The following is a 72,089-nucleotide window of genomic DNA, read 5'->3' as shown; positions in this document are numbered from 1 at the left end:
CTTGACACCCACAGGTCCCTTGCCAGGGGAGTCAGGAGACCCTTTCCCCAAACCTCCCCTTGTCAGAACCCTGATTTAAAAAGGCAGAATAAATAAAATATCAAAGCCACAGAAAGAAAAGAAGGATGGATAATTAGAACCACCCCCCCCCCTTTTAGGGTAGAGGTAAAGCACAGGTAATTACGATGTGAAATTAACTCTAATATCTCTCTTTGTGACGACCTGGAGATTTTTAATTCATAGCCATTAATAAACACTCAAGGTTATCAATTGGCTGTGCCCATCTCAAAGAATACTCTCTCTCTCTCTCTCTCTCTCTCTCTCTCTCTCTCTCTCTCTCTCTCTCTCTCTGAAGTTCCTGGCTGGCAGAGACAGCAGAAGGGAATCTTTGGCTGGTAGAGGTCAGCAAACTCCGGATTGCTGGGACAGATCTGGGGGGGGGGGAAGGATATTGAAGAGGATACGATTGAAGACTTTTGCATAGTTTGTATTGCAGACTCAGATCATCTGAGGGATCAGCCAGAGGGCTGGGAAATGTTGATGCGAAGATGTTTAGGCTTCAGTGAGGACTCTCTCTCTCTCTCTCTCTCTCTCTCTCTCTCTCTCTCTGATATCTCTATGATCCCTAGGATGACAGAGTTTTTGGGGGGGGGGAAGAATATTGGATCTCAGTCTTGTAAATTATTACAAATTAGAGAATTTACTCTTTCTACTAAAGACAAACACAGAGAGAGGAGGGAGGGGCAAGGGTGGCTGGGAAGATGACTCTTTCCTCTTAAGTAGACTGAGAAGTGGATGTGGGTGGGATAAAGAGTTCTAACGTGTTCTAATGAATCACACCCAAAGCCTGACTGCTGACTGAAGGGCCTAACCCCTCCCCATCATCTTCAACTCATAATGAAGATTTATGGTTTCTTTGCTTGTGTCTCTTTAAACAAATTTCCCCATATTGATTTTCATTCATTTTTTTTTTTAATGGAACAAGTTGGTGGCTGTTTGTTTATGGTCAAATGACATCCGATCACTTTATTGCTGGTGGAAAAAGGGAAGGTAAAATAAACAAAGCAAAGTACCAGCGTCCTTTATAGAAGTGTCCTGGAATTATTTCCAATCACAGCCCAAACTTGGTTTGGAATCTTCCAGAAGAAAATATGTTTATAGATATTTGGACAACACCAGGCTGTTCATGTTGTATGCAGAGATGCTGTTAGGAAGAAAAGGTACTCAGGGATGGAGAGTCAGGTTTGGCTTATATGTCAGCAAAAGCACCCAGTAGTAGAATCTACTCAGAAAGCTGATTCTCACTTATATAAGATATTGGGCGAAATCAGATGCAATGTTAAGTTGATTATGATCTTAATGAAGCTTAATAAAATGTGCATCGCTTTGCTGAACGAGAGGACTCCTCGAGTTGCCGCAACACTGAATGAAAATGATTGCGGGGACTACTGAAATAGAACAATAAATAACCATTTGATGTGGGCATCTTGGGAAATGAACAAGGCATTTTGGGCAAAAGCAATTTATGGTATTATTATTGCAGTAATCAACGCAGTGCCCAAATTCAAATTAAGGCAGAGCCTTCCTTAATTGCGGTCTCTGGGCACAAAATGAACAGCCAAGGTGGGGAGGGGGGGAGAAAAATCCTTCAGTATGAATTGCTATTTTGCTGAGGTTTTAAAATTTCCTTGCTGATTTTCTTTCTTTCTTTCTTTCTTTCTTTCTTTCTTTCTTTCTTTCTTTCTTTCTTTCTTTCTTTCTTTCTTTTTCTTTCTTTTCCCTTCTCCCTCTCCCTCTCCCTCTCCCTCTCCCTCTTTCTTTCTTGACAGAAGATAATTCCAAACTGATTTTATTTCTTTTTTTTTTTTTTTTGGGGGGGGGGTTCAGAAGAGGATTTCCAAGAGAGAAAGAGATAAAACCAAGTTTAAGAGACTTTTCTAGGATTCGCGTTTTAAAAGCCAAAGGCAGGGTGCTTTGCAATGAATGGGAGCTGGGAGGATACAACACTGTGCCATGAAGTTTAGAAAGAGCAGCGTTGAGGAGAACCTCAAAGGCCAAAATTGATTGAATACCAAAATACTAAACTCAGAGAGAAATATTGTTTCCGAAGAAGTATTGATATTGGAGTTTATCCAAATGAGCAAGACTGACAAAGAGATAGACCTGTATATGATGTATAATCTGCATTCACAGACCATATCTATCCATCTATCCATCTATCTATCCATCTATCCATCTATCTATCTATCGTGGCTCGCTCCCCCTTTCCCCGCCATCACACAAGCATGTCTTTGCACATTCTCTTTGTTTCAAAGGGGCTTGCCATGGGGGGGCATGTATGGGACCGGGTGCTCTCGGAGGAAGGCGACAACATCCAGGCGTTCCAGGGAGCGCAGCAGAACTAGTTGGGCTGCCTTTAAAGTATCCCGACCGGCAGCCATGCAATCTAGAGGGGGATACATCGACTGGGTGCGATCCTGCCCCCATTTAAAACCCTACACATCCTTTTGGTTCTCGACAGGTGTGGTGTTTATGCGAGTCTAAATCAGAGCGACCTTGACAGCTTGGACGAGGGCAGAAGCAGTGGCATAGCCAGAGGGCGTGCAAAGCACTAAGTTTTGCAGGTGCCTGAGCGACTCCGTTTTGCTCCCCAGCCTGGAATTGCTCCGAAGGGGAGGGGGAGGGTCCCTGAGGTCAAGATCCCTGCAAAACTTAGTGCTTTGCACCCCCCCTCTAGCTACGCCATTCAAGTATCTCCTCTCCACGGACAAACAGACAGACAGTCAGGCAGTCAGATTGGATAGATAACTAGATGGTGAAGACATAGTAATCATCCAGGTACAACTGAGCCCTTTATCAACCCGGTGGCCGACACTTCTCCCATTGAACTAAATGGGGTGGAATGACTATTTAGGGCCCTTGATAGGGCTAGAGGTACATCTGCCTCTCTTTTATTTTTGTTTCGCTCTGTGTTTATCCCTCTCTTCCTGCAAGCGGGCCAAGGCACTGGATCCTATGATTTTCTCCCCTCACCCTTCGATAAATGTTTTAACACGCTTCAGGTTTCACATGTCAAAACGACCTATTAAAGCGTATTCCGAGGCGTCCAGCCTCTCCATTCTCCTCCCCCCCCCGCCCCTTCCTTCCCGACCCATCACAAAGATACCTTGGGTAGACTGACATCTTTTGTAATTAGCAAGGAAGAAAATGTGTTGGTTTCCCTCCCCCCCCCATCAAAAGTAACCAGATAATTAGCAAATAACCCACAATTAAGTACAGTTCCTACCTTGCCCAAATGAGGATTGACGTTTTAACAAGCACGTGCGAGAAAAGCAAAATTGTCACCAGCGTCTTGGGAGGGGGAGGGGCGCAAAAGGGGGATCCCTAACTTTTGGGGGGTATTTTAGAGAGCTTATTTTAGACATCATCCAAATAAAGCGTCTCAGGCTGCCATTCGAAGCCTGGCTTTGACTTGGAAGTAAATCCCCTCTTTGGAAACAGTTGGACTTACTCCCAAGTAAACGCAGTTAGGGAATGGGCTGCAAATTTCTAGAAGATCAAAGGGGCATAAGCACAGAGTCAAGGACTTCTGTTTGTTGTGAATAATCGTGTAGGTCATTTGAGGGGAGAATACCCCAATGCCAAGGAATCAGCAATATTTTTGATTAGAAACTGGTAAAAAAAATCACAAAATATTGCATAAAATGGTATTAGAAATTATTCTTCAGGCTGGATTTTAAGCAAAAAAAAAAAAAAAGCAACAAAAAGTTGTGTGTGTGTTCAGTTTTATTTAGTTATTTATTTTTTTGCTATGTTCCCAAGAGATCCAGTTGTGGGAAGTTTGACACTTTTGGAATTTCACCTGTCGGGGTGAGTCAGAGGGAATATCTATCTATCGCGTGACTCATCTCATGACCTATCTCGTGATAGGTAGAATCTATCTATCTATCTATCTATCTATCTATCTATCTATCTATCTATCTATCTATCTATCTATCTATCTATCTATCTATCTATCTAGTTGCCCAGGTGAGCAAAGATTCAGGCATTTGAAGGAAGAAAAAAGATGAGGGTCACCTAATAATAAAAACAATAATAATGGTGACCAGTGCAAAGAATAAATAATACAAATAAATAATCTCTTCTTCAATAAACTCCGGTTAAGATATGTGGATTGATCAAGGAAAGTTGCCACGGCTATCTAAAATCATCTTCCTGGGGCATGATTCACCTGAAGTTCAGGAGTGATTTTGAGCCCCATTTGTTTCAAGAGGAGACCCAGACACAGAGGCTGCTCTCACCTCCCGAAATCAATGGGAGTTGGGAATGGGAAGAGCTCAGCGCCCCAGAATCGAAATAGGCCAGGCAAAGTATTTCAATATTTTTTTAACGTGCGTTGACTTTTTATCACGGTGGTTTAACAGGAAGTAATTTTATGCGATAAGGGGAAAAAAGAAACCCTAAGTCACCTCTCTCTCTCTCTCTCTCTCTCTCTCTCTCTCTCTCTCTCTCTCTCTCTCTCTCTCTCTCTCTCTCTGATAGGATAAATTTAGGTAGGCAGGAATCTGTGCAGTACCCAGGGTGACCAAATCCAGAGGAGGACAGAGTGCCTCTACCTAACTACTGTATAGAAGAGGGAATTTGGGCAGGTGCAGTTTTTTAAACCCTTCCGTGTTGAGCTGCACCTGCCTAAATTCCCTCTTTCATGCAGTGGTTAAAGGTGTGGGCACTCTGTCCTCCACTGTATCTGGTCAATGGCACAGGCACTGAAGTACAGGCTCTCTGCTCCGATGAGCTTGCAATCTCAACTCCGCAGGAGAAGGCAACGGGAACAGAGTAGGAAGTAGGAAGGTGGACGAAGAGAACTGGGGTTCATTTAAGAAATCCAGTTTAAATCACATTGCAGAGGGCAGAACTGGACTAGTTACTGCTTTCAAGATCCGTCCCTTTGAAGGTGAAAGTCTAGTGAAAGTCACCCCTTGAGTTGGAAATGCTCGGCTTTGAGTTCAAACACACAACAGAGTGAAGAGGAAATCCGACCAGGCTGACCGAAAACCAAGAGGTCTAGCGCCTCTACAAGTCCAACAAGACGAACCTTGGCGTCTGAGATGGCATTTTGGGAGGATACGTGAATTTAGAGTTTCGAGTGATTTTTTTGGGGGGGTGAAAAGTCAGGGCGATCTCTTGCTTAGGAATCCTATATCCTCCCCCCCCCCCTTGCCTTTGCCATCTTTCCTGTCTGAGATCACCCCAGCGTCTTCCTTTAGTTTTGAAAGAAGCCCACCCCCACCCCGTTTAAATTTGGGCCATGCTTTTCTAGGAAACCGCTGGAGAGGGGCGTCTTTCAACTTCAGTTCTGAGAAGGGAGCAGATTTTTCCCCCCTTGTCAAAAATGACATTTGAATCAACAAAATCTGTTCACCAGAAAATGAACTGAGAAGTGGAAAAGAGTCCAAATGGTCGGCCAATCGCCAAAGAAGAGAATTTGGGGTCCCCTTCAATAGATGGTCGAGGAGGGCGAACTCTGGGTCTCTGTGTTGAATTTCTGCAGGAAAGAGACTGGAAATCTTCCAGAGACCTTTTTTTTTTTTTTTTTTTTTAAGTTAAATGTCATCCCAGAGAGTAATAGGCCCACCTCACCCCAGCACTGTCTGTTCTAGTGGCAGTCTGCTGGTATTCATTTGCATCTTTTTAGATTGTGAGCCCTTTTGGGACAGGGAGCCATTTACGTTATTTGATTTTTCTCTGTAAACCGCTTTGTGAACTTTTAGTTGAAAAGCGGTATATAAATACTGTTGATTGATTGATTGATCCCAGCTAATACTTTTCATGTGGCTGAAAATATATATATATATATAAATTGGGAATAATCATTATTGGGAATAATATATATATACTATAACTGAGAAGATGAACCATTCTAAATAATTAACAGCAGGGGACATCTATCTATCTATCTATCTATCTATCTATCTATCTATCTATCTATCTATCTATCTATCTATCTATCTATCTATCTATCTATCTATCTATCTATCTATCTATCTATCTATCTATCTATCTATCTCAGGATGTCACCCCAACAATCAGTGATCAGCAGTTTTCCTGCTCTCTATCACACCCAAGTTTGTTGGGTCACAAATCTCACCATTGTAATTCATGTTCTTTACCCACCTAACAGCCCCCACACAAAAGATTCAATAGTCAATACTCCCCCCCCCAAAAAAAAAAAAACAAAAAAACACAACCCTTAAACTTCAGCAGGTTTGTGGCTACTGACCACAACTTAACTGGTAGAGAAAGAAGTATGTTTTCTTTGTTTAATGAGGCTGGCATCCTATACAAATTTTTCCTAGGAGTAAGTCCCACTGAATACAATGGAGCTTATTTCTGAGTAAACAGGCAGGGCAGAGGTTTGCAAAGTGAGTTTTCGAAGAAAAGGTGGACAGACAAGTTGCGTATGGCATAAGGAAACCCAAATGCATTTGTATATTTATTTATTTTATTTCTTTTTTTCACATTTTTATACCTCCCTTCCTCCAAGGAGCTCAGGGTGGTGTACATAGTTTCTTCCCTGCTTTTGACCTCACAACAACCCTGTGAGGTAGGAGAAACTGAGAGACAGTGACTGGCCCAAGGTCACCCATGACTTCACTCTGAACAGTCTGAACCCATGACTGAACAGAGATTTGAACCTGGATCTTCCAGGTTTATATTTGGAAGGCATGCATATATTAGGAAATCTACACATAAACCTTCTGGTTTCCTCCATTCTTTTCTACTCAGATTGACCATGAAAGTTTTGATTCTTTTTTTTTTAAATCAATGTTTTAAGCAGCTCCATTATTTCCATTGCTCTTGAGGGACACTGAGAAGTGGGCCACATTAGTATGTAAACAAAACATAGGCAAATTCCTCCTAACAAAAAGGGGGGGGGTGTGGAATGGTAAAGATAAGCCTGTCTTTTTCCTGAAAACTTTTGCCACCCAAGTCTTATAAATGTAAATAATCTTTCTTTAAATTCTGAACGTTTTTGGCCCCTAGCTGGATGGAAACTGTCCTTGAGCTAAAGAACAGATGGGTGGGTAGGTTGGGTTGGGTTGGGTTGGGTTGTGAGTTTAGTGGGTTTTTGTGTGGCTGGGTTTATTTCAGCTGCTGATCTTGCAAGGCTTACTCCAAAGGCTGGGAGATGATGATGGATTGAGTTTTTTTGAGCATTTCAAAGTGCTTCACATGCATTATCCCAATAATCCAAGGGTCAGCCCTGTAAGGTAGGCCAATCTTAATAACCATCCTTTATAAAGGATTTGAGGGGTGGAGCTATGAAAGAGTGATTTGCCTAAGGCATAAGAACAGCCCCGCTGGATCAGGCCATAGGCCCATCTAGTCCAGCTTCCTGTATCTCACAGTGGCCCACCAAATGCCTCAGGGAGCACATAAGATAACAAGAGACCTCATCCTGGTGCCCTCCCTTGCATCTGGCATTCTGAAGTATCCCATTTCTAAAATCAGGAGGTTGCACATACACATCATGGCTTGTAACCCAGAATGGATTTTTCCTCCAGAAATTTGTCCAATCCCCTTTTAAAGGCATCCAGGCCAGATACCATCACCACATCCTGTGGCTGGGAGTTCCCTCAGATTAACTAGGCTACCAAGTAAGTTACGTACATGTTGGGAGGTTGAAGTTAGAGCTTTAGCCCATAGCTCACAATGTCATCTTGAGGCCTGTACACTCACTCATTCATACTTACACACAATCTCTCTCTCTCTCTCTCTCTCTCTCTCTCTCTCTCTCTCTCTCTCTCTCTCTCTCATGCACACACACACACACACACACACACACACACACACACCTGCTCTTCCCATCTCTTTCTCATGTACACAAACTCTCACACTATACATTTTGGAATATTCAAGGACCAGGACCAGACTGCCTCTGGCACTAACATTCTCTCCACCTGCTTTCTTGTGTCTCTGAGTATGTTTTTGACATCAGTGGCTTCTCACAGCGTTCAGCGAAGGAGCAGGGGGAGAGGAACAGGTAGAGAAACCCCTTTAAGCAGGATTCCCAGGTGCAAAGCACTGCTGCGTAGATTCCATGTGATCTTTGTAATTCCCCCATTTTGGCTTTGTATAATTTCTCGCCAGCATCTCAGTATGTTTCTGTTTAGATATCTTAAGCTCCTTGAAATTCATTAACCTGTGGTCAACAACAGAAAAAGCAAGGGGTAATGCCGGTTATAAGCTATATTTCCTTTCTGCATTTGGTCACAGTTAGTCACCGGATTTTCCAGCTGCGAAGAAGATGTACACTATTTACCCTAATTGAATTGCTGTTGTAACACCTTTCAAGAGGGAGACAGATACACTGCCACAAAAAGGAAAAAGGGGAAAGAAAATCCGGTAGCTGAAGCCAAGGATTTCATAGTTCCAGGACCAGCCCATCCGCAAGGCTGACTAGCATCATCACTTCAGTCTCTGGACTGGCATGAAGTGCCCATCATGGCCTGCTCACTTCCAGCACTGCTTCTCCCCCCTGCCCTCAAAAGGAAGATGGTAGCAGAATAGAGGAGGAAGTGCCAAGGAGAGGAGCTCCCATCTGCTATCTCTTCTCCTCCACCCTTCTCCTTCCACTTCCTGTTTTGAATTCAGGGAGTTGGAGGAGCAGCTGTAGTGGGGGTGATGCAGTAGCATAGCTAAAGTGGGGCCAGGGAGGTGACGTTGTGAGTCATGGCCTTAGATGCCAGAGGGGTGATGGCACCTGGCAAAGTAAGAGGCAAGGGGGGATTTGGCAGTGGCGGACATGGGGGGGTTCACTGAGGTGGGAAGGGGGTGGGACTGGTAGAACTCTGCTGGATCCTGAACTCCATGTTGAGCCAGAAGGCCCGACATGGAATCTCTCATGTCTGTGCCAGCAAAATAGCCAATGCAGACTTGAGAAGCTCCGTTGTGGGGCTTGGAGCTTTCCTCAGAGGAATGGGACAGAAGTCTCCTTCTCCAGAGGAAACCTCTGATGGCCTTGGCAGGACCACTGGATGCAGCGGTAGCTGTTTTGTTGCTGCTGCACCCGACAGAGCCGCCAGCTTTAGGATTGGGCTATGACTCTTTTGCTAATACTCTATGAGACTTCCAGCACAATCCTAGGCATCTCCGTTCAGAAGTAAGCCCCACTGAATTCAATGGAACTTAGTCCCAGGTAAGTGGATATAAGATTGCAGGCCTACTCTTACCACCGTGTGGAATTTTCTTTCTTTTAAAAAAATCATTTAAAACATTTATTCTCTAAAGGCAGCTGGGTCAGTGTAAAGTATGTGTGCATCAGAAGTTTAGTTTATAATTGGGGCACCACCAGAGGAAAAGCCCTATGCTGGATTGCCACCTAAATGCCCTCTGAAGGTACAGATGCATGGAGAACCTCAGATGATGATCATCAGGAATCGACTGGTTTATCTGGGAGATGGCCCTCAAATATATCCTACTCCTGGGACATTTAGAGCTATGTGTGAATATTTTCCACTTTCCTCCAGCTCCAGCTCTCCCTTTCCTGTTTTCCCTGCAATCAAAATATAGATTTTGATAGAATTAGAAAATATAGGACTAGAGAGCTCATTCGGGGAGGGGCAAAGACCTGCATCACATATTTTTTTATTTCAATTGCTTTTTGTGGCTGGGGTAGGGTGATAAAGCTAGCAAATTACGGGCGCAATCCTAACCCCTTATGTTCGTGCTTTCCAGCATCGACATAAGGGCAATGCAGCTCTGAGATAAGGGAACAAATATTCCCTGACTTTGAGGAGGCCTCCATGAGTGACACCCAACTGCAGGACGCAGCACACGTCCTATTGGCACCGCTATGCCAGTGCTGGAAAGTACTGACATAAGCGGTTAGGATTGCACCCTACGTCCCTAGACAATAGAACTGAGTGGGTTGTAAGTCCAATTAAATATACTGAGGAAGGGACAATGCATAGAGTGCATGCATTGCATTTAGAAAGTCTCAAGTTCTATCCCTAGGGTCTCCAGGAAGATCTGGGAAACAGAGCCAGTATTGGCGGTTGGCATCATTGGACAACTACCATGGGCTCCCTGCTGATCTGAGCCTACCTCTCTGTTTCTTGTGGTGGCAGGAATGGTGCAGCTTTCCTGGGTCATACCCAAGAGGAGAGGAGGGTCCACAGAGGGCTGTTTGCCGAAGGTCCCCTGAAACCTGGAGCTAGCCCTAGTAAGATCCCCAACTGCCTCTCATTACAGACAATACTGGCCACGATGGATCCAGAGTTGGACTGAGTGGAAGGCAGAATCATATGCAAATGGATGAATTAAAAAGAGAATAATTGGTGGTAGCTCATTCTGCTCCGGCAAATAGCACATGACAAGGAAGGAATTTTCATTCCTATGCAAACATAAGATTTCATTAAGAGAAACATGTCTTTGGCTAAGGACATATTTGCAAGATCACTGAAAGCTTCGGAAAAGAGAGGGGCTGGGAGGCTGATTGACGGAGGATGATTGACAGATAGGATCTCTGTCTCTTTTAACTTAGTAATATTCTTTTAGTCAATTATGGCTTTCTCAAAAGTAAATCAAACAATACTTATGAGAGAAGGAATAGGCTGTCTCTGCTTCCCCCCCTTCCCCCAAAAAGTGAGGCTTAAATCAAGATTTACTTGAAAAACACCTGAGGAAAATTCTGCAGATTCATAAGCATCATACATTGGATTGCGATGTGGTGTTCCCATGGCACCCCACAGGCAGTGGTTGTAGTGGCCTCTGCAAGGCCCTGCTGTTACGTGAAAATCCCCTTTTGTGATTTTTATATCTGGTTATGTTATTATGGACTAAAATATCATACAGGCCAAGCAAGCAGGCCCAATTTCCAAAAAACCTGGTAAAGTCACAAGTTTACACAACCTCTGCCTCTCCATGCGCACAGCATGGGAGGAAGACTCCCGGCGACAAAGCCTAAATCATTGTTTCTATGCAAAGTGTCTCCTAATCCAGTCACTGTTATGCAAACCCATTAAACCTCAACACACAGGACAATCAAGTCAAGTCAAGCTCATGGTGACCACATCCCCATCCCCCAGTCAAGGAGTCTGGAAGCTGAAGCACTGTAAATCGTTGCTTAAGTGTCTCCTACTGTTGTCTGTTGTGTAAATTCTCCTAGCTAGCAAGCCATTAGACCCATTGAATTTGCTGATAAGCTACATCCTGACTCCAAATTCCCCAAAGTGGCAACAGAAAGCAAGCCTCCAGGAGGCCAGTCATGGCTGACCTATCATCCTGTTTTTCTTGCATGCTCCACGTGTCCCACTCTGTGTAGTAAGCATGCACATCCAGGACAGCTCTAGGCCACAACCGGGTCATTCAGGTCAGCAAAACCCTTAAAGAGAAGGCTGCCATGTGCTTCCTCTCTCTCTCTGGCTGCCCTCCAAGACAGAGGTCCTCCATAGGACAGGTAACTATATCTTGCGAATGGGACCTTTTCCCTGCTCCCCCCTCTTTTTCTCCCCTTCTCTACCCATCTTTAGTCAGCAACTGGGTTATGCAGACCAGGGACCCCTAAAATCCTTCCCTAAAATCTATCCTTTTCTGATCTCCTTGGAATGCACCAAATACACTCCACACGCAACCACCATGAAAGTTAGGTACACTGTATCCAAGACTAGGATTCAAGAGGGCATGTACTTACCATTTTTCCATGAGCATTATGTATACCTATGTGTTTTTTGCAATAAAAATATAATCCTATTGAAAGGTATCTTTCTCCCAGTCTCTTTTCAGGCTAAAAAAGGAACTTCTTTGCATTACGCTGTCTTGTTATCTAGCCTGCGATCCTGAAGTTTCCAAAAGGGTAATATAATAATTCCCCTTAAAGCATAACAGCCCTTTTTGGTAACATTACCAGCAAGAAGATGCTCTCTGTGGGATAACAGTCAACTCATTGTTTGAACTAGTTCACCCCACCAAGTTATTCTGAAGTAGCGGTAGGAGGAGATGATGATCCCCTCACCCCCTGCTTGTGGCTTCCCAAAGGCATCTGGCTGGCCACTGTGGGAAACCAAATGCTGAATTTGATGGTCATTCCAGCAGTTCTGGAAGAGAAGCCAGATGACCACTGGTTCCTGCCTAGCTGACTGTGGGACGGTCTCTCACCATTTCCCTCCTCTTTCTGATGCAATCAAGTGGAGAGATGGGAATCCTTCTGGAAGGGGAGCAATCAAATGGCAATGGCCTACAGTCAGGCTGATGGAAGGGGCCTCCTGCCTCACCTTTCTGACTTTGAAGCAGCCAGGGGAAGTGACTGCCAACAGAGGTACTTCTGGGAGAGGAGGAGCCAAAAGCCAGTTGATTCAAGAAGATCTGGTGCAGCGAGTTCTTGATGTTCTGCCTCTCCCTCACAGCCTAAATAGCTGCTAGTCCCAGTCATGCTGATGGAGGGGGCCTTGTGGCTTCATCTCTGTCTCTTCCTCCCTCCCCCTGATGCAGCCAGGTGGAATGGCTTCTGAAAAAGGCCGTTCTGGACTATGAGGATTCAATGTCCATGTTTTCTTTGGCATGTGACATTTTCATCTTTCTCACATACTTAACAAATGTACTTGCAGAAAGACCCGTTCAGCTTCTAAAATAAACTTTTCCACCATTTGTATAGTGGCTGGGCGTCTCGTTGCTTGAGCGGCCCCATGGATCCTGGGGGTGACTGAAGGGCAAAGCTTGGGGGAAAACGGCCTCCCTCCTCCGAGAAGTCCCGCTAATATGGCTCAGAGTTCATTGAAACCTTTGACAGCACCTGATCTCAAAATCATCTCTAGTACCTCCTGTGTCACTGTGGCTTTCTGCATTCAAAGAACCCCTTGAACGCACACCCTTGATCTTGCCAATTTTTTCCCCCTCCACAAGCAGATCCAATTCAGCTCAGTTTAATAACACTTCACATGGATATGGGCACATTTCCTCTTCAAAGAGGCTCTGTATAAACACTGATTAATGTTCACAACACACCGTTTGCGGGAAGTGGAACCTGTTGGCTGAGCGATAAGGGCACTTCACTCTACCACCAAGGGATGGAGAGATATTGGGCTGGCATGTCCTTGAGCCCTGCTTATTGTAGTACTACATGGTCACAGCTAGTTCACAGAGCGCAATCAACCTGGCATTGGGGCTCTGGATCAGACACAGGAATCATCCAGTCCCACGGACAGATACTTTAAATGGATTGCATCTTATTTCACTGCAATGCTTTGGATGTTTTAATATTCATCTAGAACCTTGAAGGTGATATAGTGAGAAAGCAAGTGCAGATCTGAAATGCCCTTCCCATTTTTTTTTTTCAGGCAGCAAAAGTAGTGGAGCTGAGGAATCCCTGCAATTTCTTAGGGAATTTCTGAGCAACCCAAAGAAATACCTCTTCTGGTCATAGAGTCCCATTAAGAATTACAGCATGTGATTATGTCATGACATAGCTAGCCACCCTGGCACCTGGGGCAAATTTCAAAATTACGTCCTCTGATGTCACACTTGGATGTCACTTCCGGGTGTGTGTGTGTGTGTGCCTTCAGTCCCATGGGGGTCACACCAAGGTGACATAACACCCACCGTGTTTGTTAAACGCTTTCCTTCCAAACACCTGTCCCCCAAGCCAAGGAGCAAGGGGCTGGAAGCAACTACAAGCTGATCACTGCTTTCAGCTCTAGAAGAAAAAAAGCAGCCATTTAAAATCCTTGTTTTTTTTTCACTGGAGCTGAAAGTGGGAATTGCAGTTGTGGCCAGTTCGTTGGCTGCCCCCTTTCTCCACAGCCCTCCCAGGGAGTAAGGAGGCAACTGGCAAGTGGCTTAGACTCCCTTACCCCGTGTAATATCCAGGTGGCCTTGATGGGTCTCCTTGGATCTGTACCCGCTATTGAGTGGACACTGATTCCAGGAGATCCCTATCAGGTCTCCCAGGCCAGGAGGGGGGTTAAGATATGGCAGCATGGCCTGCTAACATCTCTGTTCCCCTCTAACCCCACTCCCTCCCCCCTGGCTGTCCCCCCACCTCCCCAACATGTCCTGACTTACCACTCCACTGCCCAGTGCTTTCCATGAGCTCCAGGTAGCATAGCACAGGTTCACACTGAACTCACAGGCACTCGCTCAGTGGTAAGTATCACAGCTGTGCTTTATGTCACGTTTGTGACAGTGTGTGCTGGCATGGGACTGTAAAGATGGGGCCCTTCCCCCGCAGATCCCCCCTCCCCCGGCCTCCCTACACTAAACTTTGGGAAGTTTGCATGCTAGCTGGAATCCCTTAGCAGATAAAGTTGCATTAGTTGTTACGTCCCACGGAAATGTTTGTTGATTTTGCATGGCTAACCCTCTGAAATATTAGACATAAATGTAGCGTTGATGTTTTTGCATAAATGTAATAAAAATACGCATTTATATTTCAACTTGTGTACCCTTTTCTGCAGGATTCAAGCCATTTGTAGATTTAAAAGGAAGCAATCAGCACCTTGAACTGCACCCTGAAAAACACTCCGGGAACCAGAGTGAAGCCGCATCTTGGTGGCAGAATCTCTGGGGCAAAATGCCTTTTCTTTCAAACATGAATACTCAAAGGTTTTTATTTACAAGTGTTGATAGATTCATCCCAGAGTAAAGGCTAATACACAAAGTGAAGGAGTCCAGGAATCGTTGAAAGTCTATACCAACTGAATCATGACCAGAGCAGTTTTTGATGTAACATCTATGCACCCACCACCCCCTTTCAAAGGTGAACATGAATGTCCAGATGCACAGTGTTTTTCCAGGTGCCCCATGGAGCTCTTTTTCCCCCCTTTGGTCTGATCTTTGTACTTGGTCACACATGGAAACATTTTGAGATCATCAGCGAACAGATATGCATGATGGAAGCATTCCAGATGTAGTCACAGGGCATAGGCCTGAAGGCAGATGATGTCACAAACTGGCTGAAGATAAACAGGTCTGGGTCTGGTCATTGCTGGGATGGAAGATCACCTGGGGATCCCCCCCCCCCATATGCCACATTGAGCTTTATGATGGAAGAGGGGATGTACTGTACACGGCAAAATTATAAGTACAGAAGATTGTATGGAAGCAGACACACAACAATTGATGTGTCTGTCCACGCAGCTATACAAACACTAGAAATCTGGTGTTAGGGAGCAGCATCACCAGGTTGGAGGGAAAGGTAGCACAGCAGCTTAGGTTCCCAATGCTGAGGGAAGGACCAAGAGACAGAAAGGTGCACATGGCAACAAACAATACTGCAGTAATGACATAAGAACAAAAGAACATAAGAACAGCCCCACTGGATCAGGCCATAGGCCCATCTAGTCCAGCTTCCTGTATCTCTCAGCGGCCCACCAAATGCCCCAGGGAGCACACCAGATAACAAGAGACCTGCAAGGCCTCCTGGGAATTGTAGTTTAAGAACATAAGAACAGCCCCACTGGATCAGGCCATAGGCCCATCTAGTCCAGCTTCCTGTATCTCTCAGCAGCCCACCAAATGCCCCAGGGAGCACACCAGATAACAAGAGACCTGCAAGGCCTCCTGGGAATTGTAGTTTAAGAACTTAAGAACAGCCCCACTGGATCAGGCCATAGGCCCACCTAGTCCAGCTTCCTGTATCTCACAGCGGCCCACCAAATACCCCAGGGAGCACACCAGACAACAAGAGACCTGCAAGGCTTCCTGGGAATTGTAGTTAAGAACATAAGAACAGCCCCACTGGATCAGGCCATAGGCCCATCTAGTCCAGCTTCCTGTATCTCTCAGTGGCCCACCAAATGCCCCAGGGAGCACACCAGATAACAAGAGACCTCATCCTGGTGCCCTCCCTTGCATCTGGCATTCTGACATAACCCATTTCTAAAATCAGGAGGTTGCGCATACACATCATGGCTTGTACCCCATAATGGATTTTTCCTCCAGAAACTTGTCCAATTCCCTTTTAAAGGCATCCAGGCCAGATGCCGTCACCACATCCTGTGGCAAGGAGTTCCACAGACCAATCACACACTGAGTAAAGAAATATTTTTTCTTGTCTGTTCTAACTCTCCCAACACTCAATTTTAGTGGATGTTCCCTGGTTCTGGTGTTGTGTGAGAGTGTAAAGAGCATCTCCCTATCCACTCTGTCCATCCCCTGCATAATTTTGTATGTCTCAATCATGTCCCCCCTCTTTACGTACTTCTCTTTCATGTATTAAGTTCTAGGCTCATTCCCCAGATAGGACTGGCGTTGCCTGGAATCTCTCAGTGTAGCTCATCCTGAGCTGATCTCACTTGGTAGAAGGCAGCTTTGTACATAAAAATGAGCAAGATTCATGTGCTCCGTCAGTGCGGCTGCATGATGGGAGATGGTGGGGGATAGGAATAGACTCTTGGACTTGTATCCTGACCACCAGATGCCTCTGGAAAGTCCACGGGCAGCCATGAAGACCACGGCCTTCTCCTGCTGTAGCTGCCCAGCACTGGTATTCAGCCAGAAGCTTATGCCTTTCCACATGTCAGTGGCATAGCTAATGATCCTGGTGCCAAGCTCAAAATGTTGTCGCGGAAGTGATGTCACAACCGGAAGTGACATCACACCCGGGCTTTTTAAAAAGTGAAAATTGGAAGGAACCCACATCCTGCCCCCAGCTGCTCACCACCCACTTGCTCTGCTGCCTCCCCCCAGTCGGTGACATAGCTAAGGCATCTATCTGCTACCCGTGGTCAAGGAAGATTTTATAGCCACCCTCCCGCATGATAAAATCAAATTTAATTAAGTAAATAAATAAAAAGTTATTGGTTCCATGCTGTATCATAATAACATCTCATTGGCATTCAGAACAATCAGTCTCATAGGTCAGTTTGAAGTTAAGCAAATCCACTTTTTGTTCCACAAGACAGTTGTGTTTTCGTTTTCTGGTTAATTGGCCATAACTTTTGATAGAATACGGATATTCCAGTGTAGTCTGTTTTATTGCACTCTGCATTAAATTACCTTTCCAATGATATATGACATGATGGTGTTATTCATACATACCAAGATTTTCACAATTTTGGTCACTAGTTCAGCTTGTTGCCCCCTAAAGTTTGATGCCCGGTGCAACTGCTACCCCTTAGCTATGCCACTGTCACATGTGATGATTCCATAAAGCCATCATTAGTTATCCAATAATCCTTGTATAGACTTTACCCGATACAATTTCATTTTGTAATATTCAGTTGTAGTAATGATTCGTTTCATCACAGTAGTTTAAAAAAATAAAATAAAAACGTTTTGATTAAGCTGGACTTGTTTTATCAAGATATCGGCAAACCTTTTTCTAAGCCCAAAAATGGCTGATGCATAAGCAATGATTGAACTGATCACCCTTCCACTCTTCCCCAACAGGGCATGTTTATTCCTGAGAGTTCTTCTTTTCAGGCTTTTATTTTGGCCATTTAGGCTAAAGTGAACTCCCCCTCCCCCCCTTTTTGGACCGGTCCCAAGAGGTCTAGACTTCTCTCAGCACACCCAGTGATTGGGGAGCTCTCCATCCAATCCTGACTGAGTCTGGCAATGAGCTGCCCAGCCCAGGCAGCCTAACAATATAAGTCTGTTGGACATGTCGTCCAAGCTGTCACGTTCAATTTGCCCATGACCTCGTGGCCAAAAAACGGGAGAGAAGTGGTAGAATATGGGACTGAAAGCTTATATTATTGCTTTGACAGCTTCAGTCATCTAGAAGTAATGCAAAACGCAATTTATATTTATACTCTCTGACCTTCTGCTCAGACGGGGAAACTATCTAATGATGGGCCACAATAGCAAGGAACGAAACAGATCTCAATACAGCTGGAATTTGTCTTCTTTTTCTGGTCTCTCCCCCACCCCACCCCACGTCTTGCTTCTCAACAATTCAATATCAGTCAAAAGACAAATGAAACATGAAGAGAGACTTGGTTTGGTAGTGACACAATTATTTTATAGTGAGTCAGTCCGGGATCTGAGCCTGGCAGAGGTTGCTCTGTTTGATTTTCATCCTCTCCTGCCCCCCACAACTCAGTACAGAGTATTTCCCTGTTGCCACTACTTCAAAATGTGCTGTCCTTGCAAACTTATAAACTGCTGCTTAAGAACATAAGAACAGCCCCACTTCCTGTATCTCACAGCGGCCCACCAAATGCCCCAGGGAGCACACCAGATAACAAGAGACCTCATCCTGCTGCCCTCCCCTGCATCTGACATAGCCCATTTCTAAAATCAGGAGGTTGCACATACACATCATGGCTTGTAACCTGTAATGGATTTTTCCTCCAGAAACTTGTCCAGTCCCCTTTTAAAAAATCCCCTTTTGCTTCATAGGATCCAACCAAGAATCTGCTTATCCCAGAACTTTCAGTAGTGGCCAATCACAGGGACCCAAAGGTGTGTGTGTGTGTGTGTGTGTGTGTGTGTGTGTGTGTGTGTGTGTGTGTATCTTTGGTGCCTCCTCTAGTTCAGCTTTTGAATTATTTATTTATTTATTTAAACTTTGTAGTCCCTTTCACCACGTTGATGCACAATTGGCATGGATGATCTACCCCTGTCCTATGAGCAGATAAATGTGCACATACATTAAATCTGCAAAGCTGTTTTCATTCATGCCAAACACTAGGAAGTAAAAAAAAAAAAAACTTGTTTCTTCTAATCTTATAGTTTAAAAAACAAACATAAACAAAAACAACAACAAAAAACCCCCTGGAATTCCCAGTGCTCCCCTGCCTCAAGTCCAGCACCTACTCACCTGGGTTGCCTTCCTCCAAATTTGACCCTGGCCCAAAAGATGCCACTGAAAACACGTAGCAGTCATATTGCGTGGCTAGCTCCAAGCAATCAGGGATACAGTGCTTCTAACAATGGAGGCTCCATTTTGCCTGGCTGTGGTTAATAGCCTTTAATATAGAGGTCATCACCTCAAATTCCACACTGTTCATTTAAGTGTTGAATAAGAAAGTACTTCTTCTTGTCTAGATCTTTCAGCTATCGAGTTTAGACCCAAATCCTAACCAATTTTCCAGCTCTGACATAGCTGTGCCAATCGGACATGTGCTGCATCCTGAAGTTGGGGGGCGGTCACGGAGGCCTCCTCAAGGTCAGGAGCCGACCTCAAAGCTGCAATGCCCTTAGCTCAGTGCTGGAAAGTTGGTTAGGATGCCTGCACCACCTTGCTGATTCTTCATTCTGAACCCTTGGCCACTGGTGTAGACAGGTAAGGCTCTGAGTGGCACAGGGGTGTGGGGAGGGTGGGGGGGAGTCGGGGGAGGGGCTTCTGGGCCTGTGGAGGGCAGAATGGGAGAGTACATCAGGCCTGGGAGGAGGAGAGATTGATGGAGGCCTCTTCCACCATATTCGAATCCCCTTCCATGGCCAGGCAGCCTTACATGATAAAGCTTGTGGAGATCCAAGTTGCCCCATAGGGCAGGCTGAGGTGTCACTCAGGCAGGCTAAGTTGAAAAATATCCCCTTATCCCAAGACCTAACCTGCGTTGGATACTAGTGCAGGCTATGTGACCTGGCTGTGCCAGCCCAGGTTAGGATTAGGCTGCCCTGATCCTAATCAGAAGATGTATGCAATCTATTATGGACACTAATCTAAGCTGTTATGGACTTTAAAGTATTTCTTTTGCAACTTTAACCAAGCCTCCACTCCTCTGTGTGTTTTGATAGTAGCTAGGCTGGATGATGGGAGACACCAAAGGGAGAGGGGCTTCTGCTGATATTTGTTTCTCTGCCCCCTCCCCCTTTCCCAGCAGTGATGTGCTGGAGCATTCTAACATATGAACCCCACCTGCACTCTGAAGTGATATAGGCCTGATCCAGGCTGAACATCTCTAAGAGAACTTGGCCAAAGAGAAACCCAACTGGGCCTAGTTGGAACAGGCAGACCCCAATGTTTTCTATAGCTTGAAAGAGAAGACAAGGGAGAGGAAGTAAACATGAAGATCTTTCACTGTGAAGATGTTGGACCACAGCCAGGGTCCAAAAAGACCCCTTAACTTTTTATTTTTGCATATGCCTCTACCTATTCAATAATAATACTCACCAGTACGGAGCGCCCACTCTTCACAGCCATTTACATACATCTTCTCAGGGATCCAAAACACCCCTGACAGGTAGACCAGTATTAGTACTCCACACTGGCGATTTGCAATCTTTTTCATCTCATGGCACAATGACCAGGGCAGCAAAATTGTCATGGCACCCCACCAAATTGACAAGGCACACTGCACTGCTGGTGGTGGTGGTGGGGGGGGCTCACATCCCTCACTGGCCTTACTAATAAAGGACACTCCCCAAACTCCCGTGGCACACCTGCAGACCATTCACGACACAGCAGTGTGCCATGGCACAGTGGTTGAAAAATCTCTACTCCACACAGAGGATGGGTGAAAGAGGGTGATTCTTGAACACAGGCCACTGCCTTTTGTGGAGTCAGACCAGTGGTCCTTCTAGCTCAATATGTCTTGCATTGATTGGCAGCTGCTCTCAAAGACTTCAGGCGGGGAGGAGTCCCAGCTGAACAAGACAGGCTGCCAGTGATTTCACCTGGGAGATTCTGCATGCAGAGTAGGCGCTCTGCCACTGACCTATGGACCCATCCTTATCTCTGATCCCTAAGCAAGTTCTTGGCTGAGCTGAGATTTGAAACTGCCTCTCCTTTGGAACACGGTCGGTTATTCAGTGTCGAAAAGCTGTTCCATTTACTACAGATGTCACACACAGGTTTTCATTCTGCTGAAGCTGCCTGTGGCCTGCTGCTTGAAATGCATTCTACTGCTGCTTTAACCTCCTCTAAGCTGACTTGAAAGCCTGTATTAGGAGCAACAATCTTGTTTATTGTGCCTGTGGTTTTAGAAGATGCTTATTAAGAGGAGGAATACGATATCAAAATAAAATATTGAGAACAACTTATCTGTCATTCTCCCAATGGTGGCACCAGAAAAAATAAAAGGGGGGGGGTATGAAAATTAAGCCCTGGGACTACTACTACTACTACCACATAAAATTGCTAAGTGGTGTTCAAAAATTAAAAACAACACTACCCTCAGGTTTATCCTCTAAAGGTAAATACATGACAGTTGGAAAGGAAACAGAAGAATAATCAGCAGGAAGAAGGGCAGTGAATAGCTGTCAAAACAGGTTGATAGAAAGGTCTTTTCTCCCTCCCTCCCATACAGTATGGCTATCTGTTGGATAATAATAATAATAATAATAATAATAATAATAATAATAATAATAATAATAATAAGCTTTACTTAAGAACATAAGAACAGCCCCACTGGATCAGGCCATAGGCCCATCTAGTCCAGCTTCCTGTATCTCACAGCGGCCCACCAAATGCCCCAGGGAGCACACCAGATAACAAGAGACCTGCAAGGCTTCCTGGGAATTGTAGTTAAGAACATAAGAACAGCCCCACTGGATCAGGCCATAGGCCCATCTAGTCCAGCTTCCTGTATCTCACAGCAGCCCACCAAATGCCCCAGGGAGCACACCAGATAACAAGAGACCTCATCCTGGTGCCCGCCGTTGCATCTGGCATTCTGACATAGCCCATTTCTAAAATCAGGAGGTTGCGCATACACATCATGGCTTGTAACCTGTAATGGATTTTTCCTCCAGAAACTTGTCCAGTCCCCTTTTAAAGGCGTCCAGGCCAGACACCATCACCACATCCTGTGGCAAGGAGTTCCACAGACCAACCACACGCTGAGTAAAGAAATATTTTGTCTGTCCTAACTCTCCCAACGCTCAATTTTAGTGGATGTCCCCTGGTTCTGGTGTTATGTGAGAGTGTAAAGAACATCTCTCTATCCACTCTGTCCGTCCCCTGCATAATTTTGTACTTGGAAAAGCTTATATCTTGCAACAATATTTATAACAGTAAAACAGGATAAACACCAGGCATTCCAGGTCCTTGGGAAGGACTCAATGTCTGGATAAAACAAACCAGTCAATAACATCTACCTAACTGTACAAAAATATCTTCTTCGTCATCATCATCATCATCATCATCATCATGTCAATGGGTTTCTCCAGGGTCCCAGAAGCTGCCCCGCATGCCTTTTGAATTTTTTAATTCCTTCTTTTTACGATACCTTGAAGTGAATCAGTTAATAGTTATTTGTTCCACGGTTATTAATCCGCCGCTCTGCCCCCTCGCTGCCCTTATAATCCTGGAGCATGTGCTAGTGACATCACCAGGCCATCAGCTCCAAGTTCCTGTCCCCTGCAACTGTCATTAAGTGCTGTGAGCAAATGAAAAATGACTGGGAGACTGAGCGGCTCCCATCACTGACCTTGTGTATTATTAGAATGACCTCCCTTTGGTTTGGCCATGGGGGGGGGGGGAGAGAAAGAGAGTCTTCCCTTGACATCATTGCATAGGCTGGAACTGAATCGAAGCTGTTTTGTGAGGGGGCAGGGGATGGCGGGAGCCAGACGCAGACAGAGAGAGGAAAAGAGTCAGGAATGCTGAGTAAATGTTATGCAAAGCTGCAGGGGCCCTAATAAATACTTAATCAGAAGGGGAATCTGCGGGGAGTTGCCCTTTTAGAAGACAGAAAATAATATTGGGTGGAGCCAGTGGAGGGCCTGCAATTCTGCAGATTTTCTTTGTAGCCAGATCTTGTCCTACTTGGCTGTGGAGCGAAGGCCATGGACTCGATGGTGGGTGGGAAGAAGGGATGCTGAGTCATGCTAGGGGTAGTGGTTATTATCAACATCATCATCAACAATAATAATCCTTAAAATATATGTTTCACTTGGTAACTCTGTTTCTGAAAGCCTTCACCCTTGATTTATACTCCTGGCATTACTGTGGAGGACAAAATGTGTGCTGCTTTTAGGGTTAGCATTCATATTTTGGTTGCCACCAAGATGTCACATTAAACCACACCAGCCTGAAGCTGTCTCAGGGCCAAATCTTATCCAATTTTCCAGTGCTGGTGCAGCTGTGCCAATGAAGCGTGCACTGCAATCTGTGGTGGGGAGGCAGTCACAGAAGCTTCCTCAAGGTATGGGGAACATTTGTTCCCTTACTTTGGGGCTGCATCTGGCTACACTAGTGCTGGAAAGCTGGATAGGATTGGGCCCTCAGTGTAGTAAGTCATTCATGCTTAATAGCCCAGGCACATATCCAGAGATTTTCTCCATGCCACCACAAAGGTCTGCCGTTTTTTTTTAAATCTCAGCTGCTCTTCAGATATTCTCTAAATATTCAGATGCCTGCTGAATGTTCACCAAAAGGCAATATCAATGTTTGACAGCAGGTGACATTTGATTTGATTATTTGCCATTTGACAGTTGGTAGATGTTTGGCAGAACTCAGTAACTGACATACAATGATATTTAGAATTTAGAAACTTTTATGATTCCATCTTTGGCCCTTGGTAAAGGCAAAACGATCCAGAGATGTCAGAAAGCTGAAAGAATCTGATTTTCAAATTTTAAGGCCGAGTAGTGTCACAAGTAAAATGCCAATTCAAATGCAAGATCTTTGCCTTCAAATTCTGAGTGCTCTGATTGTAAATGGCAAATATTTGCTTCATCCCTAGTTGGAAGGGTGGTGTGTACATTGTACGGGATGACCACAGAAGTTTGAATCTAGGACCAGTAATATTAGACCCTAAAAATATGCCATGCTAATAAGCCCTGCCAGGTCACCAAAAAGGGAGGGGGGGTCTTGACCTGCTTGTCAACTGGATCTTCACCAACAGCCTATGCAAGGCCTCCAGGACCACACACACCTGACTTGTCTCCTCAAGGCTGTCCTCTTTCACCCAACAGACCGCACAGCAAAGGCACAGAGGGGGTTTACAGCAGCCAATTGCACCCAGAGTCTTGTCTAGCCTCACTGAGCTACAACCTCCTTTCCAGTCAGTGGCATAGCTAGAGGGGGGCACAAAGCACTAAGTTTTGCAGAAAGATGTAGCCTTCAATCACTTCCAGCATCTTGTCAAGCAAGTGCTCCCCTACAGACCATTAGAGAGGGTAGAGAATGGACTTCCTACAGACACAGCTGGCAATAAAAGGAGCAACCCACAAATCGTCTCTATAAACAACAAATCTAATAAATCTTATCTATTACAAATTTAATTTAATTGTATTTTCGTGTGCAGGGTGTGAGGGTGGGGGTTTTATTTGGCCACGACAGTTCCTATTTTTGCCTCAATGGTCCACAGACTCTTAAAGGTTGTAAAACACTACTTTAGGTAAACAAGCCAATCCTAAGCTGTGTGATGCCAGTGCAGCTTAAGAGTTGGCTGGAGGTCTCCTTGGGGTATGGGGACCCCTTACACCATGTTGAACCAGAGCCACTCCTATGGGGTTTCTCAGATCCATGCCAAAACTGGCGCAAAACTGAGAAGCTCCTTGTAAAGCCGGGACAGCTGGGAAGGAGGAAAGGATACAGCAGAGGAAGCCTCTATCTGTCCCACACCCTCTCGGACCTGATCTACCCCCATTCCACCTTCCTCACCCCAAAACACTTCCTCCTCACCATCAAAATGTCCCCATGACCCCATTCTGCCCAGTACAAACTTACCTGTGTTGGCTGGTGCAGGGTCCAGATGCAACCTATCTGGTCCCTACAGCTCAGCTGGTTCACGAGTAGACAAGAATGTCCCTTATGGCACATCTGTAGCATTCTGAGCAAGTGCGGGAATGACTGAACCAGCTCACCACCAATTTAGGATTGCAGTGTTAATTGTCAACACTTCATGAGTTCTTTAGTCTGCAGTTGTTTCCCCTCTGCCAAGATGTGAAACAATTTAAATAAAAAGACCCTGAAGCAAGCATCTCACAGCACTGTCTTCTTGTCCCTCAGTTGAAAAATACATCTGATACTTTCTGAACATTAACTTCTGCCACCCCCCTCCCCCCTCCCAAAAGGAGGCATTTTATTACAAGTTATGACAAGCTGCAGAGAGACATGGAGAGAACTCAATAAGGAGCAACAGCAAGTGGAATCAAACAATGCTCTTGATGGTTCTGAAGGCAGAGTGAAAGATGACTTCAAATGATAGGTGTTAGCAGAAAGCTTGATATAATCAACAGGGGGATTTCAAACATGGTATCTTCAGTGCAACGTGCTGGGAATGGCAGATAGAGTGCGACTCGCCAGTTGGACTGTGGAGGCCTCTCCCCCATCACATCAAATCACAGTGCCTCAGCATGCCTCTGTATTAATGCCACCCCCCACAAAGGAATAAGCTGCTTGATTAGAGAGGAGACCTAAAGCTGTCCATGACTCTTCTCGAAGTAATATCATAGGAAACATCTGGGGTGGTGGTGGGGATTCTCCCTCCTGTAGTAGTCTAGCCCCTTTGCTTTCAAGCAATAAAGAGGAGCAGTGTGTGTGTGTACATAGCAGCAATCATCATAAGGATGCAGGTCTCTTATAGTCTTCTGTGCTCCCTGAAGAGCACCTGGTGGGCCACTGTGTGATACAGGAAGCTGGACTAGATGGCCCTTTGGCCTGATCCAGTAGGGTTCTTCTTATGTTATTATGTTCTTAAAAGCAGGAAGGTGGTCCATTTCCCCCAAGTCCTACGGTGCACAATAAAATGTCCCAATAAGACAGACCTGATCATAAATGTACCAAAGTTGCCTTCTGCTGTCTTTCTTCATTGGTTTGGTATGTCTATTGGCAGCAATTCTCCAGGGTATCAATCAGAGGAATTTCCTAGGTCTCCTCTTGATTCTGTCAGGGATTGAACCTAGGACTGTCACCCCAAGTCCTCTGCCAGCTTGTGACCCACCAAGCCAAATGCAGCCCAGCAGTCATGAATTGTGGTATGCTTGCAATTGGCTTGGTGGGCCATACAAGTTGAGAAGGCATCTCAAAAGGTTTGAACATCTAGAGTCAAGATACTCCAGTCCAATGGTTCTCAAATGTTTTAACACCAGGACCCACTTTTTGAAATGACATTCTATCAGGACCCACCTAGCTATATGAGACTTTAAGAAAAGGTAATCTAGATAGAAATAATATTCTTATTTATTTATGAGTAATTTTTATCTATTTGCAAAAACCTTGATTTATTTCTCATAACGAGGCAGCCCTAATGAATAGTCTCAAGGCTTGAGGGGCTTAGTTATGTGACCCAGCCTTCACCTGTCCCCACTACCTGACAATGACAGACTAAGAAAAAAAAAAGATCAGAAAAAAGATGCTCCAACATTTATCTCCCTATATTTACACAAGCTTGCAAATAGAAGGAGCTTAGTTCCTTGCAAATTGCAGAACCTTGGCTGTTTGCTGGAGAATTAGCAGCTATCTTGCAAACTGTAGGAGCTCAACTCTTTGCAGGGCAGTTAGCAGCAATCTGATTTTTTGAATAACCTCAGGGCCTGAAGCAATTAGTTCTATGATCTTTCTGTCATCCTTGTTTTCATGGGATGCTTTGTGGAACCTACCAGAAATTGGGTCATGACCCACCAAATGAGTCCCAACCCACAGTTTGAGAAATGCTGGTCTAGACCCCCAGTTCCCCCTCCTCCTCTTCTCTTCCATCCCTCTGCTCCACCCACTGTCTGAACTGGAGAAGGATGAGAGGGATGGAGGTAAAGGAGAGTAGTATTCGGTTGGAGGATCTTGAGCTGGCCCAGTTTACTATAAATGCACACCTGCTAGCTAGCTAGCTGATTTGTGGTGAGCTGCCATGGGAGCAGTATTGGAGGAGAGACAGAATGTGAATATATCCATTTAAAAGTTGTGGGCCTAAAAGGCCAGATCTAGGCTTGATCTCATGCAGGCAGAGGTAGCAGAGCTTAAGGAGAGCACACAAGTGTTCCATGTTTGAAATGCTTCTGCCCTGGATATGCAGGAGACACCTGGGCATTGTGATGTCACAATTATTGTTATGCCTATGATTGAAGGATAGTTAGACAGTGCCACCTTTAAGCAAACAAACCCTAAGCAGCGCATACTTTTTAAACTGGGCAATCAGCAAAACCACATACGAAAGGCCAATTCCTGTTGAGCTGGAATGTGTATTCTGGTGGTGCAGCATGCTTTATAGCAGCCACAAAATGTGACCTGCTGTTATTATGTGCAGCCTGCCTTACCATTGCAAGTGGCCAAGTTCCAGCAGCCTCTGCACAAACTTTGGCACTGGTAAGTCACAGTGGGGGTGGGTGGGGGTGGGAGGGAAAGGGTGGGAGAGGAAATTGGCAGATCCTGGGACAGGAAAGGGTGTGTGCTGAAGCCAGGGAAAGAGTGGTATCAATGGCAGCAGCTCGGCTGATATCCTAGCCTCTTTCCTGGCTTTGATTCACCTAACAACTCCACTTGGACTTGTGCCAGCAAAATAGCTGGTGCAGGTTCAAGTGCACCAAGTGGAGCAGTGATGGTTTCCCTTCCTTCAAGGTAAATATTCTTTTAGCTCAAGGAGGTCTTTGCAGCTTGAAATTCCCCTGTGGGTTGAGGCGCACGCCACATTGGCCTGGCTGCATCAGTGAGGAGAGAGTTGCGCTGGGTTGGGCTGCCTGGCTTACCACGGATTGCATCTCTAAGGTGGGGGAAGGTACTTATCTGAACACTCCTCTGTAGAGAAAACCCACCCTGCACATAGAAATCTAGTGCGTCTGAAAAAAAAAAATCATCCAGGTTTTTATCCCAGCATGCTAGTTTTCTCTCTGTAGGTCATCTGTGCCAGCACCTACCAGTGGCAGACTCCAAGAAAAGCATTCTTAGAGGATTCTACTGGTTGTGTAAAGGGGACCTTGTTATTCTGAGCCTTCAGCTGCCTTTGAAGGATACTGGTCAGGCCATGGGTGAGGGTATGTCTGATTCAGAGCTCCAGTGTGGGAGGAATGTTGAAGGAACACACATGTTGCCCCTAAGAAGACTGGAGGAAGACAATGGCTTTGGCTAGCCATACCAACCCCAAACAATCAGGCCTTTATCTCACAAAGATAGAATGGCACCATGCACATTCTTCCATGGAGACTAAAGGCATTCTTTCTACCAGCCTGGGATGCCTTTTCCAAGTCATGAACTTTGCTATATTTCATCATAAATGAGTGAATTCAAATGTTCATCTCAATGTTAGCAAGACACAATAGCTGCCCCCTATTCAGTATAACAGCAAAAACCAGATTTATTTTTTTTTAAAGCAAAGGTTTTTAATTATGTTATAACTTGAACTGCCTTGTATTTGACAACCTGCTGTTGGGGGGGGAGGGGGCTCTTGCTATTATTGTCTAATTTAAGCCCCCCCCCCCAAAGATTTCTCAGAAGAAAAAGTGTACACTATGAAAAGAGAATTTGAAAGGGCTTGAGAAAGTTGAAATTGACCAGGGAAAATGTGATATTGACAAAGCAGCAAAGAAGTGATGTACATCAATAGATTTCAAGTCCACTGAGTGTGGGTGGGTCAGTGGGGAGGAGGGAATGTCCTGAAGTTCGCAGAGTGTCTCCATTCTTGCAATATGAAGTTAGACTCTACCTGTTTCAAGTGCTAGCTAACCTACTCACCCTTATAGTGAATTTGGTGTTAAGAACAACTATCCTAAAAAAAATTCATGTTGGATAAAAAAAACAACCATAAATGAATAAATGACAAACTACTTTTGGATTCACTGGACACCTATTAATGACTTGATTGCTAATGAGATCAGGGCAGATAGCAATGAGAATGGTTTATCTGTTTTGTTTTCCACATTTTTATAGTGCTCTTCTGCCAATGAGCTCAGGGTCATGCAGTGACATAGCTAAAGGGAGTGAAAAGCACTAAGTCTTGCAGGAAGCCACACCGAAGTGTGCAAGGGGCCCCTCCCCCTTGGGGCCATTCCAGAAGGGGGAGCAAGGCACATATGCCTGGAAGGACTCTGAAGGGGAGGGGGAGGGCCCCCTGCACACTTTGGTGAGGCTCCCTACAAGACTTAGTACTTTGCGCCGCCCCCAGCTATGCCACTGGAGGGGTTATGTATATGGTGCCTCCCAGGGTGACCAGATGTACTCTTTTTCCAGAACATAACCTCTTTTTAAGACTTGAGTCCTGGAAAAGAACTAAAATGTCTTCCCTGTGAGTGGGCCCCTGCAGGCAGCACATATCCTTCTTGCAATTAATAAGTTATAGGGAATAAATTATACGGAATATAGTTTTAAATTTAATAAGTAATGTGGTCTTTAAATTAACCACATGAAATCAATATATGAGTGTTTTTAGCTTTTATTCTGTCATGACCCACATTTTTCTGGGATGTCCTACATTTTGGGGTGTTCTGTCCTCTTTTGGGTTATGACATATGGTCACCCTGGCAATGTGACTTGGCATTCGCCCGGCATCCATCACCAGAGTGTTTTCATGACAGACAAGAGAGAGAAAAGGAGCCATAGGAGGGAGGACTGAAAATATCAGAAGGTTCACCTGTCCAAACAGGTGGGGAAACCTCCTAGGGAGGACAGTGAGGACAGGAAGTGAAGAAGCCTGGGGAGGGGGATCCTGTGTGTGCGGTGTAGTGGTTAGAAGGGTCTGCTCGGACCAAGAAGGCCTGATCCTGCAGCAAGCTGGGTGCCAGTGGTGTAGCTAGAAGGGGTGCAAAGCACTAAGTCTTGCAGGGAGTCCTACTGCAGTGTGTAAGGGGCCCTCCCCCTCCCCTTTGGACCCAGGAGTAGGCCTTCTTTGCTCCCCCACCTGGAATGACTCAAAGGGGGAGGGGCCCTTTGCAAGTTGTGGTGAGGCTCCTTGCAAAACTTAGTGGGTAGCTGTAGCTACACCACTGCTGCAGAGGACTGAACTTCAATCCTGAAGGATCCCATATGCACTTTCTCTGACCTGATCTTCTGAGGTCCTTCTCAAATGCCCCCCTCCCCCAGGTTAAGAGTCTGGTAACCTAGGAAAGGCCAGGTATTTAGTAGATGGGTGCCCTGCCTTAAAACTTTCTGACAATCAAATGAACATTCTCCTCTTTCCCTGACCTTCTTCATTGGTGGTGCTCCATGGTTTCATGCTATTCTGCTGTTCCAGAACCACCTTTCAGAGCGCAATACCATAGTCTTTCGAGACTGAAGGTTGCCAAGTTAAGTAAAGTTAAGCTGTGCCCCAGTTGCATTTTGTCCTATGGGCTTCTACAGTTTTAGCTCTCTCCTCTTGAACTCAACCTCAAAGTGGTTGGACATAGGCTGGATCGGGTGTCCTCCACAAGGATCCCTACTTAGACATGGACACACTGTGAACTCACACCACCTTTCAAAATAAGTCAAAGAACTAGATTGTGTTTTAATTACCAGCCAAGGAGGAAATGATTCATCTCTGCAGAGCTTCTCCCCTGTAAAGGTGTCGGTTGTAACTGTTTTTCTTTATGTGTGTGTGTGTGTGTGTGTGTGTGTGTGTGGTCTTCAACGTCTCCTTATTGAAGCCTTGAATCTCTAAGGAGGCCATATTGAGATGAAGGTTTTATGGAAACCCATCAACCCAGGAACACTCTTGTTGCCAAACCTCCAGCAAGTACCAGTTCCTCTCCGAACCCTCCACCCAAACCACCTCCTGCCAAGGTACGAAGCAAACCTCACAGGGGCAACATCATTGGGAAGAGAATCTAAGAACATAAGAACAGCCCCACTGGATCAGGCCATAGGCCCATCTAGTCCAGCTTCCTGTATCTCACAGCGGCCCACCAAATGCCCCAGGGAGCACACCAGATAACAAGAGACCTGCAAGGCCTCCTGGGAATTGTAGTTAAGAACATAAGAACAGCCCCTCTGGATCAGGCCATAGGCCCATCTAGTCCAGCTTCCTGGATCTCACAGCGGCCCACCAAATGCCCCAGGGAGCACACCAGATAACAAGAGACCTGCAAGGCCTCCTGGGAATTGTAGTTAAGAACATAAGAACAGCCCCACTGGATCAGGCCATAGGCCCATCTCGTCCAGCTTCCTGTATCTCACAGCGGCCCACCAAATGCCCCAGGGAGCACACCAGGTAACAAGAGACCTGCAAGGCTTCCTGGGAATTGTAGTTAAGAACATAAGAACAGCCCCTCTGGATCAGGCCATAGGCCCATCTAGTCCAGCTTCCTGGATCTCACAGCGGCCCACCAAATGCCCCAGGGAGCACACCAGATAACAAGAGACCTGCAAGGCCTCCTGGGAATTGTAGTTAAGAACATAAGAACAGCCCCACTGGATCAGGCCATAGGCCCATCTAGTCCAGCTTCATGGATCTCACCGCGGCCCACCAAATGCCCCAGGGAGCACACCAGATAACAAGAGACCTGCAAGGCTTCCTGGGAATTGTAGTTAAGAACATAAGAACAGCCCCACTGGATCAGGCCATAGGCCCATCTAGTCCAGCTTCCTGTATCTCACCGCGGCCCACCAAATGCCCCAGGGAGCACACCAGGTAACAAGAGACCTGCAAGGCTTCCTGGGAATTGTAGTTAAGAACATAAGAATAGCCCCACTGGATCAGGCCATAGGCCCATCTAGTCCAGCTTCCTGTATCTCACAGCGGCCCACCAAATGCCCCAGGGAGCACACCAGATAACAAGAGACCTGCAAGGCTTCCTGGGAATTGTAGTTAAGAACATAAGAACAGCCCCACTGGATCAGGCCATAGGCCCATCTAGTCCAGCTTCCTGTATCTCACAGCGGCCCACCAAATGCCCCAGGGAGCACACCAGATAACAAGAGACCTGCAAGGCTTCCTGGGAATTGTAGTTAAGAACATAAGAACAGCCCCACTGGATCAGGCCATAGGCCCATCTAGTCCAGCTTCCTGTATCTCACAGCGGCCCACCAAATGCCCCAGGGAGCACACCAGATAACAAGAGACCTGCAAGGCTTCCTGGGAATTGTAGTTAAGAACATAAGAACAGCCCCACTGGATCAGGCCATAGGCCCATCTAGTCCAGCTTCCTGTATCTCACAGCAGCCCACCAAATGCCCCAGGGAGCACACCAGGTAACAAGAGACCTGCAAGGCCTCCTGGGAATTGTAGTTAAGAACATAAGAACAGCCCCACTGGATCAGGCCATAGGCCCATCTAGTTCAGCTTCATGGATCTCACCGCGGCCCACCAAATGCCCCAGGGAGCACACCAGATAACAAGAGACCTGCAAGGCTACCTGGGAATTGTAGTTAAGAACATAAGAACAGCCCCACTGGATCAGGCCATAGGCCCATCTAGTCCAGCTTCCTGTATCTCACCGCGGCCCACCAAATGCCCCAGGGAGCACACCAGGTAACAAGAGACCTGCAAGGCTTCCTGGGAATTGTAGTTAAGAACATAAGAATAGCCCCACTGGATCAGGCCATAGGCCCATCTAGTCCAGCTTCCTGTATCTCACAGCGGCCCACCAAATGCCCCAGGGAGCACACCAGATAACAAGAGACCTGCAAGGCTTCCTGGGAATTGTAGTTAAGAACAGCCCCACTGGATCAGGCCATAGGCCCATCTAGTCCAGCTTCCTGTATCTCACAGCGGCCCACCAAATGCCCCAGGGAGCACACCAGGTAACAAGAGACCTGCAAGGCTTCCTGGGAATTGTAGTTAAGAACATAAGAAGAGCCCCACTGGATCAGGCCATAGGCCCATCTAGTCCAGCTTCCTGTATCTCACAGCGGCCCACCAAATGCCCCAGGGAGCACACCAGATAACAAGAGACCTGCAAGGCTTCCTGGGAATTGTAGTTAAGAACATAAGAACAGCCCCACTGGATCAGGCCATAGGCCCATCTAGTCCAGCTTCCTGTATCTCACAGCGGCCCACCAAATGCCCCAGGGAGCACACCAGATAACAAGAGACCTGCAAGGCTTCCTGGGAATTGTAGTTTAAGAACATAAGAACAGCCCCACTGGATCAGGCCATAGGCCCATCTAGTCCAGCTTCCTGTATCTCACAGCGGCCCACCAAATGCCCCAGGGAGCACACCAGATAACAAGAGACCTGCAAGGCTTCCTGGGAATTGTAGTTAAGAACATAAGAACAGCCCCACTGGATCAGGCCATAGGCCCATCTAGTCCAGCTTCCTGTATCTCACAGTGGCCCACCCAATGCCCCAGGGAGCACACCAGGTAACAAGAGACCTCATCCTGGTGCCCTCCCTAATCGCCAAGCGGCAGGGATCGAATGTATTATTGTCGTCCCAGAACGAAGGACCACTTCGTAATTCATCAGAGGTGTCTCTCCCCCCCCCAACCCCAGTTTAGCAAGTAGCAAAGGGGGGGGGGCATGCATTGAAATTGACATATTTCCCTCCCTCCCTCTCTCTGTGTAAGTGTGTGTGTATTTTAATAATGGATCCAATTAGCATGGTGGAAACCCATCAGGCACAAGGGCCTGAAATCACTGTCCCCCCCTCCCGACACACACTTCTCCCTAAACACAAATCTGAGTGGAGACTTTTGACAGCTTGACTCCGGAATCCTCCCACCCACATCTTGGGGCTGGACCACTCAGCCTTGCCTCTGACAGCGGAACTGGGAGGGAAGAGGTAGCTACCTTTGCCCCAAGCTGACCTCCCCGTTATAACCCCCCCCCCCCATCAGCTGCTATACCCTGTCGCCTGTTCTGAAGGCATCCGTGTGATGAGTTGGACACACACACACACAGAGGCTACAATCCTAGCCACACTTTCCTGGGAGTAAGTCCCATTGACTAGAATGGGACTTACTTCTGAGTAGACATGCAGAGGCTTGGGCACACGCACCTTGCATCTACAAACAGGTGGATGATGGCCTGCAAACCTCGCCCCCCCCAGCTCCAGCCGCCTTCTTACCCTCCCCCCAGAGCTATTGTCTCGCAGGTGTTTCCAATTTGCTCTCCCCCTCCCTCCTTCTACATTCCGATCCCCCTGGCGGGGCCATTAATCCCGAAGGAGGGGCCTCGATGGATATTAATGCCCCCCCCCCCAAAATACAATCTAATAAGAAGAAAGGCCTGGGTGGCGGCGGCAGAGTGGGGAGGGGTCCTCCGATTGCCTCTCTAATTGGAGCTGGGGAGGGGGAGGGGGAGGGGGAGGGGGAGGGCTGACCTGTTGGGTGACAGGCACAGGTTGGAGGGTGACATCTGATGGTAAGCCTCCCTTTGAAAGGGAGAAAAGGAGAGGGCCGGCCAGCCCCACGGCAGCCGGACCCCGAGCAGAAGGGGGTTGCTAAGAGACAGGGATGCAGGAGCTCGGGATGACCTATGCAAATAGGGCGGGCGGGCACTCGGCCCCGCTCCGAAGCCTCCTCCGGAACGCACCCGGGACAGGGCCCGGCCTCTCGGGGGGGGGGGGTCGGAGAGAGAGGCTGGAGTTGGAGGAACACGCAACACACGTATGCACTGCACACTCACGGAGAGAGGGGGGCTGGAGTTAGAATACACACACACACACGGGGGGGGGCGCTTGGAGTTGGAATACACACACACAGACTGGAGTTGGAGGAACACACAACACACTCCAAGAGAGAGGGGGGGTTGGAGTTAGAATACACACGCGCACACACAGACTGGAGTTGGGAGGAACGCACACAAACGCACAGCACAAAACAGGCACACACAAAGGGCCTGGAGTCCGGAGGAACACACGCACACACACACACACGCACGCACACACACAGAGACTGGAGTTGGAGGAACACGCAACACACGTATACACAACACACTCACAGAGGGGGGCTGGTGTTAGAACACACACACAACACACACGCACAGACTGGAGTTGTTAGGAGCACACACATACGCAACACACACACAGAGGAAGTGGAGTTGGAACACACACACAGACTGGAGCTGGGAGGAACACACACACAGGGAGAAGAAGGGGATCGGAGTTGGAATACACACGCAACGCACACACACAGAGGGGGAACTGGAGTTGGGGGGAACAGGCACACGTACACAACACAAACACAGAGGGGCTGGAGTTGGAACACACACATGCACAACACACGCACACTGACGAAGAACTGGGGTTGGAACACGTACAAGCACAGACACAGACAATTTCAAGGTCAGCCTTTTGGTTGGATTCAAAAACTAGTCACCCCCCACCTCTCTTCCCCCCAAAGATCTCTCCGTTGCCTTTGTTCACGTCAAGAGGCTCTCATCATAAACACGCATTCTTGGGTTCCAGAGAGCACGAATGTGCCCTTGCGGTAGAAACCAGGCTGACAGAGCAAGAAGAGAAGGGGCGTGCCTGTTTCATTCACACGTTACCATCAACTGTGTACAGTGTACACACGGATGTTGTTCCCAGTCCTCCTACTATTCATGTTCACATATAGGTGGCCTTTGCCATATATATGTATATGTACATGTATGGGTGCATGTATCGACCTTAAAAATAATTATATGGACAGCCATTCACATGGGCAAAGTCTACCGGAGGGCAGAATGTGTACCATACCCATAAACCAGTGTTTCTCAAACTAGGTGGGTCGTGAGCCAATTTCAGGTGGGTCCCCATTCATTTCAATATTTCACTTGAATATATTAGACTTCATGCTACCACGGTACGTGGCTGCATTTGGGGAAATGTCACAGATCTGTATGTTGAACAGACTACTGTGAAGATGCTTTTAACAATGATAGTTAATGGGACTTACTCCTGAGTCAGCGTGGGTAGGATTGCAGCCTAGGATTGTTAAAAATTTTCCTGCTTGATGACGTCACTTCTGGTCATGACATCACTTCCAGTGGGTCCTGACAGATTCTCATTCTAAAAAGTGGGTCCCGGTGCTAAATGTGTGAGAACCACTGCCATAAACTATAGAACATGTGAATGGTGCTAAACTCAGAAGAGGGGGCATAAAAATAAAAGGGTGAGGAAGTGCTGTAACCTTGGAAAGGTCACTCCTTCTCCAGGGCATTTTGGGGTGCTGTGGGAGAGGGTTGGACAGTACAGACATGCCTGGAATACTGTTGAGGCTTAATTACTATAGAGTTATCTTACATAAGAACAGCCCACACTGGATCAGGCCATAGGCCCATCTAGTCCAGCTTCCTGTATCTCACAGCAGTCCACCAAATGCCCCAGGGAGCACACAAGACAACAAGAGACCTCATCCTGGTGCCCTCCCTTGCACCTGGCTTTCTGACCTAGCCCATTCCTAAAATCAGGAGGCTGCACATACACATCATGGCTTGTAACCCATAATGGATTTTTCCTCCAGAAACTTGTCCAATCCCCTTTTAAAGGCATCTAGGCCAGATGCCATCACCACATTCTGTGGCAAGGAGTTCCAAAGACCAACTACACACTGAGTAAAGCAATACTTTCTTTTGTCTGTCCTAACTCTCCCAACACTCCTGGTTCTGGTGTTGTGTGAGAGTGTAAAGAGCACCCCCCATCCACTCTGTCCTTCCCATGCATAATTTTGTATGTCTCAATCACATCCCCCCTTAGGTGCCTCTTTTCTAGGCTGAAGAGGCCCCAAAGCTGTAGCATTTCCTCATAAGGAAGGTGCCCCAGCCCCGTAATCATCTTAGTTGCTCTCTTTTGCACCTTTTCCATTTCCACTATGTCCTTTTTGAGATGTGGCGACCAGAACTGGACACAATACTCCAGGTGTGGCCTTACCATCGATTTGTACAACGGCATTATAATATTAGCCATTTTGTTCTCAATACCTTTTCTAATGATTCCAAGCATAGAATTGACCTTCTTCACTTCCACCACACATTGGGTGGACACTTTCATTGAGCTGTCCACCACCACCCCAAGATCTCTCTCCTGATCTGTCACAGACAGCTCAGAACCCATTAGCCTATATGTGAAGTATCTTGGAATAGAACACAGTGGTCTGGGCCTTGTTTTTTGCTATGGCAGTAATTTTGCATTCGGCCTCTGTATCACTTCAGACTGCAGTCAGAATGATAGAACCCAAACATATGTCTACCACATCAATGAAGACTAGAACCTCTTGGCCACCTCTTGGCCACCCATTTAATCTTCACATGTTTTGAAGATTCATGGATCTTCCCATGTATGACCTCAGTCTGTCCTCCTGCCAGCCCGGTTTGAATGACCAGGGACCCTTATCCTATTCACATGTAAGCCCCTTTGACTATAATGGGATTTACTTCTGAGTAGACATGCATAGGCTTGGGCTCTAAGCGACATTGGCTCCACCAAAGCCTCATTGACTCCAGAGAGAAGGAAGAATGTGGCCTCTAGTGTCCCTAGTACCTACTAGAACTAGGAAGTAAATTCCCACTTGGACAGACTGAGGTTCCTTCTTTCTAGGGTTTTCTTCTTTCTCTCTGCCAGGGTGACCAGATACAATGGAGGACAGAGTGCCTATACCTTTAACCACTGTTTAGAAGAGGGCATTTTGGCAGGTGGAGCTCAACATGGAAGGCTTTAAAAAGTTACACCTGCCAAAATCTGTTCTATACACTGGTTAAGGATACAGGCACTTTGTCCTCCATTGTATCTGGTCATCCTGCTGTCTGTGGAATTCTAGCAATTATTTGGTCCATCACTGGGTGTTTGGAGAAGACCAAGGAAAGAGAGACTTGTGCAACCAGATTCCCTGGACCCAGTGGAGACCAATAATGCAAAACTGGATTCTGGATCTGGACAGAAAGGGATGTGACTTTGATTTCAGGCAGGAGAGTCAACAGCACCTGAGAGGATAGAGACCAGTCCAGCACTGAATCGAAGGCTTGAAACTGAGGCTGCAGTATTAGTATACACAATGGCCTGGGAGGAAGTCCCACTAAACTCAGTGAGACTTACTTCTGAGTAGACATGCCTAGGATCACACAGTGAAACTGCAACTCTACACACATGTTCCTGAGAATGGACCTTTCCTGAAGAAAACATGCCGAGGAGGTTGGGCCTATTAGCAGTCCTAAATGCACATGGGGGGGAGGAGAGAGGTCCCCCTCTCAGTCTCACTTGCAGGACAGGGCAGGTCATGAGGACACACCATGTGGGAGAACTTGCACTCCTTGGAGAAAGAGTGGGGCAGAAAAGGCAACTAACTCAATCGATTTATAATAGATTATAATTCAGTTAGCCCTATCTATCTATCTATCTATCTATCTATCTATCTATCTATCTATCTATCTATCTATCTATCTATCTATCTATCTATCTATCTATCTATCTATCTATCTATCTATCTATCTATCTATCTATCTGACAGAGAGAGCAAGAGATTGAGAGAGACCCATGCACCCATACAATCAACCCCCACCCCATCCACCCTCCTTTAGGGTGACCAGATACCCTCTTTTTCTAGGATGTCCTCTTTTATTAGCCCTCGTGTCCTGAGAAAGAACTTAAATGTCCTCCTTCTCCCTGCAAGCAGGCCCCTGCAGCTTTGTTGTAATTAATAAATTATATGTAATATAGTTTAAAATTTAGTGATAAGTAATATAGTTTTAAATTAACCACATGAAATCCATATACAAGAGTGTTTTTAGCTTTTGTCCTGTCCTACATTTTTCTTGGATGTCCTACATTTTGGAATGCCTTGTTCTCTTTAGTGATTATGACATCTGATCATCCTTTCCTTCCTTAATGTCTGTCCCCAGCAACCAGTATTCAGAGTTAAACTATCTCTGAAACGGAAGGGTCTATGTGGAGAAGGTCAATTTCCCAATTCTGACAACCGCCTAGGCCCATGATTTTCAGATGTTTTGAGTGGAGATTGATGTGTGCCAAATCGTGTTCCTGGGCTCGAGGTAGGTGGTGTCAGCTTGGCAGCTGGACTCCTGAAATAGGGAATCAGTTTCAAAGGAGAGTTTGGGGACTTGGGGTGGGAGGGTTGGTTTTTTTCTGGGTCTTTCACAAGAGGGTCTGATCCTGACTGTCATTTGTTTGTGAAATTCCCACTGAAGTCACTGAAGCCAGTGCAGAGAAAGTGTTAGGAATGCTTAAAACAAAAACAAAACAAAAAAAGGGTGGGGGTCTAACTATAGATCATTGCACTGCTTTACCCTAACCTTATAAATCTCCTCTAACTGTTTTCCTTGCAGGATGATAAGTGGGCAGGCTTCACAGATGCAGTGAACAGCTCCTGCTTCTCTTTCACAATGCTGGACCATGGTTGGTTGTGCAATTGGATGGGCAGTGGATTCAGGGCTGCCCACCAGGCCTGGTTAACCTGTGGAACTCCTTGCCACAATATACAGGGGTGCTCACTTATAATTCACTCAACTCATCCAGACACAGGCTTCCAGGAACTGTCAAGGAATATTCATTCAGGGGTTCTCCAGACTCAATATAGTATTATTATTATTATTATTATTATTATTATTATTATTATTATTATTATTATTATTATTATTATTATTATATGACATCTTCAGCCTTTCCATGAGCCCCCCCCCCCGCTATTAATATTCATTTAGGGGTTCCCCAGACTCAACATCTGGCCAACCACTGTTGGGAACAAGATGTTCCCAACCTCCTTATCAGCATTGGGATAAGGCAGACTGGGTCTGATTTAGAGAGGCCTTTCTGAAGTTCTCAGAGCTCTAGGGAGCCACAGGAGGGTCTCTCCAGAACTACCCCCACCCCCCAATGTCTGGGCAGATGTAATACTGGTTTTGTCATGGGGGGAGTATGCTGACCTCCGAACTTCAGTTGTGGACCAACTGGGTGACTCCAGGGCTAGAGAGGCCTGAGGGACTCCCCACTCACTCCAGGGCCCTCTCTGTTGGGGAAGGCTGCAGCAGCCTTCATTTCATATTCCATCAATATTTACAGCCTCGATTGAATTTCCCTGACAAAGTTCACACCAAGCAGACACGCGGCTCATGAAATATTAATAGTGGGGGGAGCCTTATGGAAAGGCTGGAGATGTCTTTTAATAAGAAATTATTATTATTATTATTATTATTATTATTATTATTATTATTATTATTATTATTATTAAGGTGAATAAACAACAGCGCATTCCTTCGGCATCATCCTTCCCCTCTCTCTGCCTACCCCCCTTCCTAGCTTCCCTTGCCCAGGGGTTCTTGCTGGTCACATTTCTCGCAGACACGCGTACAAAGGCGGGTTCGCACGTGCACGCCAACCTCTTGCTTTCTCTGCCTGCAATTGCTGAAAAAAAGGCCGGGTGGCTGAACGTCAGAACGGGCTTTGAGGGCTCACCCGCACACAACAACCGGGGCTTGGTTTTGCAGTCACCACCTGAAGCTCGATTCTCACAACACGTGTCCGGGGAGTGAAGGCGCTGGAGGAGAGCGGAAGGAGCCTCCTTCGATCACCCCACATTCTCTTGACGTCTGAGCGGAATCAAGCCACGGAAGTGTGCAGGGTTCTCTGCCCCCGACTGGATCCCTGGAATAGCAGAGCCTTCACACAAGACTTCAAATATGTTAGAAGCAGGAAACCCGCCAGAGAAGCGGTTGGCCCTCTGGATGGTGAGGGAGGGAAAGGGGAGATAAAAGGAGACTTAGAGATGGCAGAGAAATTAAATGAGTTCTTTGCATCTGTCTTCATGGCAGAAGACCTCAGGCAGATACCGCTGCCAGAACGGCCCCTCCTGACCGAGGAGTTAAGTCAGATAGAGGTTAAAAGAGAAGATGTTTCAGACCTCATTGATGAATTAAAGATCAATAAGTCACCGGGCCCTGATGGCATCCACCCAAGAGTTATTAAGGAATTGAAGAATGAAGTTGCAGATCTCTTGACTAAGGTATGCAACTTGTCCCTCAAAACGGCCACGGTGCCAGAAGATTGGCGGATAGCAAATGTCACCCCTATTTTTAAAAAGGGAAAGAGGGGGGACCCGGGAAACTATAGGCCGGTCAGCCTAACATCCATACCGGGTAAGATGGTGGAATGCCTCATCAAAGATAGGATCTCAAAACACATAGACGAACAGGCCTTGCTGAGGGAGAGTCAGCATGGCTTCTGTAAGGGTAAGTCTTGCCTCACAAACCTTATAGAATTCTTTGAAAAGGTCAACAGGCATGTGGATGCGGGAGAACCCGTGGACATTATATATCTGGACTTTCAGAAGGCGTTTGACACGGTCCCTCACCAAAGGCTACTGAAAAAACTCCACAGTCAGGGAATTAGAGGACAGGTCCTCTCGTGGATTGAGAACTGGTTGGAGGCCAGGAAGCAGAGAGTGGGTGTCAATGGGCAATTTTCACAATGGAGAGAGGTGAAAAGCGGTGTGCCCCAAGGATCTGTCCTGGGACCGGTGCTTTTCAACCTCTTCATAAATGACCTGGAGACAGGGTTGAGCAGTGAAGTGGCTAAGTTTGCAGACGACACCAAACTTTTCCGAGTGGTAAAGACCAGAAGTGATTGTGAGGAGCTCCAGAAGGATCTCTCCAGACTGGCAGAATGGGCAGCAAAATGGCAGATGCGCTTCAATGTCAGTAAGTGTAAAGTCATGCACATTGGGGCAAAAAATCAAAACTTTCGATATAGGCTGATGGGTTCTGAGCTGTCTGTGACAGATCAGGAGAGAGATCTTGGGGTGGTGGTGGACAGGTGGATGAAAGTGTCGACCCAATGTGCGGCGGCAGTGAAGAAGGCCAATTCTATGCTTGGGATCATTAGGAAGGGTATTGAGAACAAAACGGTTAGTATTATAATGCCGTTGTACAAATCTATGGTAAGGCCACACCTGGAGTATTGTGTCCAGTTCTGGTCGCCGCATCTCAAAAAAGACATAGTGGAAATGGAAAAGGTGCAAAAGAGAGCGACTAAGATGATTACGGGGCTGGGGCACCTTCCTTATGAGGAAAGGCTAGGCGTTTGGGCCTCTTCAGCCTAGAAAAGAGACGCTTGAGGGGGGACATGATTGAGACATACAAAATTATGCAGGGGATGGACAGAGTGGATAGGGAGATGCTCTTTACACTCTCACATAATACCAGAACCAGGGGACATCCACTAAAATTGAGTGTTGGGCGGGTTAGGACAGACAAAAGAAAATATTTCTTTACTCAGCGCGTGGTCAGTCTGTGGAACTCCTTGCCACAGGATGTGGTGCTGGCGTCTAGCCTAGACGCCTTTAAAAGGGGATTGGACGAGTTTCTGGAGGAAAAATCCATTATGGGGTACAAGCCATGATGTGTATGCGCAACCTCCTGATTTTAGGAATGGGTTAAGTCAGAATGCCAGATGTAGGGGAGGGCACCAGGATGAGGTCTCTTGTGATCTGGTGTGCTCCCTGGGGCATTTGGTGGGCCGCTGTGAGATACAGGAAGCTGGACTAGATGGGCCTATGGCCTGATCCAGTGGGGCTGTTCTTATGTTCTTATGTTCTTAAGACGGTGGCGTAGCTGGAAGGGGGCGGAGCACTCAGGCTGGCAGCGCGGCGGGCAAGCGGCCCCTCCCTTCGGAGCCATTCCCGGCGGGGGGAGCAAATGGCTCCGAAGGGAGGGGCCGCTTGCGCGCCCCTCCAGCTACGCCACCGATACAGAAGTGGAGTCACTGCCATCAGGGTTAATCATTTCAATGGAGGTTGAAGCCTCTTCTCAACAGGTTCCTTACCTGCTACCGCAACCGGGGGGGGGGGTCTCTATGTCACTCGAACGTGCGTGTGCAAAGTTGGTGCACTATTTTAGTGAGAACTAAGCTGTGGGCCGAAACTCTTTGGGGTGGGGCAGTGGCGTAGCTAGAGGGGGAGCAAAGCTAGGCCACTGGGCTGGGGCCAAATCCAACCTTTTCGGAAAGCAAACAGAAAGTAGGCTCCATAGTCATGGGCAACACTTATTTCTTTAAAACTCTTTTACCGGAGGACACCCGGGGAATACCCTGGGTGAAGGTGGGGAGGTCGCAGGCCCCTTCTGCCTCCCAGTTCCTGATTCTGGACCCTATCTTGGCCCAAACTAGGTACTTTAAAGCTCCCCCCTTCCCCCATTTCAAGGGGGAGGCTTCAGGACTGCACAGGCGTCTACACCTGTCCCCTTAGAAATCAACAGAACTTAGCAAGCTGCAATAGGAAGACAGCCAGCACACGAACTCTTAGGCTGCCATCCTAACCACACTTTCCTGAGAGTAAGCCCCATTGCACAAAATACAACTTACTTCTGATTGTAAGATTGTATTTTGCCTGTAGGATTGTGCCCTTACTTGGGAGTAAGTCTGGTGGGAATCCAGGAGACTCATTTCTGAGTTAAGACGCGTTAAACGGAGGCTGCTCACATATTGAGCAGTAACCGATATTTACCCTGTTGAAGCGAGTAGGACGTACTGAGTAACCACGCTTAGGATCGCGCCCTTAGCTAGATCGGGACTTTTGAGCGCTTCATAAAGCCAGTCTCTCTCTCTCTCTCTCTCTCTCTCTCTCTCTCTCTCTCTCTCTCTCTCTGTCTGGGGCACAAATAAATAAACATTTACTGAACTCAAAACGTCTGAGTGTGTTCGCTGAATATAAACATTATTGACTATATCTATTTACAGGTTCAAACCCAGCGATCCAGCAGTACATGCTGTCTGGTCGCCCTGCGACCATTGATGGGGCAACTGAAAGCAGTTTGATTTTGTGAAAGAAAGAAAGAAAGAAAGAAAGAAAGAAAGAAAGAAAGAAAGAAAGAAAGAAAGAAAGAAAGAAAGAAAGAAAGAAAGAAAATTTGGTTTGCAAAGATGGACAATTTCAAGTTGCTCTAACTATCCGCTCGCCACTTGGTCTTGACTCCCTTCGTGTAGGGGGTACCCTCGATGGATTCAATACTCTCTGGTTGTTGTTGGCAACCTTCAGTCTCGAAAGACTCTGGTATCGCGCTCTGAAAGGTCGTTCTGGAACAGCGTCTAGTGGTGCTGCCTACGGAACTCGCGGCTTTGAAAAATGTGATACTTTGGGGTTTTCTTTAAATCGGCAGGAATTTGAAATAAACTCCCGCCTCCCCTCCCGTTTCAATACAGACCCTGCTTCTGTCCCAACATTTCTAATGATCTGGTCTGTGTTTTAAGACTTGGGGACCCTTCTAGGCTGATAAAAGTGTCGTTGGCAATATATTCAGAGAAAGAAAAGTCTTGGGGAAAATATATATATATATATATATATATATATATATATATATATATATATATATATATATATATATGTGTGTGTGTGTGTGTGTGTGTGTGTGTGTGTGTGTGTGTGTGTACGTGTAGCTAACGTGTAGCATTGCCTCCTGCATCCAAAGAGAGGGTGAATATTTTAACTCACGCTGAAACAATGTTTCCAATAAGCAGCAGGAATAAGATGCAAGAGAGAGAGAGAGAGAGAGAGAGAAGGGAGACAAACTTTCCCTCTCTTGTCGAAAAGAAGGCGAGAGCCAATTCCCACCCATCTTGGGAAAACGGGTTTCAGCCCCAAGGTTGTTTCTGTTCCTTAGGCGAAGAACTGTACTTCGGGAGCAGAAGCCAGGTAACCACGAAGCACTTTTAGGGGCTGATTGGGGGGGGGGGGGAGAGTTAACTTTAATTAATTAGACGTTAACTTGAGTTTGAAACAGGAACTGAAACAGTTGCAGACCCAGTCCATGCATGTCTACCTAGAAGTATACTCCATTGTATTCAATGGGGCTTACTCCCAGGAACTCGGTATTCTGTTCCTGATGCCCTAATTCCTTTAAAGACCTAAGGGGGAAGAAAACCAATATGTGGGGAACATCTATCTATCTATCTTTTGGGAGAAAATCAATATGTGGGGAACCAATAGGATTCCCCTGGTAACTTCTGCCTACTCCACTTTGATTGCCACCCGCATTTACATAAACCGGAATTAACCCAAAGGGACTAACGAGAATTTACACCCCCGTCCTAAACTTATGGGGGGGGGGAGGCGCTGTATGGATTCTCAACAGTAAGTAGCTACAAGGGACTTCAACCTGTTAAAAGTCCCTCTGTCTCGGTTTCACTGGGTTGTGATCTGGGTCGGGTTGAACAAGAACTGAGCGTTGTGAATGCGGAATAGAGACAGGCGTATTCTACAAGGTGTTCCCCTTGATATTCATTTTTCAAAATCGATTTAAGCTGCTCGTGTGAAGAAGGGCTCAGTCTGTTTCAGTGCAAGGCCTTCGGGTTAACCGAGTTAACCCGTGGGAAGTATTGGAAATATGCCCATTCTGGGGTGTTTTTTGGGGGGGGTGGGGGCGAAGGGGTTTGTTCCATCCTCTTTCCAAGGCTAAACAAATATTAAAATAACTCCTCTGAAAAAGAAAATGATTCCTTGGGTTTATGGAGAGCAATTAGACCAGCCTACATTGGTGTAGCCCCTTCCCAACATAATTTATATTTAAAGGGGGGATTCTCCAATTTTTTTAAATTGTGTTGCATTTTAATTGTGTTGCACCCCCTTAGCAGCGCAGGTGACCCACATAAAATAAACGCGTGCATTACCATTCGATTGTAAGCTCCTGGGGCAAGCATCTGTCTTACGCTCTGTAAAAGTTGCTCGGCAAAAGTGCAGTGACACTACTTGCTAATCGAATAATTATTAGCATTAATGGTAATTAATCATCATCATCAGTATTTACATACAACTTTTCAACAAAAAAAGTTCACAAAGAGCTTTAATTAATTATAATTAATGGGCTCTTTAGAGACCACCTGAGGGGTTCAAGTAATTTTAAATCCTAGATTCATTTTTGTACAGGGGGCTAGGCTCTCTGAGTGGAATAAAACCAGAGGGGCAGACGTGGAAAATTCTATATATTCTTCTGCATTAGTTAACCTGGACCTAAACTCCTAGCTGTTGATTCAACGCAGCCTGCTTTCAAAATTCGGGGTCTTTGTGGGAGAACATCACAAACGCCCCCACCCCGCAATTATTCTGCCCCCCCGGGCATTTGATGAAGAAGACTATGGTTTGTGCTGCAATAAATTCAGGAGTCTTTAAAGGAGCCTCTTGGACTCTTCACTGCTTTTAAAATGCCTAAAGTCGTTTCTTTCTAAAGAATCTGAAGGCTGTAGTAAGGGAAGAGTATCACAACCGCAGGTGTAAAGAGATCTGATCGGGAATCGAGCTTTGAACGCGACTGAATGGCTGTTAGGATGAAAGATGAGGACGTGGGAGCCAAGAATTTTTTACACCTGAAATCTTTTCCTATTCTTGGTGCCTGTGAATTCTCTTTCCAAATAAACTGAAACCAGACCACAGAATGAATCCTTTGATTTCGTGAAGCTTCCCTGTTTTGGGGATGCTCCAACGCTCCCCAAACCATCACAGGACCATCCTCACACCACCGTGAGGATTTCAGACGCTTGGAGTGGCTGGGTGGGTTATAATACTCACCTCCTCTACGCAGTTGTATGAAGTTGGCCAGGTGGTCACCTATCTTTATAAACACTAAGTGGGTGATTGGGAGGGGAGGAGGGAGTCACCTTCCCTCAACAGAACCTACTTCACAGGGTTGTTGTTTGGCTCAAATGGGCAAGTGAGGGGGATCAGATCCCTGTTTGGCGATCCTGAGCTCCTTGGAGGAAGGGTGAGATTGAGAACAAACCATTAATAAATATATGTATTTGTTATTAAATTAGTACTGCGAGAGTGGGGTCTGAGTAGGAGAACGTCAGAAAAGGTCACAATTTCTGACTTTTGGGGCCATGCCTCTGTGTGTGTGAGAGAGAGAGGGGAGGGGGAAGAGAGATTTAGGAATAGTAATTTCGACAAATGAGCCTCTAAAGGGAGCACTGCTGTTATTCCAAGGCAATTTTTGTATCTCTCAGTTCAGGAGAGCAGCTGCTGGTGACACGCATGTAGCCCCTTGACCGTTCTCACGTTCAAGAAGACCAACACGCCAGGGATCAGGGCGTAGCACGTAGGAGAGCCACACACATCCTATCCAGGTAGACCCGGGGTATTTGAGGTTCCCCCAAAGCAGCCAGCCCATTTTATGGGAGGCACCAGTTTTGGTTCCCTAGAAAAGAGGGAGTGAGACAGGCTGGCTCGTCTTCGTCACTCGGGCCGGCCACAGAGCGAAGCGAGCCCGTGTTCAGTGGGACACCTTTCTGCAGCCGCTGAACCGGCGCATCGACCTCAAGTGCTTTTCCTTTCGGTTTGTTGAGGCTCCCCTCAGAACGCCTTGATCTGTCCTCAAATTCAGTGGCGTAGCTAGAGGGGGTGCAAAGAGCTAAGTTTTGTAAGGAGCCCCACGGCAGCTTGCAAGCGGCCCCTTCCCCTCCCCTTCTCCGGGCATGGGGGGCGGGGAGAAAAACGAAGGCGGTGAGCCTCCCTGCGAAACTTAGGGCTTTGCACCCCCTCCAGCTACGCCTCTGCATCGGAGCGCACCGCACACACAATTCCACAGCGTCCGTGGGACTTGCTTTTTACTCAGTGCGCAGCATTGCGCTGTAAACCGAGAAGACTCCAGTTCCAGAGGCGCCTGGGCCACGAGGGGCCACCACCTGAGAGCCTCCGCCTCTGTTCCGGGGGAAATTGACACTGACCTAAGCAGGGTTAGCTTAAGGATCAGGGCTGGATGTGGCGCGCCTGGAACAAACGAAATCCTTATTTAAATGTCCCTACATGCTTCCTTCCTTCCAGAGATATCTATCTATCGATCGATCGATCGTTTTATTTTTATATATAAATATATATTGGCAAAAAATTGGCAATATATATTGCCAGACAATAGAATTAGATGTCTCTCTAGAGTTAGATAGAGAGATACATCTTGCCAATTATCCATCCATCCATCTATCCATCCAAATAGTTACACACACACACACACACACACACACACACACACACACACAGAGTATCTTTCTTCCTTCCAATCCACCTCACAGGCAAATCAATTCCATAAAAATGGCAATTCATAAAGGAATAAATGTGGGCTCTGGAATTTCCCAGCGAGAGAGGAGTGCTGTTTACCAGCAGGTCTACCCAGCCTCCCCTCTATCAGTCCTCCACTATTATCTTCCAGATCGTGTTTGGGGTGGGGGGGCCACGCTCACAGCCCCCTCCCCCATGGTCTTCTCCGTCGCCACTCTCATTTTACCCAGGGAAGAAAGCAGAGGCCAGGGAGCGAACCGGGGCTTCTCTTCTCCCCCCCTCCCCGTGTTCAATAACTTTCCCAGCTCGCCTGAAAGAGAGAGGGCTGCCACCTGATCCTGGCGCTGTGGTCTTCTCGTATCGTATTTATTTCACCTACTGGGGACCGCGCTCGGGGGCAGGTCTCTCCTGCTGGCAAGTGCAGCCCCATTACACACTACCCCAGGTATCCTGATTGATTCTCCCCACCCCAGAGTCTTTGGATCATAATTTAACTCAGCAGCGGTTCTGACACAGGCTGAAGTGTGTGTGTGGGGAGGGGGGGGGGAAGACTGATAGGAAAATAGGGGGGGGGGAAGCTGGGAAGAAGAGGGGGAGTGGACTCTCCAGGTCTGGTGTAAAGCAGATCTTTTGGCAGAAAGACTCATGTATTTTCCGACTTCCATTTCCTCCACTCCAGCAACCTCTTTGAGCTTCCAGAGGGCAAGAGAGCTTTCGGAGCTCGCTCTGGATAAATCTCTTTCTTAGATCTTTGCACACACATGGGGGAGGGGGGAGAGACCACACAAGGAAGCCTGCTGAGAAGTCTCGCCAAGATCGATGCTGATGCTGTGACCCTCCAGGTTAGAGCCAGAAGGCAGTTTACCCATCAATTTTTTAAAAGGGCCCTGCTGGACCAGATCAACAGCATGCCTGGCCCAGAATCCAAGGACCAACCAAAGGACCAACCAAAGGCTTCCAGGAAGCCCACAGGCAGGGATGAAAGGCCAGGCAGAGCCTTTACCTCCCTTTCTCAAAGAGCTGCCAATAGACCACCTCTTGCCATCACGTCAGCTAGCTATGTTTGGGGTGTGAGAAAAAGGACTTACTGGGGCCTGTCCTGAATCTCCTGACGGTCAGATCTTCTGACCATCCTTCAACACCATGAATTTTAGCAGGAGGAGAGAAGTTAAATACTCAGCACTATGTCTCTGCCATGCCCCTTCCTAAACCTCTTGAAGAAAAATAACTAAGAAGAAAAAGATGAGGACATATTCCTCCGAAGGAAAGTGCTTCAAACTCACATCATTTTGGTTTGCCCCATTCTGGGCCTTGTAGAACTTTCCACATCTTGCCCCATTTGAGGTGAAAAGTAAACTTGTGTGAAAATCAGCGGGAATTCCCTTTATTTGTTCTCTGCAAGCCAGGGACTAACATGCTATCATCATCATCATCATCATCATCATCATCATCATCATCATCATGCAGTTTACTGAAATAACTCCATCAGATCAGCAAAAAACAGTGCCTTTAGGTACATCATACATACTGGGCTAACACCTAGTTGATATTTAGACTGAGGTATGTATTAATTGCTCAACACCCATTAACAACTGTGTTTCATGTAGTATGGAATAAGAATAAGATGTTATGATGTCCTGGGCCCCTGGTTGGGGCCCGAATAGTAATTAATGCCAAGACCAGCAAAGAACTGGCAGCTGTGATATGCAGGATGATGATGATGATGATGATTAAGCACTGGAAAGAAGGGGCATAAAACTCTTGACGAAACACCAGAATGTTTAGGCAGTTTCTTTCTCAGCTCAAGCCCATGTATATTTCCTCCACCATTCAGAAGTAAGTGCCTTTGAAGTTCAGTGAGGTTAGTAAGTGCATCTAAGGGCTCAAGTCCATCCAACTTTCCTGCACAGATGCAACTGCAATGCAGCACTGAGATAAGGGAACAAACATTCCTCTATGTTGAGAAGGCCTCCATGATTGTCCCCTCCCCAATGCAGGTTACTGGCACATACCTGATCTTGTCTGATCTCAGAAGCTAAGCAGGCCTGGTTAGTACTTGGATGGGAGACCACCTGGGAATACCTGGTGCTGTAGGCTTATACCATAATCTTTTGAAACTGAAGGTTGCCAACCAATGCAGGTTGCAGGATGCATTCCCTTAGGAGAGCTGCACCAGTGTTGGAAAGTTCAGGATTGGAACCTCATGCTCTCTCTCTCTCTCTCTCTCTCTCTCTCTCTGTGTGTGTGTGTGTGTAAGAGAGGGAGGGAGGGAGCACACCTGCTATGCATGTTGACTTGGAGTAAACTCAACTTCCTCCCAGGTAAGAACACAAAAGACTGTTGAAACAAGGAAACAAAAACTCATATTTACAGTGCACTCATGAAGATCCAGGTCAGCTGAAGAGCTCTGAAAGATTCCCTGTTCCTCCAGCAAGAGAAACTGTTTGCAACCAAAGCGACTCTTGGACTTCTTCTCTGCCTGATGTCTTTGCCAATGAGATTCTCCAAAGGGACACATGAGCACAGAGTTGGGGGATCACAAGCACCTTCAGGTTACAAAGAAATCCACCTGGGGCCTTACAGCAGCTCATTGTCCACTCCCAGAGCAGCCAGACCAGATGGCCAACATCCCGTTGGATGGCTCAGTACTGCTATGGCAGTATTTTTGTAGCCAGTTTCTCTCTCTGTGTGTATAAGCTCATTGTCATTTGAAATTGTATTGTTGACAGAAGAGAAGCTCCTTGAAACCAAAGAGGAGATACGAGGCTCTCCCAGACTTCCCTTCTGTTTTCTTTCCTACCCACCATGGTTCTTTGCAGGCTGTCATTGACAGTAGTTCTTCTAAACATTCCAGAGATCATGTGAGAATATCCCAGAGTTCTCTTCTTCAAGCTTAGTTTGAGCATTTGGAGAAGCGGTGGAGGTTGAGTGACCAAGGCAGATTCTGACTGGAAGACCTCTGGCTCACCTGTGTGATGTGGATCATGCAGGGACTAGGAGAGAGCACATCATAGTGTTTTCACAAGCTGTACAGTAACTGGAGATGCAGGGAGCTGTCCAGCAGATCTGGAGTGATTCATTCCCAGCCTCCAGGGAAGAAGCAAAGAAGAGAGTCCAATGGAGCAGTGGCATAGCTAGAGGGGGTGCAAAGCTCTAAGTTTTGCAGGGAGCCTCACCACAGTGTGCAAGTGGCTCCTCCCCTTTGGAGCCATTCCAGTCAGGGGGAGCAAAACAGAGGTGAACAAAGGGAGGGAGAGGGGTTGCTTGCACATCAAAATGAGGCCTCCTGCAAAATTCAGAACTTTGTACCCCTCTAGCTACACCACTGTCATGAAAATTTAAAGATATGTTGTAATAGGTTCAAACTGAACCTTTTAATGTCTGACTTCTGGAAGCCTTTTGACTGTGATTTTTCATGAGCATCCTGTGGACTAGTTCCTTTAGGTACCCATACCTCCTTAGTTATGCTGAGTGGTTTTCTTTGGAGAGGCAATGACTTCTTGTTGTCATCTTAATGTCACCTTTGACTTTGATGCTTCTGACATTGCTAAAGTAACCCTGGCTTTTCAGGGTTGTGTTACATGGGCAGTGAAGGCAAGACCAATAGACACACAGATTGCCATTGGTGGCAATCGTTGGTGGTATTGGTGAGGACTTGCCTCCTGGGCTTGGGGTATCACCTATATATAAGGGTGCCAGGAGTGTGTCATCTTCTGAAGGCAGGATGGTGCCAGAGTCCTGTGATGGGGGTGGCAGTGGTTCATAAACTGATCCCTCTCAATACTCTCATTAATCTCATTACTGATGGAGATAACTGACATCTTCCGGGGTGCACCTTGACTGTTTTTGCAAGTCCCAGTCAGTTTTATATCATCCCTGTATTAGAAGTGGCAGCAATGGCTTCCTAGGGAAGAAGCAGATATTCCATAAGTGTGGTAGGCAACCTGGGAAGGAATGAAGAGAGACCTGTTTTGGTCAGAGTGTCCCAGTAGTGACGCAGTGATCCAGTGCACATGGGGCAGGGCTTGTTCCCTACAGATTGCAAGTCTCTCCAGGCAGGAATTTGACCTCTTGTACTTTTGAAAAGGTCCATGCACTCACAAGTTCTTATTCTCTTTGGTGTTTCACAACATCAATAGAACTTCCTTCTGCCCATGGGTTGAGCAGTGGCATAGCTAGAGGGATGCAAAGCACTAAGTTTTGCAGGGAGCTTTACCGAAGCATGCAAGCAGCCCCTCCCTTTCAGAGGCATTGGGTTGGGGAAGCAAAACAGAGGGGAATGCCTCCATTTTGCTCCCCTTCCCGGAATGGCTCAGAAAGAGGGTGTACTTTCATGCTGTGGTGAGGCTCCCTGCAAAACTTAGTGCTTTTCACCCCCTCTAATTACCTGGGGCTGAGTAACACTGAAACCAGCCCAAAGTGGGAAGAGATATTTCCTCACCATGAACATAAAGAGAGGCTTTGCATATAGAATCTCCCAGGTTCAACTCTGCATGTCTCCACTTGTAAATGTAACCAGTCTGGGAAGTGCCTCAGCCTTCGATCCTCAATAGCTACTGCTAGTTGGAGCAGCCAAACTCTGGGCTAGATGGACCAAGGGTCTGATAACATATCAGGCAGCTTTGTATTTCATGAGAGCTGAGAAACACAACCATTGCATCACAATGTAGGTGGAAAAGTACAATTGTTATTGCTTTATCAGTGGTGCTTTATAGGAAATACAAGCAGACAATCTCTGCCCCAATAAACATACAATCTAAGGTCAAGACAGTGAAACTAGAGATCCAAAGGCTTGAAACATATCTTCAAGGTGGTTCTGATTTCTTTTTGTGGAACTGAAGTGGGCATTTAAACACAGTAATATGATCTGTCACCTGTCTGATGAATGGAATAAAAGGACATTTGTTCGAAAAGACAACTTCCGTCCTCTTATTAGGAGGAAGCTTGCTTTTTTCCCCCCCAGGCTTGCAAGTCAAACCTTTTTGGATTGACTTCTGAACATTGGTCCTTGTAAGTTCACTCACGAAAGGAAGCTGCACAAACATGACCAAACAATAGCTTGTGGTTTCCTTACACACTCTGCCTTTGCACCTTGCCACATCAAACCGTCTTATCTCTAGGCCACCAAACTTTCTTACCACTTGCTAATCTTTGTTCTTTTTTCTTTCTTTTTTTTAAAGAATATTCAGGAGGAAATCAGTAGGAAAGGATCAAAGAGTAAGAGCAGGCGATAATGTGCCCCTAAATCCCTCAGAAGTCACTGTGACCATAGAAGAATCAAAAGGAGCAAAAATAACTGATTACTTTGTGCTTTTACAGTCTCCTTGCAACAAAACAATGCATACCTCCATTGAAGCTTTCTGGGGAAAGACTCATGGGTGCTTTCCCCCCCCTCTTGGAGGTAAGTCTTCCTTAGATTTGCTTTTGCTTCATCTTTGGAGGCATTCCTTTGTTCTGAATTTCGCTAGAATAATCATACATACACCAGTGAACCCAGGAAACCCCTGAAGAGAAAGCAAAGCCCTCCAGGAAAAATCCACTGGATTTCTTTCTCCTACTCTCCTCGCTTCTTGAACTCACTCCCTTTTTAAGCTCTTGTTCCTTAAGGAAGACTTAAACTAGTTTACACCGTTCAGGACGTCAAACACCTTTTTACTCCCTTCAAAACATACTTTCCTACATTCACACATATTTTAACTAACTTTCCTATTAGACTATCTTTTCAAAAAATAGATTGCTTTTTCATAGCATGGCTCACAAAATCAGATAATGACCCAAAGAGGGTGAAACCTAATCAGTATATTTTTATTTATTTTATTTTTTAAGTTGAGAAGCGATTACAAGTTAACTTAGGTGGTGTTTGCTGGCTGGCTGTGATGTTTGACCTGCCACATTATGATAGAAAGGGTAATGGATTTATCTAGATAAGGGGAAGTGAAGCTTGCCAAAACAGAAAAAAAAAAAAAACAAGGTCAAACACATGATAAGGTTTAGCACTTTCCCCTATTTTTCACACACTTGAAAGGAGATGTGACAACATGAAGGGGAACAGGAGTCAATACCAATGCATGTTCACCTTGATCCTCAGGAAAACTAAAGATCTCCTAACAGGTATCATTCTTATTTAATGAACTCAAATGCTTTATTTTGGTAGATTGTAAAATGTCCCTTAGGTTGCAGTCCTATACCTGTGTTTCTTGAGTAGACATGCAAAGGATCGTGCTGTTGGAGAGCAACATTTTAGAAAACACATTTGGCATGGTCATATCCTTTGTATGACTTCTTGTCAACATTTGCTACAAACCAGGGGTGCCCAAATTTCTGATTGCCAGAGTACACATAAAGAGAGAGAGAGAGAGAGAGAGAGAGAGAGAGAGAGACAGAGAGACAGAGAGACAGACACTCTTCATTTTTATTATTTAATTTAAAGTCCAATTCTATCCAACTTTCCAGTGCCAATGCAGCTGCTACACATGCAGCTCCAAGTTAAGTGAACAGATGTTCCCTTACCTTGAGAAGGCCTTAATGACTGCCCCCCACACACTGCAGGGTGCAATGCGCATCCCGTTGGCATAGTTACATCAGTGCTGGAAACCTGGATAGGATTGGACCATTAGTTATATCCAGGGATGTGCCGGAGTCACAGCACTAAGTCTGGAGTAGAATCCTGAGTTTCCACCTCCCTTGACTTGAGTCACCCATGAGTCATAATGGTGGCCAATGTGACTCATCTAGAGCCATTTTTTGAGCCATTTTAACTCAAGTTTGAGTCTTTTTTGAGAAACAATTTGAGTCATGGAATTGGGGGGAAAAAAGCAAGCACACCCAAAAGTGAGTCTTTTCATTTTTAGGGTAAACCCCCTGAGTGCTATAATATGATATAAGAGTTACAAAAATAACTTCATAAAACAAAGACCAAAAATGAACAGCAATCAAGACAAAATCCAATTAGCTGAATGACCTCCATGATAAACCTGGTATAATAAAATGGTTTTTAATTCCTGTATAAAAGGACAGTAACAAGGAAACTGGCTCCCCTGGCATTTAGATTGTGAGCCCTTTTGGGACAGGGAGCCATTTAGTTATTTGATTTTTCTCTGTAAACCGTTTTGTGAACTTTTAGTTGAAAAGCGGTATATAAATACTGTTAATAATAATAATAGCCTAGTGTCACCGCCACCCAGGGGGCTCCACCCTTTGTGTCCCTTGCCTCCCGGGTCAGCCTCAGCTACTGAACTAAACTTGAGCTAAATCTCACTGAGGCAAAGGTGACATTTTCAAGGCCGGAAGGTTGAACCTGTAGTTCCAAAATCACCATGAAGGGAAGCAATAAATTCCAAGAACCTGCCCAGAACTAATCCTGAAAAAACCGTAACTCACCCAAAGGTCTCCTGAAACAATCAAATGCTACAGGGCCAACAGTGAGCCAGGAGAATGAGCTTCTTTGGGGTGAAAATTCAGAATTATAGGGGCCACCACTGGGAAGACTCTGCTTCTGTCATTCACTAACATAGCTTCAGACCACTTATGGCCTCTGATGTTGGTCTAAATATGAAGGATGGGGGAATATCATTAGAAAGCAAATGTTTGTAGGTATCCTGATTCCAAAGCCATTTGTGCTTATTATCTCAGTTTTCCTTCTGCTTCTTTTGCTCAGTTTGAACCCAGATTAGTTCCAAGATAAATTGTCCTTGAACAGGTATATCCACAGGTTAGGTTTTCATATAGGAATTTCAAGTATTTTTCATAACTGACTAAGCCAAAGTATGGGTAATTGAAATCATCTTATTCTTTCCCTGTTTTTTCTTCTTTCTTCTCCTTTATCTGTTGTCATCCTTGTGTTGCTTTCTAGATTGCATGCCCCTTGGGTCAGAGACCTGTCCTCACATACTAATTGATGATGATGATACCCAAGTATTTGCCACATATTAATCAAAGATGTGCTCCAAATTTCCAATAACAATCTTACTTGGTCTTCATCTAACTTTGCATATGGTAGCAACTTCCATGTTTTTGTTTTTCAGCGCTTCCATTTTAATAATCCCTGTCAATATTGGTTTTTTAGCAGATTTTAATGTCAACTAGGGATTAATGTGCATTAATTGAATTGACTGTATTTTCTTTAATGAGCACAAAAGGATTTGGTATTAATACTGATGATCTTAATAAGGCTTCCCTGTATTATCTGAATTTTCTCAACATCCTGCAATAATTTATTAGAAAAATGAATTAATTTTGTTACTGTTTCCTGGTTTAAAAAAAACAAAAAAACACACAGTACAGGCAAGGTTGATTGCAAATTAAATTTCTTTTATGTTATTTAGGAAAATGCAGCCAAACACAGCTGGTTGAGCAGTTTCAAGGAGGTCCCAGATCACTTCTTGTTCAGCAGATCCTATATCTATATTGTCAATACGCTGATAATATTTGAAAACCGTACCTCTGGTTATTTCAGAGGTATTTAAAGCCTTCAAAAGTAGAGGCCCAGGTTGTCTTCAGCACCTACATTTGCAATCTCTATTTAGTGGCTGTCTTCATTTTTATAGCCAGTGGTCTGGAGGGGTAAAATAGTAAGTCAAAAAGGGAAGGAAGGACATATGAAGAGCCCTCTTGAATCAGGCCAAAGGCCCATCTAATCCTGCTTCCTGTATCTCACAGTGGCCTATCAAATGCCTCAGGGAGCATACTAGGCAACAAGAGACCTGCATCCTGATGCCCTCCCTTGCAACTGGCATTCTGAGTTTAACCTGCTTTTAAAACCAGGAGGGTGCACATACCCATCAGGGCTTGTAACCTGTGATGGATTTTTCTTCCAAAAATCTGTCCAATCACCCATTAAAGGAATTTAGGTCAAGTGCCACTACCACATCCTGTGACAAGGAGTTCTACAGATAATACAGGATCCTGGTTCAGTTCTTCTTAGAGCCAGTGAGATGTTGTTTTCATGAAAAATTCAATTCCTCTCTCATACTGCAAGAACAGCAAAGAGCTTTGTGGCACCATAAAGACAGACTCGTATTGTGGGAGGATCTTAGGCTATGGAATGCATCTGACAAAGTGAGGTTCAACCTGTGCTGTAAATGCCACTTGCTAGTCACTCAATTGTTTCAGCTTCAACATCCTGTGGCAAGGAGTTCCATAGGTGAATTGCATACTGGCTACAGATATATTGAATAAATTCAAATGACAATCCAAAACCAACTCAGTTTGTGCCTGTGACAACAGCCAGGATAGAATTAGTTGCTTTATAGGACTACGGAGAACCTTGTTGGCTATGTGTGTCATTCTATATTGGCAGCGACAGAACCTTCTTCTATTTAGCTCCATTTATGGCATTATAGTGCAGCACAGATAGCCCAAACCTTTACAGAATGTACATATATATATATATATATATATATATATATATATATATATATATATATATATATATATATATATATATATATATATATATATATATATATATATAATGTTATATGGACTGATATAAATCAGTCCAACTGTCTGTGAACAGTACTAAACATTTGTGGCTTTATCCTAGATGCAACAGACCACAGCATGTAAAATCAAAAAAAGGCACTTACTCACAGACAAGTACTAAATCTCAAATCCATGTGCTCTACAAGTTCAGCAGCCAAGTAAGGGTTAACCCTCAAGAATTCCACCTTGAACCCTCCATTCTCTTTATCTAGCGAACCATAATAAAAGATCAAGAGTTCCTGCTTATTATCTTATTTTTTCCTGCTTGTTTTACTAGGCTTGGGCCCAAACCAGTTATGGATTAACACTGTGATCAATAGCAGGCTTGCTGTCTCTCTCTCTGCAGGAGAAAATGAACTGAAAATGCAGTCAAACTCTTATTGATCAAGGATATAGGTCTCACTTTCATTACCTCAGTCTCTTGATAACCCACAAATAATGTGATGAGTTGCTAATCTCTCTGATTTTCAATGGACCCTTCACCCCTCTAGTCTGTGCCCAGCAGCTCTTATTTTCTTGCCATGGTACATTCTGCTGTGTAATACGTGTTGCATCAACTTCTAATCTATTCCCATCTGGCCTGAGTCAATTGAGTCAGTTAAAATGGTTCATAAATAGAGATGGGCCAACAGTAAGATACGGTTATTTTGGGGTCTCTCAAAACAGATGAATTATCCTCTAATAAAAGATGGATCCGTTGCGTGGAAGATGACGTTGAGTGACAAGCCTCAGAGAGAGAGAGAGAGAGAGAGAGAGAGAGAGAGAGATTATACAGACCACCAAATATATCCCTGAATGCTACATTGAATAGAATAGCGTTTCTAAAACACTGTGTGAGGACTCACTTGGTGGGTCGTGACCCAATTTCTGGTGGGTCCCCCAGACTCTCCAATAAAAACATGGGTTATAGAAAGATCAGATAACTAATTGCTTCAAAACTCAGATAGCTGCTAATTGCCCTGTAAAAAATTGAACTTGTGCAGGTTGCAAGACAGCTGCTAATTGCCCGGCAAAAAGCTGAGCTCCTGTGGTTTGTAAGCTTGTATAAATATGGGGAGATAAATGTAGGGAGATAAATGAGCATCTTTTTTTCTGGTGTTTTCTTTTTTCCAAGTCTGTCAGTGACACGTAGTGGGGGCAGGTGAAGGATGGGTCACATAACTAAGCCTCTCAAGCCTTAAAGCTATTCATTAGGGTTGCCTCATTTACAGGAAATGAATTGAGGTTTTTTTTCCAAATAAATAAAAAAATGTTACTTATAAATAAAAATATTATTTCTTTCTATATTACCTTTAAAAAAAAAGTCTCATAAAGCTTGGTGGATGTGTCATTTTAGAGTGGGTTCTGTTTAAAAAAAGTTTTTTAAAAAGTTTGATAACTACTGGCTTGGAAAATATTTGTAGTTTTCCCCCCTTCCCCCCATTAATGGGTCCTTAAAGGACAGATAGCTTGGAGTCTCACTGCTAGTTATAGTTGGCAAGTCAGAGATGCCTTGCCTGGAGATATCAGAGACCAAACAGGTATCCTTCTGTAGTCAGGGGGCTGTTCCAGAGCTGGAGCATCACAACCAGAAGGGTCTTCTCCCTGGTGCCCAGAGAAGGGCCTATAAGGAAGATCTTGAGCAGGTCGATGTGGGAAAAGATACCTTGCTTCTCAAAGGTGCTATGACATCATCATCATTTTTATTATTGCCCTCAATGCCTTTGTTGTGGGAGGTCCCCGAGGACAAGTGCTGTGTTTCAAAGCTGGGGAGAGAATGGGTTAAAGAAACATATGGACATTTATGCTACAGCTAATTTGACTCAACTGGTAAGATCTTAGGAAACTGACTTACAAAACATCCCCCAATTAAGCTCTGTTTAAAAAAAAAACACAAAAAAACCTTCCTTTAAAAGAAAAAAAAAACCCACACACACACACTCTCTTTCTTCTTGTTTCAAGATGCCTGGTTCTACCCAGAGCATCGCTTAACTGTTCGGAAGCTGAGCACATCCATAATTAATGCAATCTGTCGTCTATTATGACTAGGCCTGACAGAACTGTGTTGACGGTTCCTAAATACGTAGACATTTGGTTGTTGTCTACATGGCTTCTTGAAGGGTTTGCTGTTATCTGATCTGGACAGAATGCCACCAATGTGGGTAACCCTAGTCTCTTGTCAAATATTAAGCTAGGAGCAGTAGCCAATGTGAATAAGTCCTTTTTTTCCTCTCTCTTTTCTCCCCCCCATCCCAAAAAAAATCTAATGCTTTTATTTTTGTCAATAAACTGTGTCATTTATTCTAGTGAAGAAAACTCCTGTTGTTTGAGGTCTTTATCAGAGTTCCTACAAATCAGGTTAATTGGTGATCAACAGAGCTTTTTTGCTTTTAATGAGGCCTCATAGCCTTAGGGCAAGGCCTAGCTTTTGATAAGGGACTTTCCCTTCCTTCTTTGATCACTTTTTTAAAAAAACAACAACAATAAAAAAAAATCAGGAGAACAACCGCAGGGAATGTCATTGTCTTTTAATTGCCTGATTACCAAATGTTGGAGATAAAAGATAGATGTTCTCAATTAATAACATTTACATAGATTAGCATCTCTAACAAGCCTCATTAGGAGCGACTGACTTTTTGTTTAGATGGTGTCCAATGTCATTTGTGTGCTCTGATTCTGCAGCTGCAAGAGGCCTTCTGCTCAGGAGAGAGTATCTGTTCATCAGAGAGAAGATCTGTTTCTTTCTCATCTCTCCCCGTTCCTCAAGGCGGAGATGGTTAGAAAAACAAAACGCAACAATTGTTGAAAAGCTCATTGCTTTATGACACGTTACTAAATGTATCTTCTTCTACCTTTAACTAAACATCCAGATTTCAGGGGAAAAAAGAAAAAAGAGTTTGGAACATCTACTCCTGAGCAGGAACCTTGATGAAACAATGGTTCTCAAACGCATGTGCCATCCCTATAGTCCAGGGGTGCCGAAACCCCGGCCCGGGCACCACTTGCGGCCCTCGAGGCCTCTCAATGCGGCCCTCAGGGAGCCCCCAGTGAGCCTCTGGCCCTCCTGAGCCTCTGGCCCTCCTGAGATTTGTTGGAGCCCACACTGGCCCGATGCAACTGCTCTCAGCATGACGGCCAACTGTTCGACCTTTCGCATGAGCAGTGGTATGAGGGCTCTCTCCATTGCTTGCTGTTTCACATCTGTGATGCAGCAGTGGCAGCAAAGGAAAGGCAAGCCTTGCTTTGTGCAAGGCCTTTTATAGGCCTTGAGCTATTGCAAGACCTTCATTCATTCATATAAGTTCATCTTTAATAAATTCATTTATGTAAATTTATTCAAATTTTAAATGTAAATTAATTCTTTCCCCCCCCCGGCCCCCGACACAGTGTCAGAGAGACGATGTGGCCCTCCTGCCAAAAACTTTGGACACCCCTGCTATAGTCAAACAATTGTGCTTGTTTTCTTAACTGTATATACACAGCAGGGATCAAATGTGTTCACCTGTTGGGTTGGGCAGAAGTGGGTTAACCATCTGCCCAGTGCACAGAGGACATTGCTGGTTGGCCCGATTCTGTTCCCCTTCTCATGTTGATTGGACATATGGATAATGTGAAAAATGAGAAGGCAACTATAGCCACTACATATACCTTGTGACTTACCTGGGTCACAACAACCCTGCAGGTCTCTTCTTCCCAGTTCAGCTAGGCACTGCCATCTTGGATCTCATGAGATTTATACAAGGTCCAAGGTTGTGGCACCAGGGAAGCAGGTAGGAGGGGCCACTGGAACATCCCACAGTGTCCCTGTGATTATGTCATGGCACCCTAAGACATTGTGATGCACATTTTGGGAATTCATGTTATATATCCTTCCTCAAAGCGCACCTTTATTGCCAAGCCATCAAACTTCATGTCCAATCACTCCTTTTGCATATCTCCACCCTAGGTATGACTGCACCCTAGATATTTACTCTTGAGAAAGTAGAGCATGACCAAGAGAGAATGCTACAAACTGGAGGTTATACAGAGATACTCTTCTTTTTTTATTAAAGAAACATACGGACATTTATGCTTTCAGAAAAATTGTCACTGGCCCAAAAAGTTCAGAACATAAAACACAAGATTTGGATTGTGGCTTCAAGCAATTCTTTTAGATTTGTACCATCAGCTCAGTCCAGCTGCCTCAAGATGGTTAGTGGAGCTCACCTACAGAGCTTCCTTCTGAACCAACCTCAGGTTATAACCTAATTGGCTTCTCCATCCCAGCTTCAGGTCAGGGCATGGATGGCTGCCAAGGTCTTAGAGAAACAACTGGTACAGTTTCATTGCCTGAAGACAGAAAACTTGACTTTCAAAATATTCTGGGGTTCACGCTTATTTGTCAAACCAGGAAGCACTCGCCTTGTTAAAACAAGAGTGCTTTTCTAAGCAAGCAGAGACAGAAATAAGATCTTCGTACAGTGTGGATGGAGAGGGCTGTTTCTCATATGTGAAGCCAATAGGGAAAGGGAAAAAAAAAAAGAGATCATGAGATTTTAAAGAAATAAAAATATATTCACAATGCCTGAAGAAGGGAACAGTAACTGTTTCTTACGTGTGCTGTATATCCCACCCTTTCTCCAAAAAGCTCAGGGCAGAATATTTGGTTCGTCCCCCATTATGCTATTCTTACAAGGGCCCCTGGAGGTATATATAAGAGAGAGAAAAAGAGTGGGCAAATTTGATCCCCTCTCCCCCATTTCCTAGCCAGGCACTGAGCTGTACCTATATATTCCAGTCTCCCCCAGCCATTTTGTCCACCCCTTCTCTAAGGCGTAGATCTGATGTGGAGGTGCATACTGACTCACCAAGGAGGTTACCTGCTGAGTCCCTGCATGATTTACTATCCAATACACTCTGTTTGAATGACTGCCCTGATCTTCCAATGATCTCCTCCTTGGAATGAGTGATTCACAATTAGTCATTACTAATAGACCAATTTTATTGAGGACCTTTGACAGCGGATCTTGCCATCCACTGTCATAAGTCCCTGGCCAGTGTTATAGAAGCCTGACTGCTGTCATGTGCTGCGGATCCACTAGTGCACTGGAGGTCCCACATGCAGGCCAGTGGTTCACTTAGCCCACATCAGAGCAGGTAAGATGACAGCAGGGGAGATTTGGGGGAAGATCAGGGCAGGGAGTGGACTGAATTTGGGACAGTTTGGGGCTGTTGGGGGTGGATCTCAGCAACAGCAGTATATGCCAATATCCTAGCCCCCTTTTCCCCATCATGACATGCCCCCTTCGAACCTTCTCAGACTTACACCAGCTAAATAGCTGACATAGATCTGAAGAGGCCTTGGTGACCAGCTTATATGGCCATCTCCCAGGCTATCTGGTTGTCCCCACTGAGTGCAAGCTGCTTGCTATAGGCTAAGCAGGTTTCAATATGTTTACTGACTGAAAGGGAGACTACCTGTCAGGCTCATAAAATATGTTACTATGGAACACAGTTAAACGTGATCACGCAGTGTTCTTTTTGACCCATCACAGTAATTTTGCTGAAAATGACACACTGGATCCACAAATAGAAAAGGCCCCTTGGTAAATAGATATCATGCTGTTGCAATTGAGTTAGGTTATGTTTATTTGAAACCTCGAATCTAAATACTGTAGGTTAATGAGCTGTCTGTGACAGATCAGGAGAGATCTCTTTAGTCTAGCCCAGGGGTGTCCAAAGTTTTTGGCAGGAGGGCCACATCAGCTCTCTGACACTATGTTGGGGGCCAGGGAAGAAAAGAATTAACTTACATTTAAAATTTGAATAAATTTACATATGTTTACATAAGTGAATATATTAAAGATGAACTTTTATGAATGAATGAAGGTCTTGCAATAGCTCAAGGCCTTGCACAAAGCAAGGCTGGCCTTTTCTCTGCTGCCGCTACTGCATCACAGACGTGAAAAAGCAAGCAGTGGAGGGAGCCCTCATCCCACAGCTCACACGAGAGGTCAAACAGTCACCCTTACTCTGAGAGCAGTTGCGTCGGACCAGTGCAGGCTCCAACAAATCCCCAAAGGGCCAGAGGCTCATTGGAGACTGGAGGTTCCTTGAGGGCCGCATTGAGAGGCCTTGAGGGCCGCAAGTGGCCCCAGGGCCGGGGTTTGGGCACCCCTGGTCTAGCCTGTAGACACCATCTACAGAGAGCAAGTGGGTCTGTCCTCAGCAGCTTAGGCTGGATCTTAACCCCCCTCCCAGCCAGCCTGGCATTACACTGCCCCATAAGTTGCCCCATAAGTGTGGCTAGCATGTGTTGCCCCACAGTTGCCCCATAAGTGTGGCTAGCATGTGACAAGGGATAAGGAGATAAATATTTCCTTACTCTGAGCTGTGCAACAGCTACCCCCTACCCTCCACCGGATATGGTGCAGGCAGTGGCATAGCTAGAGGGGGTGCAAAGCACTAAGTCTTGCAGGTAGTCTCCCTCCCCTTTGGAGCCATTCCAGGTGGAGAGCAAAATGGAGTTACATGCCTCCAGTTTGCTCCCCCTCCCAGAATGGTTCCGAAGGGGAGGCTCCCTGCAAGACTTAGGGCACAATACTAACCAACTTTCCAGCACTGATCTAGCCGTGATGTAGCCCTAAGGTAAGGTAACAAGCATGCCCTTACCTTGAGGAAGCCCCCTTGACTGCACTGCAAGCCACATTAGCACAGCTATGTCAGTACATGAAAGTTGGTTAGGATTGCTCCCTTGGTGCTTTGCACCCCCTAGAGCTATGCCATTGGGTGCCGGCCAGTTGGCCTGCCTGTTCCAGCACAGGTTAGGATTGGGCTGAAAGACAATAGAGATAATCCCAAGAGAGAGAGAGAGAGAGAGAGAGAGAGAGAGAGAGAGAGAGAGAGAGAGAGAGAGAGAGAGAAAAGTTTATTTAGAAAGCAATTGTTGAAGGCAGAAAGTTTGAAAAGCATCTGAGAGATTAATATTAAATTAACACAATATTCAGAGTTTGCAGCAAGGCTTGATAGTCAATTATTCAGAAAGTGCCAAACATACTTTGGGTACCACCATTGGGAATAAAAGGCCTCTCTGCCACCCCCCCCTCCCCAGTCTTGGTACCTATGATGAGAAAAGGTATGAGAAATTCAACTGGCAGAAAGATGACAATCCATTTTTCTGGTACTGTCCACAGCTGGTTTAAACGTCCAAGATAAAAAAAAAAAGGTGTAACAATAGGATATTCATGTGTTATATTCTGGGAGTACCTGCTCCTGACCAGAACAGAGGACAAATTGTTCAGAACCCACTCATTATGCAAAGGTTATCTCTGTAATGCTGCCAAAAGCAGTTCGATTTTTTGAGTTACCTGCCATGTAATTGCCAGGTGGTTTCAGGAACAGATTTAACTTGAGTATCTACCCAATATTTCTGTCTGACTGCCTTGCTTTTCTTTTCTTTTTTTTAAATGGCTAACTCTCTGGATATTGGGCTCTGCTCGTCCTCTTGCTCCCATTCGCACAGGTATGTACTGGTGCCTCAAATCTCACTCTTGAAAAAGTGTAGTAGAAGTCTTGGAGATACGGCGTTAGGCCCCAGGCAGCAAAAGTAACCAAAAGCACATGAGGGCATCTTCCAGCCCCAGCAGATCCATCTATCCCACTGGTTCCCAAATTGTGGGTCAGGACAGTTTGGGAGGCAACCTGATTTTGGGTGGGTCACCAAAAGGTGATGGAAAGAACTGATAACTAACTGCCTCAAGGCCTGAGACTATTAAAAAATCAGATACTGTAGCTGCTAATTGCCTCCTGCGAGCATATGTAAACATAGGGAGATAAATGTTTGAGGGTCTTTTCTTCTGGTTATTACTACTTATAAATAAATAAATAAATAAATATTATTTCTTTCTAGATCTCCTTTTTAAAAGTCTAGTAAACCTAGATGTGTTACGACAGAGTGTTAATTTAAAAAAGTGAGTCCCGGTGCTAAAACGTTTGCGAACCACTGATTTCATCCCCGTGGCAGTCAATGAGCTGTCATCTGATTTAAGTGAATTATAATCAATAAATCTGCTGGTCAATCAAATCTGCATAGTTTGCATATACTGTAAACCTGTGGTTCTCAAACCTTTTAGCACTGGGATCTACTTTTTGAGATGACAGTCTATTGGGAACCCCCCCCCCCACTTTACAAGACTTTTACAAAAGGTGGAAAGAAAGAATTTATTTAATTAGTTACATGCAACTATCTATCTATCTATCTATCTATCTATCTATCTATCTATCTATCTATCTATCTATCTATCTATCTATCTATCTATCTATCTATCATCTTCGAACAACTCAATCTATTTCTCGTAATGAGGCAGCCCTAATGAATAGCCTGAAGGCTTGAGGGGTTTAGTGATGTGACCCATAATTCACCTGCCCCCACTACCTATCATTGATGGACTTGGAAAAACACACACTAGGAAAAAAATAAAAGATCCTCAAACATTTATCTCCCGATATTTACACAAGCTTGCAAACTGCAGGAGCTCAGCTATTTGTAGGGGAATTAGCAGCTCTCTTGCAAACTGCAGGAGCTCAGCTATTTGTAGGGGAATTAGCAGCTCTCTTGCAAACTGCAGGAGCTCAGCTCTTTGCAGGGAAGTTAGCAGCTATCTGATTTTTGAATATCCTCACGGCTTGAGGCAATTAAGCCATGAGGCAATCTGATCTTGAGGCAATCTGATCTTTCCATCACCTGTGTTTTCATTGGAGGTTCTGTGGGACCCACCAGAAATTGGGTCATGACCCACCAAGTGGGTCCTGACTCACAGTTTGAGAAACGCTGCTGTAAACAATAATTTTGAAGTTAGTTTATTTGTCATAACAGGCATGATCTCTGATCAAGTGTTTCCTCCTGTGGGAGGGTGAAGGGAGAGTGACTCCTCTAAGCTCCTACTTGCCATTTTTAAAAAAAGAGACTTAGATGTTGAACAAACTTTTTTAAAAAATTACATCCTGCTAATTGGACAAAGAGGCATCTTTTAAGTGGTGCTTTTCTTGTATTGAGTCAGAAAAGAGAACATTTTTGTTGTTGAAAAGTGGTATATTAATAAATAATAATAATACAAAATAGATGTTGCAGCTATATAGAGTATGCGGAATGATAATTGAAAATGGAATACTGTAATAATAATTAAAAATATAATTAATAGCTCTCCTCTTGAAACTGATGGTGCTAAAAGGACTATAAGTCTTCCCTGTTATTTGGGAGTGAGGCCCATTGAACTCAGTAGACTTACATCTGATAAAGGCACATAAGATTGTGCAGCCCTTCAGGCTGGTATCATGATACCAACTTGCTCAGATCAATGAGCTGTTGGTTTTGTTTTGCTTTTTTTATTTTATTTTCATTTTTTAAAGCAACCCGAGTTATTTTTGCACACTACACCATCCCTAGAGTGTAGGAGAGAAGACCCTGCAGGATGCCTGATTCCACCTAACTGTCAGGAACATGCCGATATCCCTTCGATCATTCGCTCTGGGGTATAATCTTGCATTCCAAATGGTCTCCTTCTGCTTTTCTTGTCTTTTTTTTTTTTCCTTCCTGTTTTGTTTTTTTAAAAACGCAAAGCTTTCTGAGTCCTCTTGCTCACAGGTGGTCAGTTCAAGGACTCATTAAAACTTTTACAACTTTCCTTTTGATAAACACACTGGAATTATCGTCAAGCCGGTACAGCATGTTAAAGAACATGCGCAGCGTTAAAAGGGGAATAACAAATTATTATTTAATGAGAAGACTAGACTCTTCATTGCTGCTTTATTTTCAAATAACATCAAAATGGGCTCCCTGGTGTTTGCAGTTTCTGGCTATCTTTTCTTTCCCCCTTGCTCATTATTAATTCTTTTTTCCCCCCTTCCATGTTAATCAGGCACACATTTGAATGCCTGAACATTTTGCTTGGCTTCTCACCCCCTTCCCCTCCGCCCCACTCCCTGCCCCATTGCAGACCTGGGGGAAGACTTCGCCAGTCTCCGAAGTGAAGTGACCATCATGACACCCTCTAACTTGCACACTTGATGTGACTGTTACACCTTTGAGGCTAAAGTTCATCAGGGATTTCCATAAATCCGATGAGGTAAAGTGGCAAATGAGATTAGAGGAGCCTTCATGTTATTGCACAATCCAATGAAAATATCATCTGCTAATCTCCTTTCAAGAGAGATGGGAAACAGGTAGCTAATCGGTGCAAATTCCAGGCCTCCCAGCCATGGCGAGGGCAGGCTGTCTAAACAGAAAGTTGGCATTTCAGTGAGGTGTGATTTGGGGTATTACCTTGATTGCTCAACGAGGGCGCAGAGACTTAAAAAAAAACAACAGTGCACATACCCAGGGTTTAACTGGACACAGCACAGTCAACATATCTATGAGGATTAGCCAGTTCATAAATCAGGAAGCTCCTGGCTTGGGCAATACTGCCCCTTGTGGTGTGTCAAGGCTGAAATGTAAAAGACAACGGAGACAGCCTTGCCTTGACCAAGCCTATCTACACCCCAGAATCAGCCCATGGGTTTCTTTTGACCTAGCCATGCTATAAATACTTCTAGCCTGTGCCTAGACAATAATCAAAGTGTGGTCTTGTCAGTATGTCGGCTTACTCTTGTTTTAGTGCTCCGCCTGGACATCATCTACTCTGTATCAACCACCTTTCTACAGACGCATGTATGGAAACTCTCTCCAACTTCCTTTGGTTGGTCTCCTCAACTCAGACCCAGGCTTGCAACTGAATTGGCCTCTACATCCAACGGCATACCTAAGAGCGGTCATGGAGGGGGTACATCGCCCTGGGTACCATATCTTGAAGGGGTTTCTTAGACAATGCACATTGACTCAGTGGTGTAGCTAGAGGAGGTGTAAAGCATTAAGGGGGTAAAAAGCTAGGGGTACAAAGTAGGAAGCCTCACCGCAGTGTGCAGGGGGCCCCTCCCCATCCCCTCTCCTTTGGAGCTATTCTAGGCATACATCTCCATTTTGCTCCCACTGCCTCAAATAGCTCCGAAGGGGGGGGCATTTGCACACTGTGGTGAGGCTCACTGCAAAACTCAGTGCTTTTCACCCCATCTAGCTATACCAGTTACTCAAGTTATACATTGATTTTCCTGTGAATCTTTTCTGAATTTCCACCCTAATCATGGTGCCAATCCCGCCAAGACTCTTTTCATTATATCCGCATGTTCAGCTGCCTGCTATCACACATGTGGCATACATGTATTTGTACATATTTATATCCACATGTGTGCACAAAGAATGTGCAATTTCTTACAGCCAAACTAAATATAATGGGGGTGGGTGGGTGACATATGTTGGGTGTTTCAATGAATTGGTCTTACTTAAATGCACTTGGGAGGGGGTTATGAATTTGACTGCAGCATCAGTGAGGGGGAAAGAAGGTTTTAGCCTTTCCCTTTGCAGATCTTTTATCCGCTCAATCACCCTGACTCACTCTTTTCAACTGACAACTTTGGGCTCAAAACTTGGAGGGGCAATTAAGGGGGTGTGAAACATCTTTCTTTCTTTCTTTCTTTCTTTCTTTCTTTCTTTCTTTCTTTCTTTCTTTCTTTCTTTCTTTCTTTCTTTCTCAGAAACCTGTTGAGGGCAATGGTGTGCTTCAGGAGGTCTTCTGGGAAATAAAAATGGTGGCCTCTAGTCAACAGCCACTGGGAGAAATGCTGCTACAGGTGAGCTCTCCCATTTTGCCCTCCCATTTGCCAAAATGCCCCCCTCCCATTTTTACCTGTTATGAATGGAACAGCACAGTTGGAGGGTCCTTTTTGGGTCAACCAGTTAGCCACAGCTATAAGTTTAGAACCACTGTCATTCTTCACCAGGAATGCAGCCTGGGTCAAGAAAGCAACATTGATCCATGAAAAGAAGCAGTTAAAAAAAAAAAACTAAGCATCATCAGGTCAGGCTTCAGGAAAAAGTCTGCCAAGGAATATGTTTTGCATACAGGTTAAATCCCCAAGGTTAAAACTCTCACCTTGCTCTGTCGCTAACCTCAGCCTTTCAGCCAGGGGCACTACCCCAAGGGGAGTGATCCATGCCTGAGCATCAGAGTGCATGTTTTGCAATGCAAAGGGTGTCAGGTTCAACCCCCAGCATCTTGAAGGAGGGCTGGAGGAGAACCTTTCCTGTCTGGAAAATGGAGAGCAGTGTAGATAAGTATTGGCATAGCTAAGTTGGGGCCGGGGGGGGGGTACACAGACCCAGGTACCATGCCTTGAGGGGGTATCAAGCTGGGGGTAACTTCTTGTTTTGTACCCCTCTTTATGGGCACTGGGAGTGGTTGTGAGCCACTTGGTGGCCAACCACTTAGGTTTTTTTTTTTTGCTTTTCCCTCTGCTTTAGGAGGAATAAAGAAGCTTTAAAAGCCATCGGCCACTCAGAGTGGCTCAGAACCACTCAAAGCACGCTGTAACCCAGAAGGAATTACATGACTGCAATTACTTCCAGGTCAGGCACTTCTAGGGGTGACATCATGATTTATGGCCCTAGGTGCCAGAGGGGGCAGGTATAATAAAAAATAATAATAATAACTAGGTATTTATATACCACCTTTCTGGTCATTGGATTACTTCCTCTGACTTTATTCAAGGCGGTTTACATCCGCAGGCATTTCTAAATCCTTCAAGGGGATTTTTACAAATATAGAGGTTCTCTCTTTCAAGATCCAACAACATTTCAGATGGAACTTCCTGGTTTGGTCTGGCCTCCAGTTCTCCCATGCAGGCTGGCAAGCAGCTCCATCTCTCACATGGAGGGCAGCCAAGACACTTCTTGCTCACACCAAGGGCAGGTGGAATCACTCAGCTGGGCTTGTCAGCTGCTTCAAGGTCTCGCCATTCTCAGCCGTTCAGGGAGCTGCCGGTGTCCTCGAACTGGCCACCTTCGGATGTTATCTTTGGGCTAACGGAAGCTCTACCCTCTAGACCAGCCCTCCTACCTCCTACAGGTATGCTACTGTAGACAAGACAAAGCCTGATGGACCAGTGATGAGTCTCAGCAGAAGACGGCTTCAGCTGCTCGATAAGTATGGTACGCCTCCCCCAGCAATAGTTCACAGAAAAACCTTCCTCCTCCTTGAGAAATCGTGGGACTAGCGATTCTCTTTTCTTTTGGCTGACTCACTGGGCATTTTGACCCTGTTTCCCAATTGGTCAGTGAAAGTGGCAAAGGTCTACTAAGGGCAGCAGATCCTGTCAGAGGCCAAGGTGGATCAGGGGACAGCCTGAGCTTTGCAGAGAACTTTTAATCTTTTGGCCTTTAAGTAGCCCAGGGAGAAGAAGTTCAGCTCAGGATAGTGGCATCAGCCAAGACGTGTTTACAAATCCACCCTCCTTCCTACCGCTTCCTAATCCCAGCACATTTCCGTCCTTGGGTGCTGGAGCGATATGTCAGCCCAAGGCAGAGGCTGCTGTTGCCACCCCTGTGCTGCGTTCTTGAGATCGCCTCTCACTGTGATACCGATTATGGCCAATTATTCAAAATGTCATGTTCCTTAATCATATCACTTACATTTGGGCTGAGCAGCAGTGGCAGGAATTTGACAGGGGACGATCACAGCTGTCCTGGGAGGAAAAAAATAATAACTAAGGTGATTTAAAAATGGGAGCAGCAAGGGGCAGTGAGAGAGAGAAGTGTTTGCATTCTGAAAGGCTCTGCTAACCTGAAAAATCAGTGTGGGTTATTTTTTTTTTCCACTGCCTAGCCCAGTCAAACCCCTTGCTGCAGCATTCATCCTTGCTACAGCACTGAGATAACCAAGAATCAAAGGTTGAGCAGGAGTGGTTGTGAATAATTTTTGACACCATTCATTTATGCTCTCCCTTTTTTCTTTCTGAAGTCAGAATTTGTGCTTTGGAAATTGTTCTGCAAGTGGGCTGTGTGTATTGCAATGCCGGTTCTGCAGCAGGCAGCTGTTAATGGGAACTCTCACCTTGCTCTATGGCTAACCTCAGCCTTTAAGCCAGGGGCACTACCCCGAGGGGAGTGATCCGTGCCTGAGCATCAGAGTGCATGTTTTGCAATGCAAAGGGTGTCAGGTTCAACCCCCCCAGCACCTCCAGTCAAAAGGATCTTGGAGCTTAGTCTGAGAATGTGGAAGGGTGATTGGCATTGGTCTGATAAAAGAAAACAGTCTCTTTCTTTTTCTTTTTCCACACAGGACACAGACATCTCAGTGGCCCAAGATATGGAGGCGGCCACTTGTTTAGACAGCATTCTAGGGGGTTAGACCAACTCAGGGTCCAATATGAATTATTAACTATGATTGCCAAGTGGAACCCCCATGTTCAGAGGCAGTTTACTGCTGAATCCCAACTGCCAAGGTCAAATTATGGAGGCCAGCCATCCAGTGGCGTCACTAGGATTCGTGTCACCCGGTGCGGGAGGCCTGCGCGTCACCCCATGCAGTGGGCAGGGCAACACCCCAGGTGGTGGGCATGGTGATGTACCATCACCCTGCCTGTATTGGAATCGCGGAAGATCTGGCGAGGAGGTAGATGTGTTGTCAGCAGTGGCCCCTTTAAGGGTAAGGCCTGGGCATCCAGCAGAGTGTGCTGCACAGCTGCAGCCACTGGAAGGCAATAGGGCCCTCAGGGATATAAGGAGCACCTGAGGCAGGAAGGGTTTGTGGGTTGTAGAAGGAGTGCAGGTTGGAGAGGAGACTGACTGACTGACTGACTGAGGAATCTGACCTTGGACTGTGACTTGGCTTATTGACTTTGGACTTTGACTTGGATACTCTGACTGATTTGACTGGCCTACCTGGAATCTGACCTCGGACTGTGACTTGGCATATTGGCTCTGGACTCTGGTTTGGCAACTCTCATTGATCGGACTGACTGATTTGGAATCTGTGGACTGGGACTTGACTCTGACTTTTGCTTGCTGCACTTGTGAGTTAAACAAGGGAAACTAATCAGTCTTAAGTAGGCATGAGGCCCAGTGGGGAGG

This window comes from Tiliqua scincoides, chromosome 8 (assembly GCF_035046505.1).
Source record: "Tiliqua scincoides isolate rTilSci1 chromosome 8, rTilSci1.hap2, whole genome shotgun sequence".
NCBI lineage: Eukaryota > Metazoa > Chordata > Lepidosauria > Squamata > Scincidae > Tiliqua > Tiliqua scincoides.
This window is presented reverse-complemented; position numbering follows the sequence as displayed.